The sequence below is a fragment of the Humulus lupulus genome, chromosome 6 (assembly GCF_963169125.1).
Source record: "Humulus lupulus chromosome 6, drHumLupu1.1, whole genome shotgun sequence".
Classification (NCBI taxonomy): domain Eukaryota; kingdom Viridiplantae; phylum Streptophyta; class Magnoliopsida; order Rosales; family Cannabaceae; genus Humulus; species Humulus lupulus.
Genome location: NC_084798.1, coordinates 78864814 through 78936902, shown reverse-complemented (window position 1 = coordinate 78936902; position 72089 = coordinate 78864814). Strand labels below are relative to the sequence as shown.

Sequence of the window (72089 nt, the reverse complement as noted above, 5' to 3'; positions counted from 1 at the left end):
CAAACACCTACACAGAAGAATAAACACCGTTAGTGGACTCTGAGTTAAGAGCTCAAAATGAAAAATATCTTTCCACTTAGTTATAAGAACAAATACATCATATTTACCTTTCTTATTCTTCATAAATTCAGCAATCATTTCACGCTTGGTCGATAGGATTTCATTCTCATAAAACCACTTATCATATATGTGTCCATACTTAGCATGGATTGCCTCCCATATATCATATGCAGATTTAAGGTTTTGTAGAGTATTTTGGGTATCCATATTCACTGATTGGAGTAAATAATACCTAGCCATATGATTATTCTTAATCACTTGGTGTACTCAAAGTAATCAATCACTGAAGCATCTATTAGTGGTTCATCGATTGGTGGTGTTTTAACAGCCTCCATTAAATTCTCTCTTAACAATAATATATCCATATCATGTCTCCAAAATACTATATTTTCATCATCAAGTTCAACCACTACATTGTAGTTGTTTTGAGACATTTTAACTAAAATAAAATAAAATAAAACAATAATATTATCATTTGAAAAAATATCAATGTTTTGGAAAGTAGACTTGATGCATGAATGCAACAATTAAAACACATAAATTAACATTTATTTTTCCACGATAAAACTACCCAACAAATAAAGTGTCGCCTTAGGGCCACTCAAGTTAAATTCAGATAGCTTATAAGACAATCTTATCTTTATAATTTAATACTTAAAATAACTCTTTATTTTCTCTTTTAAATATGAAGTACCGCTAGTTTGGTCAAGATGCAATTATCCATCGCAAAAGCTTAATTACATCTTTGTAAGCGTAACCCATTATTTCAGATTTCATGACTTAACTTAGAGAGTGCCGCTTTAGGGTCGGTCAAGCCTAAAATACATCACTTCCTCCTATCTTCGTAAGAAGCCAACCTTGGTATTGATATGTCTAGAAACCTTTCTTAGGGGGACGAAAACAAAGCCGCCTTGAGGCCTTATTCATATCTCACGATGTTGTACTAATAACGAAGACCATAGGTCACATTGAGATGTTCACCTTCTCCCACTAACTATTTAAAATTAAATGTGTTTTATTAAACTAATCAATTAATTCTAAATTAATTAATATTTTATTAATAACCCTATGAATGTAATTAATTACAAAAATCATAATTATAAAAGAGTTTGTTTCTATAACTAATGTGATCTAAATAATTATCCATTAAATTCATCTAACTTTACTAAAACGTTTTTTTACATAAAGTTAGTTATCGTAAAGGCCTATAAAAACTATTGCCTTTATTATGGTGTGAGTTACTAAGTTTTAACTAATTTAAAACTTAGTAGTTTACATGCAACTGATTTCACCAAAAACAATTCATATAAAAAAATAGGACAATCCTAGATAATCATGTTTCTAACAGATGCACGATTAATGAGAAACTGTGTGGGGTTTCATGAATGGCATGTAATTGACTAATGCATGATCATGTTATCAATCAAACATCAATGAATATTTATTTAAATAAATACAATAAATAAAAAATAAATGATGAACCGAGTACTAATGGGTATTTCTAAGATTTACAACCCTTTGAAAAAATTAGAAATAAAATTGCAATCTAAGCCTATGTAGCTTTCAAAACTCTCAAAGAATGCTCCTTCTCTCCTTTAGGCTTTATTGCTAATCTTTAGGAACTTTGTTTTTGCCCAACTTATTAATTAGAAATAAATTTTCTAATCAATATATTTAATTAAAACTAACTTTTAATTAAATAACCATTTATGTAATCTTTTTAATTTAGTTGAATTTAAATAATTAAAGATTCAAATTCAAATAATTATTTAAACTTAAGATATTAAAATATTTTAACAAACTAAAAGATATTTTATTTTCTAATAAAATAAAATAAGATAATTAAACTTTTAAATTCAAATAATTTAAAAATTAATTAAATAAAAGATATTTTATAACAACTTAGTGTTAGGAGTATGTCCTAAAAGTATGTAAAAGACATTTATTATTTCAATGAATAAATAAATACAATTGTCTATTATTTTTATATTTAGATTATTAAATTATTGTTTGAATAATTATTTTGTAAATATCAGAAAAATTCCATATTCATTATTGAGAATGTGATCTTGTATTAGTACGAGAGAATTAAGATCACATGAATGAATAAAAATAGTCAACAACAAATTCAAGTTATAGAATTCTTTAATTAGGGTTGTAAGTACGGTTTATTGAGTATCATGTTGATACAAATAATCTAGATTCAGATTATTGATGTGGTAAGACATCTCGGTAAAGGTGCTTTATATAATATGATTATATATGACAAGGACTAATATGAATAAAAGTCTTTATCCAAAAACAATTTAATAATAAAGATTTGTAATTCATATCATAACTGATGATCATTTATAGATCAACCTAAATCCTGAGTGTTCATGAACTCCTGTTTATGTTTATTAAATCTTTTGATTCATTCGTTAAGGTCTCTTCATAGATTGAGGCTAATGACTTTTGTTTTGGAGATTTAATATCATGGATGGCTGGGAACATGTATCAACAATACGAAATCTAATTTGTTAAATCAAATAATTAATTAATTCTCAATTAATTAATTACACATAATTGTACAATAATTATGTTTAGTGCATAGAAAAATATTTTACTTATCAAATAAGTCTTTTTGCCCATTTTTGTATTTATCTTTGTCAGTGTTTGTTTGAGTCATTTCGGGGACCATGGACCTATAACATTAAGCTCCAATAAATTAAAACTAAATAATTAAACTCTTTAGTCATAATAGTTAATTTATTAATTATGATATTTCTCCACTATAAATTCATAATTGAACTCTTTATGTTATAGATATACTTTTACAGAAATCTTATTTTAAGTTGTCCATTGATATAACCATCTTACAATAGTTCAACCCTCTAATTAATTAGTTCATAAATTAGAATGGAAGAATTACCATTTTACCTTTCTAATTTACTTCTTATTCCTTAAGAACCATTAATTCGCTAGTGAATAATTAATCTATAATCTAATTATAGATTTGAGCTTAAAACCATTCAGTTCAAGAATTAACCCTTAAGGGAACCAATATACGATCCATTAGGAAAAAAATATAATTAATTTTGAATTAATTTATTTTTGGTGTTTAAATAATGATGCAAAATTGAGAAAATCACATGCCCTCCCTGTCATGGGTTGGGCGTGTAGCATAGTGCACAGACACTATGCTACACGCACAAGAAGATTCTAGGGGAATCTTGGTTCAACAATTTTAGTTATTTAAATATTAAATAAATAATGAGATATTTTAATGTGATTAACATATTATTATTTGAACAAAAATCGGATAACTGATTAGTTATTTTTAAATTGTTTAAAATAACTAATATTATTTATTTTAATATATATTGGAGATATTAAATAAAATAGATAAGTTTTTCAGAGCGATACTTTTCAGAAATAGAAAATATATCGTGAAATCTCTCTGAGAGAAATAGAACAGTGCTACAAGCCACAAATTTAGGTCCAAACTTTATCAAATCTCATGTGTTGAGAACATCTGACAAATAGATCTTGCCTATTGTTTTGTATAACGAGCCCACACTCGTTCTTTGTGTGTTGAGAATATTTTGGAAGATCTTGGTGTGAGATCTCAAGGATTTTGTCGTACAAAAAGATAGCACCAAGGAAGGACTTGAGGTAATTTTTCTATTCATCTCTTTGATTCAATATATATATATATGTATGTGAAGAAGTAGATCTAGAAATCTTGTGGGGTTAAATTAACTATTTTGATTGTTGTTCTGCTGCGTATAATCTATTATTTGATCTATAAATACGAACAAATGGTACCAGAACCATCTTCACATATATATATATATTGAATCTGTGTGTGTTTAGTTTTATGCATTTATTTATTTATGATGAATGAATGGGTGGCTTAATATGATTGAATGCATGAGAATGTTGAATCGTTAATTGTATGGTGTTTTTGGGTTAGGATTTGTTCATGATTAGATCATTGTGTAAGCCATTAAGGGGCATAGGATTTATGCAATTTTATTTGGTTTTTGAAATCATAAAATTGTAAATCTGATCACACAAAGTCAAAACGGAGTCCGAGATTCAGAATTCAGCCACCCTTCCTCCGAGGCCATCCTCCAAGCTGCTGTCGAGGATGCTGTACGGACCGTACGGTCTCGTCCATACGGATCCGTACAGTGGGCCCTGACAACACATTTCAGTGCCACGTGACCCCGTCTTACTGGTCCAGAGTTTTTTTTTATTTTTCTGAAATTAATCTGTTATTTTTTTAAAATTTTAAAGTGTTAATATCCTATTTGTTAGAAATTTGATATTTAAATAATGAGATATTTTTGTTATCCTATCAAACTTTTTTTTGAATATCTTATTTAAAAATTTCTTTTCAAAATAACAGATTTTAATTAAATTTATTTCTGTTTTTTAATTAAAAGTTGTTTTAATTAGTGGAAAATAAAATTATGATTATTTAAAAGTTTTGTTTTAATTAATCAAGATAATTAGAAAATTGTTTTCTTATTATTATTCTGGACCAACGACACATATCCTACCGAAAGTAAAGTGAAGAAGCCCGATGGAGATAAAGGTGGTTTTTATTTTATTTTGATTTTATAAAGAGGTTGTAAAATTAGAAATACCCAAAAGCACCTGGTTCAACATTTATTGTTTATTTATTTAAATAATTGTTTTCATGTGATTGATAATATGTTCATGCATTTTGTGCCATACATAAAAAACCCACACAGTTATTATCATGTATCTCATTGGTAGAAACATGATTATTAGGATTGTCCTATATGTTTATATGATTTTTTTTGCGAAACCAATTGCATATAAGTTACTTAGTTTTATTCTTTGAAAACTTGGTAAAATATCACACCATTTTTTTAAGTCTTTATGACTTAATTTCTTTAAACCGACTTTATTTTAAAATTGTTTTTTAGTAAAGTTTAGATGAATATAATTAGTAATTTAAAATTGGATATGGACCTAGAAACATGCTTTCTTACCAATTTTAATTATGTTCATAAAGTTTAAAGAATCTTTAATTAATTTGGAATTAATTAGGTTAAAAACACTTATTTCAAAATAGTGAGTGGGAGAGGGTTGATAACTCAACATACCCCGTGGTCTCCATTATTAACATAACACCGTGAGATATGAATAGCGTCTCACGACGACTTTGTTTCTGTCCCCATAAGGAAGGTGTCTAGACATGTCAATAGCAAGGTTATATTTTTTACAAAGATAGGAACTAATGATGTATTTTAGGTTTGACCGACCCTAAGGCGGCATGTCCTAAGTTAACTCATGAACTCTGAAATAATGGGTTACACTCACAAAGTTATGATTAAGCTTTTGCAGTGGATAATCATAACTTGACCAAACTAAGCGGTACTTTAATGTTTAAAAGAGAAAATAATGAGTTATTTTAAGTTTTAAACAATAAAAATAAGAATGTCTTATAAATTCTCTAAGATTAATTTGACCAACCCTATTCGTGGAAATTAAAATTTATTTTATGTGTTTTAATTGTGCTCATGCATCACGTTTAATTTCCGATACTTTGATATTTATTTTTCTAAATATAATAATATTTGTATTTTTTTATTTTATTAAAAAAATGTCTATTTCTGGTAGTCCAATCACTGCTTTAATCGCACAAGAAAAATTAATGGGTGATAACTTCACATAATGGAAATCAAATATGAATGTGTTGTTGGTTAGCGTAAACCAAAAGTTTGTCCTAAATGAGGAATGTCCTGAAGAACCTGGCACCATTGCCCCGAAACATATTCGGGACAAATATGATGCATGGATTCAATCCAATAACAAAGCTAAGTGCTATATGCTTGTAAGCATGAGTGATGTCTTATGAACAAAGCATGAATCCATGGAAACTGCTTTTGAGATACTAGAATCTCTTAAGGAAATGTTTGGGCGCCAATCTGATCAAAGTCATCATGAGGATACTAGAACCAACATGAATGCTAAGATGAAGAAAGGTCAATCCATGTGTGAGCATGTCTTGAACATGATGAGTGTAATCCATGAAGCTGAGACGCACGGAGTAGTCATGGATGAAAAGACACAAGTAAGCATTATACTTGAGTCTTTAACTCCTACTTTTTCTACATTCACAAAAAATTATGTCATGAACAAATTAGAATTTAACATGACACAATTGTTGAATGAATCACAAACTTTTGAGTCCTTGAACAAGACAATCTTAAGTCAGGCTGAAGCAAATATTGTTGAAGCCAAATCATTGTCTTCTAAGAAGAAAAGGAAAAGCAATAACAATGACTACAAACCTAAAAAGGACAATCCGAAAAAGACAAAGAAGTCATCCAAGGAACCCGAGAACAAAAAGAACAATGACCCCAAACAAAAGGCACCCAAAGGAAAGTGTTTCCATTGTAATATCGATGGTCATTGGAAGAGAAACTGCCCAAAGTATCTCACCGAGCTGAAAGAGAAAAAGAAAGGTAAATTAGATTTACTTGTACTCGAAGCTTATATGGTGGAACATGATAAATCATCATGGATAGTTTATTCTGGTTCCACTAACCATGTTTGTTCTTGTTTGCAGATGCTTGATTCCGCAAAGCAGTTGGAGCAAAGAGATGACTATGAGAGTGGGAAGTAGAGCACTTGTTTCATCTAAAGCATGTGGAACAGTCCGTTTAAATTTTTAGAACAATTTTCTAGTTTTGAATAATGTTCTCTTTATTCCTGAAATTACTAGAAACATTATTTCTTTATCATTGTTACATGAACAAAATTTTGGCATTTCTTTGTATAATAATGTGATTTTTATTTCAAAGAATGGGAACAATATTTGTCATGCAAAACAAAAAGACGGACTGTACATGCTTAATCCAACTAAAAAATCGCTCAATAATTCTGAATTATTCAAAGTAGCTAATCCACAAAGTAACAAAAGACAAAAGTTTTCTAAAGAAAATGACACGTACCTTTGGCACTTAAGATTAGGTCATATTAGTCTAGATAGGATAAACCGGTTAACTAAAGATGGACCTTTGAGGGAACCAACAATTGGAACCCTACCGGTTGTGAATCCTGTTTAGAAGGAAAATTGACAAAACGACCTTTCACTTCAAAGGGAAATAGAGCTAAAGAACCACTAGAGCTTATGCATAGTGATGTATGTGGTCCAATTAACATTCAAGCTCAAGGTGGTTATGAATATTTTGTCACATTTACTGACGACTATTCTAGATACGGTCATGTCTACCTAATGCTTAAGAAGTCATAAACTTTTGATAGGTTTAAAGATTTCAAAGCCTTAGCTGAGAAGCAATTAGGTAAATTTTTAAAGACACTCCAATCTGACCGTGGTGGTAAATATTTGGATTCTGAATTCAAAGATTTCTTGCTGGAGCATGGTATTCTAACCCAACTCACAGCACTTGGAACACCACAACAAAACGGAGTTTCAGAGAGAAGAAACCAGACCTTGTTGGACATGGTCAAATCTATGTTAAGCTACTCTTCACTTCCCTTATCGTTTTGGGGATATGCAATTCAAACAGCTAATTACATTTTGAATGTAGTTCCGTCCAAAGCTACGACAAAGACACCACTAGAATTATGGAATGGAAATAAACCTAGTTTACGACATTTCCGTATTTGGGGTTGCCCTGCTCATGTGCTAAGAACTAAATCTAGAAAACTAGAATCAAGGTCTGAGATGTGTATATTTGTGGGCTATGCTCCAGAAAGAAGAGGTGGATATTTCTATAGTCCAAGTGATCAAAAAGTATTTGTTTCGACGAATGCAACCTTTTTAGAACACGACTATATGAATGATTTTAAACCTTGGACCAAAGTAGTTTTAGAGGAACTAATGACAGATAAAATTTCATCTCCATCTTCTTCATCAGTTAATGATAAAACAACAAAAGAAACCACAATTCCTGAAAAGGAAAAACCAGTGCAACGTTGTAGTGGGAGGATTGTGAGACAACCTATTCGCTACGAACATGAGGCACACGTTCTTGTATCAGATACTGAAAAGGATGATCCATTGACTTTTAAAGAAGCAATGGAAGACCCTGATGTTGATAAGTGGCAAGTTGCCATGAATCAAGAAATGGAATCAATGTATTCCAATTCTGTCTAGGAACTTGTAGATTTTCTTGACAATGTTAAAGACATTGGATGTAAATGGATCTACAAGAAGAAAAGGGGTGCAGATGGAAAGGTAGAGACTTATAAAGCAAGGTTTGTGGCCAAAGGCTACACACAGAGAGAGGGTGTAGATTATGAAGAAACATTTTCTCCTGTAGCCATGCTTAAGTTCATTCGCATAGTTTTATCCATAGCTGCCACCTATGATTATGAGATCTGGCAAAAGGACGTCAAGACAACCTTTTTAAATGGCCAACTTGATGAAACCATATATATGGAACAACGAGAAGGGTTTATTAAGAAGGATCAAGATAAAAAAGTATGCAAGTTGTTGAAATCCATATATGGATGGAAACAAGCATCAAGATCTTGGAACTTAACTTTTGATGATACTATCAAAACATATGACTTCTGTAACGCCCTGGATAGACAGGACCGCTGTGTACTTATAAAGGTGCAGGACTTGCTAATCAAGTCATTTAGTTAAAACGTGTCACTAAATCATAAATGTGCTAAGGATAAAATGGTTTTGGTCTCAAAAGATACATTTCATATACTTAAACAAATATACATATGGGATCCCAAAAAGGAACAGTGTTTAAAGGTTAGTTTACAAAATTTCCAAAATACAGACAACCATCAGCCACTCTAAGGCAAAATAGACATTTATAGCTTTTCTGTTCCTGTCATCCTCTCAACCGTGGTGGCTGAGCAACTGGTCATGTACATTCCGCTCACAGAGCTCTCCAAGTCAGGGTTGATCAAGTTCGCCCTTGCCTTTACCTGCACCACGTAGCACCCGTGAGCCAAGGCCCAGCAAGAAAACATAATACACATCTCAACAATCATAACAAGAGCATAATTAATCAAGCATGATCAACCACTTAGCATTCCACACTAATCACATAGCATGTAATCAGAATCAAAGATGCAACCAATCATTAATAACAGTCAAATCACATAATAACTAGGGCCGACAACTTAGGTTGCACCCTCTGTTTACCCCACTGACTCCGGCCTGCTTAAACCGAGCTCAGTGCATAATAAGTTGTCCTCGGCTACCAGTGGCTGAGCCGCGCCCTGTACGCAAGTGTAACCTTTGGCATTCTTAGGCCGTTGGTTCACTATTTACATGGCACAATACCATCCTTTTCAATGCATACATATTAGGGAACCCTTAGTCCCATTACAAATACACAACCAGGTGTAGTTTTCTTACCTTTGGCTTCCAAGTGAACTAGTTACGAGCGATGCTCCTTGAGCGCAATCCGATCCCCGAGCCCTAGCTTAGCACCTAGTCACAACCAAGATAAAGGATACAATTAACAATCTTAAATGAGTTCTAGAAAAAGTTCTAGTCTCCGAAACATTGAACTTCACCAAACATGATAAAAGATTCAATCCCGAGCACCCTATGTTAAATTCCCAAGCCTAGAATCTCAAAATCCCAAAATCCCTTAAGGGCTGCGACATTAGCCACCCATGCCGCGGCATGGCCCCAACCAGAGACCTCCCAATGCCCAGAAACAGCTAAGGGTCGTGGCCCTACTCAGACCATGCCGCGGCCCGCCCTCCTTCCTTAGCACACATCAGTTTCGAAGGGCCGCAACTCACCAAGAACTATGCCGCGACCCGACCCCTGTGAACCCAGAAAAACCTCCATTTTTAACTCTCAAACCTCATGCAAACTCACCCAAAACTACCCCAATTCCACAACTCAATTGCCCAAAAACTTCCCACAAGATTCCAACAACACAACCCAGCTGAAAACTAGACTAGAAACCCATTAAAAATCTATTTCAATCACTAAAACCTTCTAACTCAAGAACACAAAACCCAGCCATGGAAACACCATAACTCAGCCATTAAACCTTAAATTAGAGCTTACCTCAGCTGCAGAACCAATCCTCCAAGAGCTTTCTGGCCTAACTTCCAAGGTTTCAGCCTCAATTTAATCTTCAAATCCAAAAACCCAAAACCTCTTAGAACATACTCAAGAACACAAAATTTCAACCATAGAAAATGGGATTAAATGCTTACCTCAACCTTGATTAAGTTCCTTTGTTAACCCTTGTGCTAATCCTCTAAATTCCAGCTTCAATTCTTAGAATTCCAGCCAAGACCACTAAGTTTATGTGTTTTTCTTTGGGAGAGAAAGGAAGAGAGGGTCGATTTGCTATATTCCACAGTTTTCTAAAATCTTCTTAAGTCTATCCTTAAGCAATTAAGTTAATCCCAAGGCTCAGGGTACCGGAAACATCCCCGAGGGCAAAAAGGTCAAATTCCCCAATATTCCCACGTAGACTTCCTAACCTCGAATATATCTCCAAGTATTTATTTTCATAACCCAGTAATCTAAATAACCACCCGATACCTGAATTACCCCTTGACTTGTCCAAAGTCAAGCATTAAGCCCCGTTGTGACTTTCCCGCTATCTAGCTCCCTAGAATCGCCTCAAGTCGCCAGCTGCAGATTTACCCACATAATAATGTGGTTCTCACAAGTATAACATTTAATCACATTTATAATCATAGAATCATACAAGAATGCTTATCATGTAATCATGCATTAAATCAATAAATTCACACACATAAACCAATTATGCCCTCCCGGCACACTAATCAAGGCCCTTAAGCCATATTAATGATTTTGGGTCGTTACAACTATCCCCTCCTACTGAGAATTTCTTCCTCAAAATTTACCTGAATAGCTCGGGATACTGATCTTGTATCACTGTCTCTAACTCCCAGGTTGCTTCCTTGACCTTGCTATTTCTCCACAACACCTTCACTAACGGAATTATCTTATTCCGTAAGACTTTGTCCTTCCGATCCAAAATCTGAATTGGACGCTCTTCATAGGACAAGTCTGTCTGTAACTCTAAGTCTTCACTTCAGCACATGTGTCATATTTGAAACAAACTTCCGCAACATGGAGACATGGAACACATCATGAACTCCTGACAACGATGGTGGCAAGGCCAACCTATAAGCCACATGTCCAATCCTTTCTAGAATCTCGAAAGGTCCAACAAACCGAGGGCTCAGCTTGCCCTTTACCCCAAATCTCCTCACCCCTCTCAGTGGTGAAACTCACAGAAACACATGGTCCCCAACCTGGAACTCCATGTCCCTACGCTTAGGATTAGCGTAACTTTTCTGTCTACTCTGTGAAGCAAGCATTCTAGCTCGAATCTTCTCAATAGCCTCATTGGTCTTCTGAACCATGTTTGGCCCCAAATACCTTCTCTCACCCATCTCATCCCAATGAATGGGTGATCTGCACTTCCTTCCATATAACATCTCGTAAGGATCCACTCTAATCGTGGACTGATAACTGTTGTTATATGAAAATTCTATCAATGGAAGATACTTACTCCAAGATCCCTCGAAGTCAATCACACACGCCCTAAGCATGTCCTCCAATACCTGAATCGTCCTCTCAGACTGTCCATCAGTCTGAGGATGAAAAGCTGTGCTAAACTTCAACTGAGTTCCTATGGCTCTCTGCAGAGCTCCCCAAAACTTGGAGGTAAAGATAGGGTCTCGATCAGATACAATGGACTTTGGAACCCATGGAGACGAACTATCTCCCTCACATATAACTCTACATATTGTTCCACTGAGTACGTCGACTTCACTGGCAGAAAATGAGCTGACTTGGTGTATCTGTCCACTATCACCCACACCAAGTCACAAAGTCCCACTGTCCTAGGTAGTCCTCCCACGAAATCCATCGTGATGTCCTCCCACTTCCACTCTGGGATACCCAAAGGCTGAAGCAATCCCGCTAGTCGCTGATGCTCAGCCTTTACCTGCTGACATGTCAAACATCTAGCCACATACTCTACCACATCCTTCTTCATCCCGGGCCACCAATATAATGTCCGTAGATCCTGATACATCTTTGTGGTACCCGGATGAAGTGAGTATGGCGTAGTGTAAGACTCATCCAGTATCTCTCGTTTGATCCCCTCATCTGCCGAAACACAAATCCATCCCTGAAATCGAAGCAAACCTGTCTCAGAAACAGAATAATCCTTAGTTGTCCCCACTAAGACATGCTGTCTAACCTCCTGCAACTGCGCGTCCACCAACAGACCCACCTTAACCCGCTCTAATAGGGTCGACTGCAAGGTAATATTAGCTAACTGGCCTACTACCAATTCTATCTTTGCCCTGACCATCTCATCAGTTAACTCCCTTGAGATCTGGGTGGAACTATACAACTGTCCTGGGCCCCTCCGGCTCAACGCATCTGCCACCACATTGGCCTTCCCAGGGTGGTAAAGGATATCACAATCATAATCCTTAACTAGCTCCAACCAATGCCTGTGCATCATGTTCAGATCCTTCTGAGTGAAGAAATATTTCAAACTCTTATGGTCATTGTATATCTCGCACTTTTCCCCATATAGATAATGTCGCCACACCTTCAGTGCGAATACCACTGCTGCTAGTTCCAAATCATTTGTAGGATACCGCTGCTCATACTCCTTCAGCTGTCGTGATGCGTCAGCTATAACCTTCTCATTCTGCATCAACACACAGCCTAAACCCATCCTCGATGCATCACAATAGACTACGAACTTTCCTTCCTCCAAAGGAAGACTCAGCACAGGTGTAGAAATAAGTGTTCGCTTCAACTCTTGGAAACTGTTCTCACACTTCTCTGACCAAACAAACTTCTGATTATTTCTCGTCAACTCTGTCATTGGTGAAGAAATCTTTGAAAACCCTTCTACGAACTGTCTGTAATAACCTGCCAACCCAAGGAAACTCCGCACCTCTGAGGAGTTCCTTGGCCTCGCCCAATCTCTTACTGCTTCTACCTTGGACGGATCCACCTTAATCCCTTCTGCTCCAACTATATGCCCAAGAAAAGTCACCTCTGGCAACCAAAACTCACACTTCTTAAACTTGGCGTATAGCTGATGCTCCCTTAACCTCTGTAAAACCTGTCGAAGATGCTACTCATGCTCTGCTTCTGAACTGGAGTAAACCAAGATGTCGTCGATGAAGACAATGACGAACTGATCCAAGAAGTCCCTGAACACCCTGTTCATCAGATCCATAAAAGCTGCCATGGCATTGGTCAAACCAAAAGACATGACCAAGAACTCATAATGCCCATACCATGTTCGAAAGGCCGTCTTCGGTATATCCTCATCTTTGATCCTCAACTGGTGATAACCAGATCGAAGATCAATCTTTGAGAACACCGTCTTTCCCTGCAGCTGATCGAACAAGTCATCAATCCTTTGTAAAGGGTACTTCTTCTTGATAGTCAACTTGTTCAATTCTCTATAGTCTATACACATCCTCAAAGTCCCGACCTTCTTCTTAACAAACAACACTGGAGTGCCCCATGGAGAATAACTAAGTCTGATGAATCCCAAATCCAGAAGTTCTTGCAACTGTATCTTCAATTCCTTCAACTCTACTAGTGCCATCCTATATGGTGCCCGTGATACTGGTTCTGTCCTCGGTGCTAACTCAATCTCAAACTGAATCTCCCTGCGTGGCAGCAACCCTGGTAGATCCTCAGGAAATACGTCTAAGAACTCACACACCAATCTGGTCTCCCCCGGTCCTGCTAGCATAACCCTGGTAGTATCCACCACACTAGCCAGAAAACCTATACATCCACCCTGTAACAAGTCTCTGGCTCTCAATGCTGAAATCATGGGTATGCGGGGTCTAGACACCACACCCACAAAAACAAAAGGGTCCTCGCCCTTACGCTCAAAAGTCACCATCTTCTTCCTGCAGTCAATAGTAGCCCCATACCCGACCAACCAATCCATCCCTAAGATCATATCAAAATCCTCCATATCTAACTCAATCAGATCCACTGAAAGTTCTCTACTATCAACCATCACTGGCAGTACCCTAATCCATCTCCTAGAAACTACTAGTTCCCCTGTAGGCAATAAAGTCTCAAACCCTGCAGTCTGATATTCACTAGATCTACACAATCTATCAATCACTTTACTAGAAACAAAGGAGTGTGTAGCACCAGAATCAATCAATACAGTAAAAGGAGTGCCAGCGCTAGAAAGCTGACTTGTCACTACCGAGGGACTAGCCTCGGCCTCTGCCTGAGTTAAGGTGAATACTCGAGCTGGAGTCAAGCTATCCACCTTTCCTGCTTCACCTTTCTTCACTGCTGGGCAGTCTTTTCTGAGATGCCCCACTATTCCGCACACAAAGCAAGCCTTGGACCGAAACTCGCCCAGATGGTGTCTTCTACACCTTGGGCACTCCGGATAAGTCCGCCATGCCTCGCCGCCACCCTGACGGCCACCCTGTCCACCCCGACCCCTCCAATCAGGACCAGTAGCGGTCGAAGTGTCAGGAGTCTTTCTCTTGAAGTCACTGGGGCCTCCGCCCCTACCTGCCCCTAAATAAGGAGGCACCACTCTACGACCCTCGTGCCTCACCGCACTCTCCTTCCAAATCTTGTTCTCTACTTCCTCAGCGGTAAGAGCCTTCTCAACGGCCTGGGCATAAGTTATTCTTCTAGGTACCGTTGTGATCCTAACATCCCGGGCTATCATAGCATTAAGCCCTCTGATAAATCTATCTTGCCTAGCAGCATCAGTACGCACAAGATCTGGTGCAAATTTCGCAAGTCTGTCAAATTTTAGGGCATATTCAGTAACAGTCATATTTCCCTGCACCAAACCCACGAACTCATTAACTTTTACTGCCCTGACAGCAACATTGTAGTATTTCTGACTAAACAAGTCTCTGAAACCTTCCCAACTCAAAGCAGTAACATCCCTGGTCTGCGATGCCACTTCCCACCAAATGCGGGCATCCTCTCTCAACATGTAAGTGGCACAGGCCACTCTATCATGCCCCTCTACTCTCATAAAATCCAGAATAGTCGTAATCATGGTTAGCCATTGCTCGGCTTTCAATGGATCCGGTCCACCCTCAAAGATTGGGGGTTCCTGCTTCCTGAACCGCTCATACAACGGCTCCCATCTGTTCCCAACCTCCCCCGGCTATACAACTGGTACCACTGTAGGTAGTACAATAGGGGCAGCACTCCATGATGGAGCCTGCTATCGCAGAATACGGATCTGCTCATCTTGGCTCTGCAACCGAGCTTGCATATCGGCCATAAGTTGCTGCCAGTTCTCAGGGACTGGTGGAGGAATCTGGCCCTGGTTATCACCCCCGATCCCAGACCTAGTGCCGGCTAGTCGCATAGATTTTCTTGGACGCATAGCTATCCAAGTCAATCTGCAATCAATGACTCGGCAATCAGACCATGATGACAGGGTAAAAGCTTCTCCAAAATCCACCAATGGAACATAAACACACAAAAACAATCAACATATAGGCATTTATCCTCATGCACTGGATGCTAATAAGCATGCCCCACTCTCATCACACATTAGCTATGAAACAAGCATTCATCCATGCACAATATGCAATTAATTATCAAAATATTCATGTACATGCATGGTTATTCTAATAAACATGCCTCAATATTCTCACACAACAGTCAAGGGCCAGGCCCTATCAGTATCTCATGCTCCCTATTAATCCAACAGATAACAACAATCATAGTTCATTCCAAGCATATAAGCATATAAACACATATACACATTACCAAACCTTGAGTCGAGCTTGTCTCTAGCAAAGAATGTACATGTCCAGCCGATCTTCAGGAACCCTTAAACCTAGGACGCTTTGATACCAAGTTGTAACGCCATAGATAGCCAGGACCGCTACACTATGTACTTAGAAAGGGGCAGGACTTGCTAATCAAGTCATTTAGTTAAAACATGTCACTAAATCATAAATGTGCTAAGGATAAAATGGTTTTGGTCTCAAAAGATACATTTCATATACTTAAACAAATTTACATATGGGATCCCAAAAAGGAACAGTGTTTAAAGGTTAGTTTACAAAATTTCCAAAATACAGACTACCATCAGCCACTCTAAGGCAAAACAGACATTTATAGCTTTTCTGTTCCTGTTATCCTCTTAACTGTGGCGGCTAAGCAGCTGGTCATGTACATTCTGCTCACAGAGCTCTCCAAGTCAGGGTGATCAAATTTTCCCTTGCCTTTACCTGCACCACGTAGCACCCGTGAGCCAAGGCCCAGCAAGAAAACATAATACACATCTCAACAATCATAACAAGTGCATAATTAATCAAGCATGATCAACCACTTAGCATTCCACATTAATCACATAGCATGTAATCAGAATCAAAGATGCAACCAATCATTAATAAAAGTCAAATCACATAATAACTAGGGCCGACAACTTAGGCCGCACCCTCTGTTTACCCCACTGATTCCGGCTCTCTTAAACTGAGCTCAGTGCATAATATGCTGTCCTCGGCTACCAGTGGCTGAGCCGCGCCCTGTACGCAAGTGTAACCTTTGGCACTCTTAGGCCGTTGGTTTACTATTTACATGGCATAATACCATCCTTTTCAATGCATACATATTAGGGAACCCTTAGTCCCATTACACATACACAACCAGGTGTAGTTTTCTTACCTTTGGCTTCCAAGTGAACTAGTTACGAGCAATGCTCCTTGAGCGCGATCCGATCCCCGAGCCCTAGCTTAGCACCTAGTCACAACCAAGATAAAGGATACCATCAACAATCTTAAATGAGCTTCTAGAAAAAGTTCTAGTCTCCGGAACATTGAACTTCACCAAACATGGTAAAAGATTCAATCCCGAGCACCCTATGTTAAATTCCCAAGCCTAGAATCTCAAAATCCCAAAATCCCTTAAGGGTCACGATATTAGCCACCCAAGCCACGACATGGCCCCAACCAGAGACCTCCGAATGCCCAGAAATAGCTAAGGGCCGCGGACCTACTCAGACCATGCCGCGGCCCGCCCTCCTTCCTCAGCACACATCAGTTTCGAAGGGCCGCGGCTCACCAAGAACTATGCCACGACCCAACCCCTTCGAACCCAGAAAAGCCTCCATTTTTAACTCTCAAACCTTATGCAAACTCACCCAAAACTACCCCAATTCCACAACTCAATTGCCCAAAAACTTCCCACAAGATTCCAACAACACAACCCAGCTGAAAACTAGACTAGAAACCCATTAAAAACCTATTTCAATCACTCTAACTTTCTAACTCAAGAACACAAAACCCAGCCATGGAAACACCATAACTCGGCCATTAAACCTTAAATTAGAGCTTACCTCAGCTGCAGAAACAATCCTCCAAGAACTTTCTGGCCTAACTTCCAAGGTTCCAGCCTCAATTGAATCTTTAAATCCAAAAACCCAAAACCTCTTAGAACATACTCAAGAACATAGAATTTCAACCACAGAAAATGGGATTCAATGCTTACCTCAACCTTGATTAAGTTCCTTTGATAACCCTTGTGCTAATCCTCTAAACTCCAGCTTCAATTCTTAGAATTCCAGCCAAGACCACTAAGTTTCTGTGTTTTCCTTTGGGAGAGAAAGGAAGAGAGGGTCGGTTTGCTATATTCCACAGTTTTCTAAAATCTTCTTAAGTCTATCCTTAAGCAATTAAGTTAATCCCAAGGCTCGGGGTACTGGAAACGTCCCCGAGGGCAAAAAGGTAAAATTCCACATTATTCCCACCTGAAAAAGTTCCACACGGATCTGGAAGTTGTTCTAGAAGTGGAGAAACCACTTGTTCTTTACTGTGACAATTATGGAGCAGTATCTAATTCTAAAGAACCAGAAGCCACAAGAGGGGAAAGCATATAGAGCACAAATACCACTTAGTCAGAGAAATCGTACATAGAGGAGATGTGTCCATTCTGAAAATCGCATCAAACACAACCTGGCAGACCTGTTTACGAAGACGCTTCCTGCAAAGCAATTCGAGGGTCACGTACGTAATATGGGATTGAGAGAAATGCCTTACTTGTCTTAAGTACAAGTGGGAGATTGTTAGGAGTATGTCCTAAAAGCATGTAAAAGACATTTATTATTTCAATGAATAAATAAATACAATGGTCTATTATTGTTATATTTAAATTATTAAATTATTGTTTGAATAATTTTTTTTGTAAATATCAGAAAATTTTCATATTCATTATTGAGAATGTGATCTTGTATTAGTACGAGAGAATTAAGATCACATGAATGAATAAAAATAGTCAACAACAAATTGAAGTTGTGGAATTCTTTAATTAGAGTTGTAAGTACGGTTTACTGAGTATCATGTTGATACAAATAATCTATATTCGGATTATTGATGTGGTAAGACATCTCGGTAAATGTACTTTATATAATATAATTATATATGACAAGGACTGATATGAATAAAAGTCTTTATGCAAAAACTATTTAATAATAAAGATTTGTAATTCATATCATAACTGATGATCATTTATAGATCAACCTAAATCCTGAGTGTTCATGAACTCCTATTTATGTTTATTAAATCATTTGATTCATTCATTAAGGTCTCTTCATAGATTGAGGCTAATGACTTTTGTTTTGGAGATTTAATATCATGGATGGTTGGGAACATGTATCAACAATATTGAATCTAATCTTCCCTAACGGATCGTATATTGGTTCCCTTAAGGGTTAATTCTGGAACTGAATGATTTTGAGCTCAAATCTATAATTAGATTATAGATTAATTATTTACTAGCGAATTAATGGTTCTTAAGGAATAAGAAGTAAATTAGAATGGCAAAATGGTAATTCTTCAATTCTAATTTATGAACTAATTAATTAGAGGATTGAACTATTGTAAGATGGTTATATCAATGGACAACTTAAAATAAGATTTCTATAAAAGTATATTTATAACATAAAGAGTTCAATTCTGAATTTATAGTGGAGAAATATCATAATTAATAAATTAACTATTATGATTAAATAGTTTAATTATTTAGTTTTAATTTATTGGAGCTTAATGTTATAGGTCCATGTTCCCCGAAATGGCTCAAACAAACACTGACAAATATAAATACAAAAATGGGCAAAAGGACTTATTTGATAAGTGAAATATTTTTCTATGCACTAAACATAATTATTGTATAATTATGTATAATTAATTAATTGAGAATTAATAAATTATTTGATTTAACAAAAATATAATTAATTTTTAATTTATTTATTTTTGGTATTTAAATAATGATGAAAATTAGGAAAATCACATGCCCTCCCTGGCATGGGTTGGGCGTGTAGCATAGTGCACAAACACTGTGCTACATGCACAAGAAGATTCCAGGGGAATCTTGGTTCAACAATTTTAGTTATTTAAATATTAAATAAATAATGAGATATTTTAATGTGTTTAAAATATTATTATTTAAACAAAAATCTGATAACTGATTAGTTATTTTTAAATTGTTTAAAATAACTAATATTATTTATTTTAATATATATTGGATATATTAAATAAAAGAGATAAGTTTTTCAGAGCAATACTTTTCAGAAATAGAAAATATATCGTGAAATCTCCCTGAGAGAAATAGAACAGTGCTACAAGCATAGGTCACTGTTTGCCGTACAAAAAGATAGCAGCAAGGTAGGACTTGAGGTAATTTTTCTATTCATCTCTTTAATTCAATATATATATATGTATGTGAAGAAGTAGATCTAGAAATGTTGTGGGGTTAAATTAACAACTTTGATTGTTGTTCCGCTGCGTATAATCTCTGATTTGACCTATAAATACCAACACTTAGGAATTAGAGTTTTGGACACCAAGGGCCGGCGGTGTGCAAGGGCTAGGCCAGGAGCTTGACGCACGGGGAGGCAGGTGGGTGCATGCGCGCATGGGCACTGGGTGCACGCTGGGAGCACTGGGGCTGCACAAAGGGAGCCACGGGGCTGCACACTAGGAGCCGCGGGGCTGAGGTGCTTTTAGCGCGCGCGACAGCAGGTGGAGGCTCGGGGCCTGGGGGCACTCGCTGGGAACCTCTTTGGTGCATGTCTCAGGTCCTCTTGTTTTTCTTTGTTATAGATTTTTCAATTTAAATTTCAAGAAATAAAATTACAAAAAATCCTATGCCCTTTATGGCTTACACAAGATCTTGAAAAATAATAAAATTCCTAACCTAATAGCACAATATAATTAACTATCCATTATTCAACCATACATTCAAAGAACATATCCATCCATTCAATATACATAATAGCATACATATAACAAATGCAAGAACCCCACACAACATTTAATATATATATATGTATAGACTGCTATGGTACCAATTGTTGGTATTAAATGATCAAATCAAAGGCACGTGGCGAAATATATGGAACCATTTTAATAAATATTAATATCAGCCAGGATTATATACATATATAAATATTAAATCACATACAAATAGATCAGGGATTACCTCTTGTAGCCTATCAAGTGTCCTTGAATCTTTTTGTATAAATCAACAATCTTCCTATCTAGTTATGAGATCTCACACCCTGATCTTCCAAACCAATCCTCAAACACACAAGGACATGTGTGGGCACGTAGGATTCAAAAGGTTTATTTATGTGACTCCCTCGATGTACTCAACACATGAGATCTAAAGAGTTTTGACAGAGAGAAAGTTTAGAATAGTTTCAGGTTTAGAGAAAATTATCTCTTTAGAGAGAGTCACATTAATCATTATTATTTTTCTCAATATCACGTATATCAGATTTATAAAGATATTTAATCTAATTAAATAATATTTATTTAATTAAAATATAATTCATATTAAATTGATTAGATATTTTCATTTAATTATCTATTTAAATTATATTTAAAAAGAATAATTAAATAACTGATTAAACAAATTTATTTGAAATTCAAAATTCAAATCTGAAAGATAAAAACCTTGATGCTTGGCGCAACACACTATACTGTACAGTGCGTGTCGCTCAGCCCTATTAGGGTTGCCCTAATTTTCTTATTTGTTTATTTAATCAACTTTTAAGACAAGATATTTATTCCAACATAAAATATCAGTTAATTTAAAATTATTTTTTCTCTTAAAATATCTGTTTTAAATTAAATAAATAAATATCATATTATAAATAAGACATTTATTATTTCTCTCTCTTTATATTAATCCAAACAAGATTAATATTAATTTTAACATATAGTTTTTCAAAATAAAAACTGTATAGTTAAATAATTAATTAATTCACAAATAATCAATTACCCATAATTATCAAATAATTATTTCCTTGCCCTAGAAAATTAATACATTTGCAACTTAGTCATTTTTCTTAACAAATCTTTCTTTTGACATCCTTACCCTTGACAGTGTAGGACAGAGGTGATTTGGGGACCATGGACCTATAATACAAAGCTCTAATAAACCAGATTACTAATTAAACTCTTTAATCTAATAATCTTATTTATTAATTCAATGATTACTCCACTAAAAATGTGGAATTGCACTATATGTATTTATAGAAATATATTTACAAAGTTTTCTATAGTAGTCCATTGATATAATCAATATATGTAGTTTTGCCCTCCATTATAGGTTTGTTAATTAGAGTTGGTCAAAATTACCGTTTTACCCTTCTAATTACCTCTTGATCCTTAAGTACCATTAATTCACTAGCGAATAATTAATCTATAATCTAATTATAGAATTGAGATCGATAACTATTTAGTTCCAAAATCAACCCTTAAGGGAACCAATATTCGATCTGTTAGGAAAGCATGGATTCCAATATTGTAATTTATGTTACCAGCCATCCATGATATTGAATCTCCTAAACAAAAGTCATTACCCTCATTATTCTAAGAGACCTTAACGAGTGAATCAAAAGATCCAATAAACATAAACATGAGTTCATGAATAGTCAGGATTTAGACTAATCTGAAAATGATCATTTGTTATGACAAGAATTAAATCTTTACGTCAAACGACAAGTTTATAAAGATAATTAATTCTCATCGATCCTGTCATATATAATCTCTATTATATACAACACCTTTACTAAGATGTCTATCCACATTAGTAATCTGAATCTAGATTACTTGCATCTTGTATGCTTAGCAAACCGTACTAGTAACAATTCATTAAAGATTCCTTACTTTAATATGTTACTGACTATTTTATTCATTATATATGATCTTAACTCTCTCATACTAATACAAGGTCATATTCTCATGAATGAATAGGGAATTTTCTTGATGTTATTATATAATTAATTCAAACAATAATTTTAACATTCAAATTTAATAAAATTGTACTTTTATTTGAAACCAATAAAATGTCTTTACGTGTTTTTAGGGCATTAATCCTAACAACTATAACATTGAATCGCCTTTGCTTTTAACTCTTTCGCCACCCTTAGCCCTGCCAATAGGGCTTCGTACTTAGCTTCATTGTTGGATGCTTCGAATCTAATCCTGAGAGTTGTATGGAATCGATGCCCTTCAGGTGAGATTAGAATTATCCCAGCTCCTGATTCATTTTTGTGAGAGGATCCATCAATGAAGATTTTCCACAACTCTTGCATTGGTTCTCTCATCGACTCATCCTAAAAACTGGTGCGCTCAACCACGAAGTCAGCGAGGGATTTACTCTTGATTGATGTGCGTGGCATGTATAATATCTTCAACTATCTGAGTTCGATGGCCACTTTAGTAGATGTCCTGATGTTTCAGGCTTTTGCAAGACCTGCTTTAAAGGTTGGTCAGTTAAGACGTGGATGGTGTGGGAGTGAAAGTATGATCTGAGCTTCCTTGAAGCAAAAATAAGACAGAGCGCCAGCTTTTCTATTAATGGATATCGGGACTCAGCTCCGAGAAGTCTTTTACTTATGTAGTACACTAGTTTCTGTGCCCGACTCTCCTCTCGAACAAACACAGCGCTGACTGCATTTTCAGTCACAGCCAAATATAGAAGCAAACATTATCCAGATGTCGGTTTTGATAGTACGGGGGGTTCAACCAAGTGAGCTTTCAGGTCGTGAAATTCCTGTTCACATTCTTCAGTCCACTCAAACTTTTTGTTTCCTCTGAGGCTGCCAATTTTCTAGTTAAACTTTGTACCTCCTTATGTGACCTTGGCGAAGGCCTTTCCAATAACGATATGATTTTCTCTGGATTTGCCTCTGTCCCCCTTGTGTTGACTATAAACCCCATAAACTTTCCTGATGAAACTTCAAAAGTGCACTTCTAAGGATTTTACTTCATGTCGTACCTCCTTAGTATACCAAAACACTCTTCCAGGTCAGAGACATGGTTAGTGACAGTCTTTGATTTAACGAGCATGTCATCGACTTACACCTCCATGTATTTCCCAATCTGGTTAACAAACATTTTATTGACTAATCGCTAATATGTTGCACTGGCATTCTTCAGCCCGAATGACATAACTTTGTAGCAGTATACAATATCTTCAATCATGAAGCTAGTATGATCTTGGTCTGCAGGGTTCATCGCGATCTGGTTATATCCAGAATATGCATCCACGAAAGAAATGAGCTTGTGACCGGCTATGGCATCTACCAACTAATCAATTCTAGGTAATGGGAAACAGTCCTTAGGAAAGGCTTTATTGAGATCGGAGAAGTCAATTCAAGTTCTCCACTTCCCGTTTGGCTTCGGGACCAGAACGGGGGTTAGCGACCCAGGTTAGATATTTTGCTTCCCTGATAAATTTGCATTTAAGTAGGCGGGCTACTTCTTCTTCTAAAGCTTCTAACCATTCTTTCCCCAAAAGCCTTCATTTTTGGGACTTTACAGGCACATTCTTGTCCAAGTTCAAAGTATGCATTATTACACTGAGACGAATTCCCACCATATCTTCGTACGACCAGGCAAATACGTCCTGGTTCTTTCTCAAGAATCAGACCAGCTCCTTCTTCCTTTCAGCTCCAAGACATTTCCCAACTTTTACAACTCTTGAAGGTGTTTCTGGTTTGATACTAATTTCCTCAAGCTCGTCCATGACTTGGAGCTTAGACCTATCTTCGCCTAATCATGGATCAATGCCGTCCTGTTGGATGACCTTGTTATCTCTTTCTTAGGGTTCTTCCGTCCCATGGGTAACTTCCATTACCTGGGACTTGTCTCCTCCCTCGACTATGACCATTTCATGTTGCTTGGGTTGTGATTTTCCCTTCAAGGAAATGTTGTAGCATTCTCTGGTAGCGAGCTGGTCTCCTCTTACGATGCATATACCTGAAGTTCAAGGGAACTTCATTGTCAGGGGCCAGATCGAGGTGATGGCTTCAAAAACCATCAGCGTGGGTCGTCTCGAAATTGCGTTATACGCAGCCAGAAAATCGATTATAATGAACTCAAGTATTTTAGTAATAGTTTGTGTATCATCCCCTAGTGTAACCACTAGTCCAATTGTCCCTATGGCTGTTGTTCCTTCTCTTGAGAATTCATACATTGTCATTGAGGTCGCCTTAAGATCGGTTATAGATAATCCAATCTTTTCACGGGTGGACCTGAAAAGCACATTTACTGAGCTCCCGTTATCAACCAATATCCTTCGTACGTTTCGATTAGCGAGCTGAACAGTTACCACCAGCGAGTCATTATATGGGAACTGAACGTGGCTAGCGTCCTCTTTCGAGAAAATGATTGGTTGTTTTTCCAACCGTTGTTGTTTTGATAGCTGTTGCTCTAGGATAAATTCAATGTCGTTGTGAGTTTTCAACTCCTGTATATACCTCTTTCAGGCTTTACTACTCCTGCCTGCCAAATTAGGTCCTCCAGCAATAGTAGTTATATCTCTTCCTACTATTGGAGGAAGGTCAACTTGGTTCCCCTGATCCATATGAGTCCTAGGCTGACCTATCGAAGTTTCCGTAGCTAGATGAGAATTCTTCCTGGCTGATTAATTGGGAGCAACTCGATTTCGGGCATACTGGGCTAACGGTCCAGCCTGAATGAGAGTTTTGATTTAATCCTTCAATTATGGGCAATCATCAGTGTTATGATCGATGTCATTGTGATATCGACAAAACTTATAGGGATCTCTCTTCATCCTCTGGTGCCTTAATGGCTCTGGTTTCTTCCGTGGAAGGCGACTAGAGTTTTCCAGGAAAATATGTTCCCGTGTATCCGTCAGGTCAGTGTAGGTGGCATAGGTGGGCTTGAATTTATCCATGGGCTTGTTCTTCTTTGTGCCACTCTGATCGCCCTCACCGTTCCCTTTCCTCTTATTGTTTCCCGCTTCATTATTCTGGGTTATAGGTTGAGTCGTAACTGCAACATCTATCACCGCTCTAGTGAGATGAATAGAGACCTGGCTAGTTCTTGCGACAACAGATCGCGCCTCCTCCAAGTTTATCCATTCTTGAGCCCGGGCCAAGAACTCATCTACACTTTTAACTCCTTTTCGTTGGAGCTCCTACCATAAATAGCCTCCTACCAGGATTCCCATTCTTATTTCCATGAGCTTGGAGTTATCATCAGCATCTCTAGCTCGTGCTGTAAAGTTGGTGAACCTGCTCAGATATGCTTTCAAGGACTCACCAGGTTGTTGTTTTCTGTTGGCCAATGAGTTGGTCTCTACAAGAGTTTCCTTTGAAGCTCAGAACGTTCTCTGAAACTCGGAAGACAACTTCTTCCCCGAGCTGATTGAACGTTTCTTATATTTTTTGAACCACTGTCTGGCAAGTCCAGTCAGAGTCGTGGGGAAAAAAATACATCTTAGGTCAAACAAAACATTGTGGGCCATCATCAGAGTATTGAACTTCCCAAGGTGGTCGGATGGATCTGTGTTTCCATCAAACCCAGGCATGGTCGGTGTAATGTCCTCCTAATTCAAGACCATTACACTGTGTACTTTAAATAGTGCTAGACTTGCTAATCAAGTCATTTGGTTATAAACATATAACTAAAGTTAAATTCAAGGGTTAGGTTAAAAAATTTGGTCAAAAGAACGTTGACTTTTAACTTAAAAGTTAATACATACATGGGATCCCAAAATGTTACAAACATATGTTTAAAAGGGTATATACAAATCAAAAGTTACAACCCTAGTTGGCCTAAGTGACAAAATAAGGGATACAACCCTAGTTCCTCTGAGATATCCTCGGCCGTGGTGGTCGAGCAGCCGCACATGTACACGCCGCCACCAAATCTCTCCAACTCATGGCTAGTCAAGCTTTCCTTTCCACTTACATGCACCACATAGCACCCGTGAGCCAAGGCGCGGGAAGAAAACTTAAACATGTGCATGAACAGTAAATACATATTCCAGATACATATCTAGCATGCCTAGCAGTAATAACCTACTCATTCATGCATACAATTACAAATAAATGATCATTGGATCATTCTAGGGCCCGCTGCCCTAAATAGATGACCATAGGGTCATCCCGGGGCCCTATGTCCTAGCTATGTAACCATAAAGTCACTTGGGGCCCTTGCCTTAGCTCTGGGTAACTAGGCATAGAACTAGCCAAGCACTTTGTTTTCCAACAACCATAGGGTCGACCAACATAATAGTACGTCTCTGAATTGGCCTAAGGCTCTCCACCAACGCATTATTGCTGCCCTTAACCAAATATTCAGATAACCAGACAAACAGATATTCAGATAACCAATTCAAGGCCTTAACCAAATATTCAGATAACCAGACAAACAGATACAGATACAGATAAGCATACTTCAAACAATACAAGTATCCATACATATTAATCATGTCTCTTGAGCCCTAACTACGCAGGTGAGCCCTAACTACGCAGGCAATGCATACGATCAATAAACAATTAGTCAGATACGGAGCATTCAAGCATGTTTAATCAACGAGCACACACATTACTTAATCACGTTCATTCTCAGGGGTTGAGCCCTATTCATTGTTATAATCAACAAATGGGCCAAGCCTTAATCACGTATAACACGTATTGGGTCCAGTGCATCGTATATTAAGAACGACCATCGAACACGATCCTCGAATATCCCCAAAATTCCATCCTAATCTCTCTAACTCTGATTATATCCTCGAATATTTATTCCCATTACCCGATAACCCGGTAATGCACCATATACCCAAAATACCCCTTGACTCGTCCCGAGTCGGGTTTTCGGTCCCGTTTACTTGCTCCATAGGATCGCCTCGCGACGAGTAACCCAAATATATAATAATATGGTCTCACACATATATCACATATATGGACATATATTCCAAATATACCTGTAACAAGCCAAATTACAAAAATTTCCCTTCTACTAAGAACGGGCACACATGCATATTTAATACACCTAAACATGCATATCTAGTCATATTATAATACAACTCACAAAATCTTATAATAACACACATATATATCACATAAACACATAATTTGCCTTCCTTGCCCCCTAATCAAGGCCCTAAGCCTTATTAGGTAATTTGGGACGTTACAACTATCCCCTCCTTACAAAAATTTCATCCTCGAAAGTTTACCTGAACAGCTCGGGATACTGATTCTGCATATCTGCCTCCAGCTCCCATGTTGCTTCCTCGACCTTGTTGTTCCTCCATAATACCTCAACTAAAGGTATAGTCTTGTTCCTCGGGACCTTGTCCTTCCTGTCTAAAATCTGAACTGCCTGCTCCTTATAGGACAAGTCTGCCTCCAGTTCCAGATCATCGTAACTCAATACATGAGTTCCATCTGATACATACTTCCTCAGCATGGAAATATGGAATACGTTGTGCACACTAGAAAGTTCAGGGGGTAAGGCCAACCTATAGGCCACCTGACCGATCCTCTCTAGGATCTCAAATGGTCCAACAAACCTAGGGCTTAGCTTGCCCTTCTTCCCAAATCTCTTCACCCTTCTCAGTGGTGAAACCCTAAGGCACATCTATCTTTCTAAGACATAAGGAGTTAGACTGAAGACATAGTCTCCCACTTGTAAATCCACGTTCATCTGCTTTGGGTATTAATAACTCTTCTATCTCCTCTTAGACGCGAGCATCCGAGATCTAATTTTTTCAATAGCCTCAGTGGTCCTCTGAACTGTCTTAGGACCCAAATATTTCCTCTCGCCCATCTCATCCCAGTGAATGGGTGATCTACACTTCCTACCATACAACATCTCATATGGTGCCACTCCAATCGTCGACTGGTAGCTGTTGTTATATGAAAACTCTATCAGAGGCGTATATTTACTCCAGGACCCTTCAAAGTCCAATACACATGCTCTCAGGATGTCCTTTAGTATTTGAATAGTCCTCTCAGACTCACCATTAGTGTAAGGATGATAAGTTGTACTAGACTTCAATTGTGTACCCATCGCCCTCTGTAAACTTCCCCAAAACTTTGAAGTAAAGATAGGATCCCAATATGGCATGATAGACCTTGGAGTCCCATGAAGGCGTACTATCTCTCTCACATAGAGATTTGCATACTGGTCAACTGTGTAATTCATCATCACTGGTAGAAAAAGAGCTGATTTCGTATACTGATCCAATATGACCCAAACTGGATCATGCTGGCCCATTGTCCTAGGCAATCCTACGACGAAATCCATCATGATGTCCTCCCATTTCCACTATGGGATATCCTAAGGATGCAACAGCCCAACGGGTCTATGATGCTCTGCCTTGACCTTCTGACAGATCAGGCACTTTGCCACGTACTCAGTCACATCCCTCTTCATCCCAAGCAACCAATATAAAACTTTCAGATCCTAGTATATCTCTGTGGTGCCTGGATGAGAGAATAATGGGTAGTATGATATTCATCAAGAATCTCCCGTCTGATCTTAATGTCCATCGGAACGCAAATCTGATCTTTGTATCTCAATTAGTTCATGTCTGACACTGTGTCGTCCTTAGCTACTCCAGCTAGGACGTCCCCTCTGATCTTTCCCAACAGTGGATCACTCAACTACTTTTCCTTGATCCTCTCCAAAAGAGTAGACTACAAGGTGATGTTGGCTAACTGGACCATTACTATCTCAATACTTGTTCTAGTCATATCCTCTACCAACTCCCTGGATATCTTCCTAGCACTATTCAATTGTCCCAGACCCTTCCGGCCTAAGGTATCTGCTACCACGTTGGCTTTCCCTGGGTTGTAGAGGATCTCACAATCATAATCCTTCACTAGCTCTAACTAACATCTCTGCCTCATGTTCAAATCCTTCTGGGTGAATAAGTATTTAAGACTCTTGTGATCTATGTATATCTCACACTTCTCACCATACAAGTAGTGTCGCCACACCTTCAATGCAAAAACCACTACTTCAAGTTCTAGATCATGTGTGGGGTACCTCTGCTCATACTCCTTCAGCTGATGTGATGCATAGGCAATCACTTTCCATGTCTGCATAAGGACACAACCTAGGTCCTGCCTCGAGGCATCACAATAAACCACAAACTTGTCCTGATCTGTAGGAAGACTCAGAACTAAAGCAGTGTTCAAATTCTTCTTCAGTCTCTAGAAACTGTCCTCACACCTGTCGGACCAATCCAGGTAATCCTTGAAAACCTTGTTCATCAAATCCATAAATGTTGTTGGGGCATTAGTTAGTCCAAATGACATCACCAAAAACTCACAATGCCCATATCTGGTGCGAAAAGTTGTCTTCGGTATATCATCCTCCCTGATCCTCAGCTGGTGAAAACCAGATCGAAGATCTATCTTAGAGAATACCATCCTACCCTATAATTGATCAAATATATCATCAATCCTTTGAGAGGATACTTGTTCTTGATAGTCAACTTCTTCAGTTCTCTATAATCCATACACATCCTCAAGCACGATCCTGGTTCCGATCCCCTAGCGATAACCTATTCACAACCAATAATGAATCTCATCAAAATGAGCTAATAAAGGCTTCTGGACCAAGTCCTAGCCTCCGAAATGTCAAATTCTACTAAACCAGGTAGTAGGATCGATCCCGAGCCCTTAGATTTGAGTTTTCACAGTCAAAACCCTCCCGGGTCTCAAAAACCCTTCAAGTGTCCCGCCTCAAAACAAAAGAGCCGCGACCTACCCCAAGTCAGAGAGCCCAAGGTTCTCCTCTATTTCGACACATGTCGCTGCGCGCCGCAACTCAAATGGAGGTTCGGCACCTTCTTCTCCTTCTCGTTCATAAGAGTCGCGGTGCCCCAAGAATAGGGTCATGGCTCACCATGAAAACTCAAAAATTTCCCTGTTTTCTTCAAGCAAAAACCCACCGAAAACCTATCCAAATATAGATAAATCCCCAAGGTAAGGTTCCCAATCAACTTATCACCTCAAAACACACAAAACCCCAACCTAAACTTGGCCAAAACAACATCAAATCCCAAAATTCGGAACTGCGTTTCTAAACTCCAAAACTTAGCTAAAAACCAAAGAAATAGAGATATTCAAGGCTGAAAATCGTTACCTCATTTGCCCCAAATGATGCTAAGCTTCTCCCCAAGCAATCCCGAGCCTAAGCTAGCCTCGATTCCTCCTAATTCGCAAGAATTCCCAAGAAAATTTAAGAGTGTGTGTGAATGTGAGAGAGAGAGAGAGAGCGAGAGTTGAGAGAGTAAACTTTTTTTTTTTTTTTTTTGTGTTTTACTTAGGGTTCAAGTAACCTTAAGCAAACCCCGAGGCTTGGGATACCAAAAACATCCCCGAGGCTTCTGTTTGTGTGTTTTACTTAGGGTTAAAAATCCCTGAAATTCCCTCCTAATCTCACTAACTCCCATTATATCCTCTAACATTTAGTCTCATTACCCGATAACCCAGGAATGCACCAGATACCCGAAATACCCATTGACTCACCCCAATTCGGGTACTCTGTCTCGTTGTGACTTTCCCGCTAACTTGCTCCCTAGGATCGCCTCTTGCTGAGTAACCCAAATATATCCACATAATAATGTGGTCTCACACATATATCACATATATTCCAAATATACTCGTAACGGGCCAAATTACGAAAATTTCCCTTCTAATAAGAAACAAACCCACATGCATATTTAATACACCTAAACATGCAGATTTAGTCATATTATAATATAATTCACATAATCATATAATGACACACATATATATCACATAAACACATATTCATATAATGACCCACATAATTTTCCATCCTGACCCCCTAATCAAGGCCCTAAGCCTTATTAGGTAATTTGGGACGTTACAGCCGACATCTTGAAGCCAATAGGATACGAAGCTGCTACAATGTTTGGGGAGAAAGGTTTGAGCTCCTCATCGAAATCACAATCATCAATTCATTTTCCATATAAGATCTTCTTCATCTGCTCCTCCATCAAGGCCAGTCGCTTAAGGGTTGGATCTTTGGTCTCTAGGTTAGCTGGGTGTTGTTCACCATCACCCAGCCTATTGTACACATTTGATGGGTTGTTTTCCCTCCAAGTTCGAGCTTGGTTAGGTGGGACATTCCCATTGTCGCGTACGATAGACGGACCTCCCCCATGCTGAGTATAACTCATATCATCATTGCGTGCTGGATACCTCCTTTGTGAATTCAGATGGTCACGCAGGTCAGGATGTGGATCGGAATGAGGACTTTGTGCAGAACTCAGATGATTCCTCAGGTCACTTTCAAACCTGCCTCCACGCTGGCTTCCCATATAGTAACTTCCATTAGCGAAACTTATGACCCGCTGCTAAGATCGAGGACCTGGATTATCAGCGCGTGATCGTGGGACATAAGTGTCCACTGACGGGGGTGGATTTCTCCTACTATTTCCACGAATTGGAGCATTTCTCTGTGGGTGCAATGGTGTAGGATGTCTAACCAATGATAGTGGGTGTCTTATCAATGAGGTTATCCTCGTCCCATCAGGTCGGACTAAATTATCCCCTCTCGATTCTACCCCGATCTCTCGAGTTCTCTGTGCATAAGGTTCTGATCGCAGCGCATGTGGATTCACCGGGGCATTTTGTCTCCCTGAATTTTTCCCAGATCACCCTATTGGGTTGTTGTGAACATTTCTTGGAGTCTGTGCGGAAGGCATGGAGCTAGGGGTCGCAGTTCTAACCGATCGACTGACATGTTGATGATGGTTCATGTGATGATTAGCAAACTGAGCAGTCCGCTGATTTCACTCTGAAGGTACAGAGCTCGAAGTTGCGATTTTGACAGAATGACTGGGATTGGGTCGGTTATTCCTGTGGGACCTATGGGACCCACTTTGCCTCTTTCCGTAATTAGCATCGGTTGCAAGAAGGGGTAACCAAGCCAGGACCTCCTCAATCTGTTTGTTGGCCCAAGCGAGATGGCTCCTTATTTTGGCATTCTCCATCTGTATGAGTATTAGATATGTTGGATTAGGATTTGGTGGGAGTGACGTTGAACTCCCAACATCGTCTTGGCCCACCTTTTGCTTTCAAGGACATTTATGAACGTCTGGGCCCTTATCAATGGGAACGCCTGTATGATGCACCTCTTGCCCACCAGGCTACTCCATTTTGTTGTCATGCATTGATCGAGTACCCACCATGATGAATGTAGAATGAAACTTGTAAAGGATTAAGCATTAATGAACTCTCAACGAAGGCACCAAACTATTGACGCGATTTTTTTCCAACAGTAGATTAAGAAATCCAATAAGAGAGATATTAGTGCTCTTTTCTAAACTGTAATGAACTATTGATAACTCTTGAATAAAGAGTTATTTCATGTGCTTTTGAACTTATAAATGTGGAAAAATCGATGGTGATGTTAGTTTATTATTAGCTTTTGTAACTAACTTTTGTGTTTTTATGATCTTAGTTAAGTTTAGTTTTTTTTGTAGTTTTTAATATCTAATGGGTTGAAGACAATAGTTTCATAGATAGATATTTGTACAAAGAATGAAACTAAAGTTGTGAAACTATCTAAGTTAAATTTTGATTGCTGAAATAGTAGGTTTGCGGTAGCAAAGCAGATTTTGCTAAAGCATTTTGATCAGGCTGCTTTTGGACATCTATGCATGCTTGGAAATTTAGAGGGTGAGCTGGAATAGTGGCTGAGGTGGCAAGTACAGAAAGCATGAGTCAATATTAGAAGCAAATGTCAAAGGAAAGAAGGAAAGAGACCCACGCATATACCAAAATGAGGGGCAATTTTGCACTTAGATGGCCAAATTGGGAAACCTATAGGTACTTAGAGAAGGGTCAGCCGCACAAAGTGGAGGCTCTGCCATTTTTTGGGAAAGAAAAGCAATAGATAGAGGAAGAAAACCAGAAGTCAAGGAAGAAGAAGAGGAGAATGCATAAAGAGGATCAATCATCCATTAGATTTGTTCTTTCTCTTGTTTCTAAACTTCATTTTATATTTTCTATTTTGATTCTACTCTGAATACTTATGGGCAGTATTGAATTTGGATTAATGCTATTTAAATAAGCCATTAACTAATTTTTGTGTGGCTTTAATTGTTGATGAACCCTATGGTAGTGTAGTGATTTCTTGCACCTTGTTTTAGTGAAATCTCTCTTGTTCATTCAAGTGTGCTTATTGTTAATTTCTTGTTGTTGTTTGGCCAGCAATGGCAAGATTGTTTAATTATGTTTGATGTTGGAAGGATTAAATATAATGGAAAGAACGTGGATAACACAAGTCATAATCTATATTAGGTTATGTTAGTAAGTAACATAGGGATGTGTTATTTGCCTTGTGTAACTTTTGAGAATTGAACCTTGAATTTGTATTCTTAAATTTGATTTGGCATAGGAATATGTTTAATTAGGTAAGAGAATTGATATCATAAAATTTGGGAAAGTTTTATGAGATTTTATTGAATTCTTGTTAACCTGGGAGTTTTACTAAAATATTGATGCCGTAATCTGTTCAGTATAATTGACATAGGGGGAATTAATAATTCAAGTCCATTTTACAATCCACGTGTTTCTTTCGAATTACTTTGTTTAGTTCAGTTTTATTTTCAATATTTTTATCTTTTTAATATTTCTTTTAGCTCACAAACAACTCATTAATTGTCAATATCTTTAATTTGTTTAGTAATTATTTTGCCTATTTTTCTATTTTGCAATCCCTGTGGAGACGATTTACTTATCACTGTATTACTTGTGTAATTGTGTACACTTGTGTATTTAAATTAAATATTATTTTCACGACAAGTTTTTTGGCGCTGTTGCCGAGGATTGGAATTAGAAATTTGTGTAATATCAATTACTTGCAATTTATTTTTCTTTGTTGTTCTGACCTTGTTTGCTTGCTCTTGTGTTTTCTCAGGTGATCTATTGTATGAACGAGCAAGAATACATTGAACTAGCTCCTATTGATCCTGAGATTGAACGAACATTTACAAGAAGACTAAGGGAACAATGGGCTCAAAATTGCCTTAATAAGGTTAAAGAGGTTGAAGGAGTTGAGGGTGCTAATAATATCACTAACATGGTTGCTCTGGCTGATGATAGAGAGAGAGCCATTAGGGAGTATGCTGCCCCCATGTTCAATGAGCTCAATCCGGGCATTGTTAGGCTTGAAATTCAAGCACCCCAATTCGAGTTAAAGCCCTTGATGTTCCAAATGTTGCAGAAAGTGGGTCAATTTAGTGGGCTGCCTACTGAGGATCCTCATCTTCATCTTTGCTAATTTTTGGAGGTGAGCGATTCTTTCAAGCTACAAGGAGTGAGAGATGAGGCCCTAAGATTAAAAATGTTCCCTTTCTCTTTGAGGGATTGAGCTAGAGCTTGGCTCAACACCCTTCCTCCCAACTCAGTGACTACATGGAATGAGTTGGCTGAAAAATTCTTGATGAAGTACTTTCCTCCTACCAAAAATGCCAAGTTTCGCAATGAAATCATGTCTTTTTAGCAGCTAGAAGATGAATCCTTTTGTGAAACTCGGGAGAGAGTTAAAGAGTTATTGAGAAAGTGCCCACACCATGGGATTCCGCATTGTATACAAATGGAAACATTCTATAATGGGCTTAATTTTTCCACTCGCATGGTGTTGGATGCTTCAGCTAATAGGGCTATTCTCTCTAAGTCCTACAATGAAACCTATGATATTTTGGGGAGGATAGCTAGCAAAAATTATCAATGGTCCAATGCTAGAGCCTCAACAAGTCAAAAAGTGGCTGGTATACTTGAAGTGGATGCATTGACAGCTTTGACCGATCAAGTTTCTTCAATGACTAACCTTCTCAAGAACATGAGTTTGGGGGGAATGGTACAACCAGCTGCTATGGGACAAGTTGTTGATGTATCTTGTGTTTATTATGGAGATGGGCACACATTTGAGAGTTGTCCTCCGAATCCCACTTTGGTTTGTTATGTAGGGATTCAAAATGCCAACCGTAATAACCCATATTCGAACTCTTATAATCCGGGGTAGAGGCAGCATCAAAATTTCTCATTGTGGGGGGGGGGGGGGTGTTCAAGGAGCAAGTTCAAGCGAAGCACCAATGCAAAACAAACCTACATACCCACCAGGTTTTCCCAACAACCACCAAGAGCTCAACCACCTCCTCCTCAAGTGTGCCAATCAATCTCATTAGAGAGTTTAATGAAAGAATATATGGCCAAGAATGATGTTGTGATTCAAAGCCAAGCAGCATCCTTGAGGAACCTAGAGATTCAAATGGGGCATCTAGCAAATGAGCTAAGGAATAGACCACAAGGCACCTTTCCTAGAGATACCGAAAATCAAAGGAGAGATGGTAACAAGCATTGCAAGGTGGTTACCTTGAGGAGTGGTAAAAATATGGAGTTGAATGAAGATAATCCTTAGAGCAAAAGCGAGCCCACTTCAATCCCAAGTAGTGTGGAAAAGGAAGAAAGAGTTGTGAGTTCGAAAATGTCAAATGTTGATCCTGAAGCAATTGCTGCGTCAATTCCTTAGCAAAATGCAACAGAGAAGCCTATGAGCAATCCACCTCCACCATTTCCTCAACGATTTCAAAAGCAGCAACAAGATGGTTAATTATGAAGATTTTTAGATTTTTTGAAACAGCTTGTGTAACGCCCTCCTAATCCAGGACTGTTACACTGTGTACTTAAAATTGTGTTGGACCTGCTAATCAGGTTATTTGGCTTAAAACGTGTAACTAAGGTTAGTGGCAAGGGTTAGGGTTAAAAATTTTGATCAAAGAACCATTGACTTTTATTCCAAAAGTTTTATATAACATGGGATCCAAAAATATTACAACTCAACTGTTAAAAAGGATAGATACATATCAAAAGTTACATCAGCCGACCTAAGAGGCAAAACAGGGCTACAACCCTAGTTCCTCTGAAATAAACCTCGACCGTATATGTACACGCCGCCTCCGAAGCTCTCCAACTCATGGCTGGTCAAGCTTTCCCTTTCCCTTACCTGCACCACAAAGCACCCGTAAGCCGAGGCTCAGCAAGAAAACAGAACATGAGACAACAGAAAACATAACTTTAAAATCACTATTCAATAAAAATCAGTAACATTAATTCATAGCCAATATCACTTAAGTTCAATCACATGATCATTGGATCAACATGGGGCTGCTGCCCTATTCAGTTGGCTTTTAAGCCACTTTCCCGGCCTATGCCCTAGCTACGTGACCATAGAGTCACCTGGGGCCTCGCCCCTAGCTCTTTTTACTAGCCATAGAGCTAGCCCAACCCTCGTGGTTCACCTTCTACCTTAGAGTCGATCAACGTAATAATATGTTGCTGGTTTACGCCAATGTCTTTCAACCAGCGAACAACGCGCTATTGTCGTCCATGACTCATAAGTCAAGCCCTGATCCAGGCTTTCATACCTTACTTATAAGGAACAGGTGTGGATAGGCACATCCCAACAAATTAAGAACATATTCATGCTAAACATATAATCCCATTGAATAACCATTTCCACAATACTAAACATATTCACATAGCAGGGCCACATGCCCTAACCATAGAATTCATGTAACGAATATAAGCACTTAAGCATTTATCAACAAGCATTTAGAACAATAACCTAATATAACCAATCCTGGGGCCTAACCCTTAATTATATTAATATATAACAAACGGGCCAAGCCCTAATCACATACAACATGTTCTAGGTGCATTTTTCTTACCTTAGGTCCAAGCAAGCGTAAATGAGAACGACCCTCGAGAATGATCCTGATTCCGAGCCCCTAGCGATACCCTAAGTCACAACCATCAAATAGGACTCTATTAATATCGAGCGATCAGAGGCTTCCGAACCAAGTCCTAGCCTCCAGGGCTCGAGTTCCACCAAACGAGGCAGTGGAAACAATCCCGAGCCCTAAGGAAAAAGTTCCATTATAAAAAAAAAACTCCCTAAGGAAAAACTGCCCAGGCGGGCAACGACTTGCCCCCCTGTGGGCCGCGCCACGCCCCCTGTCCAGCCTCATCCTCCTCTCTGTCCAAAGGCGCGGGCTGCAAGTTGGCCTATCAATTCGCGGTGCGCCTCCCATGCAGAGGCCTCCCAAGGCGCCTAGTTCAAGCTAAGTCACGACTTGTCAACAACAAGGTTGCGACTTAGCCCCTCAGACCCAGAAGTAATCTCTATTTCAGCAGCCAAATTCAATCCTAACCATACCAAATTTCACCCCAAAACATAATTCAACTATCCCAGTCACTCTAACATGTTCCCGGCAATAAAACCCAACAGAAAGCTAACTTAAAACCTCATCAAAACTCCAATTCAATCTTTAACTTCAAAGGCTTCAGAACACTAAAACCCAGCCAAGAAATACAGAATTTAAATGCTAGAAAATGAAATTCAAAACTTACCTCAATAACAGTTTGAACCCAATGTTGTAACTGAATAATTCCCCAAGATTAGAGCCCCAATTCTTGTAAACCTAGCCCAAAAATCCCTTAGTTTCAAAGGTTAGCTTGGAAGTCCTTGAGAGAAAAAGAAGAGTCTAATTGGAGAGGGAGAGTCGGTTTAGGCAGCTCTACATGTTTCTCACTTTTGTCTTTTGTCCCTTAAGTGACTTAAGTTAACCTCAAGGTTCGGGGTACCAAAAACGTCCCCAAGGGAAAAATGGTAAATTTCCCCAATATTCCCTCCTAAACACTCTAACTCCAAATATATCTCCAAATATTTATTTTCATAACCCAAATAAATATCTAATACCCAAAATAACCCTTGACTCGCCCCGAGTCGGGTATCGAGTCTCGTTGTGACTTTCCCGCTAACTTGCTCCTTAGGATCGCCTCATGTCGAATAATTCAAATAAACCCACACAATAATGTGGTCTCTCACATATATCATATATATGCACACAAATACACATTTATGCCCGCAACGGGCCAAATTACCAAATCGCCCTTCTATTAAGAAGCAGGCCCACATGCATATTTAATATCCCTAAGTATGCGCATTTATTCATATTATCACATAATTCACATATATTAACAATTAATATAGAAATTAAACACATAATTCCATATATTGCCATCTCGGCCCCCTAATCAATGCCCTAAGCCTTTTAGGTTATTTTGGGATGTTACAACTATCCCCTCCTCACAGAAATTTCATCCTCAAAATTTTACCTGAACAACTCGGGAAACTTAGCTCGCATATCTGCCTTCAGCTCCCAAGTCGCTTCCTCGACCTTGCTGTTCAACCATAATACCTTAACCAAAGGTATAGTCTTGTTCCTCAGGACCTTGTCTTCCTGTCAAGAATCTGAACTGGTTGTTCTTCATAAGACAAGTCTGCCTCCAATTCTAAATCTTCATAACTCAGTGCATGAGTCCCATCTGACACATACTTCCTCAACATGGAAATATGGAATACATTATGCACACTAAATAGTGCAGGGGGTAAGGCCAACCTATAGGCCACCTGCCCGATTCGCTCCAGGATCTCAAACGGTCCCACAAACTTAGGGCTCAGCTTGCCCTTTCTTCCCAAACCTCTTCACCCCTCTCAGAGGTGAAACCCTAAGGAAGACATAGTCTCCCACCTTGAACTCTACATTCCTCCGCCTCAGGTCAGAATAGCTCTTCTGCCTACTCTGAGAAGCGAGCATCCGAGCTCTAATCTTCTCGATAGCGTCAGTGGTCTGCTAGACAGCATCCGGACCTAGATATTTCCTCTCACCCATCTCATCCCAGTGAATGGGCGACCTTCACTTCCTACCATACAACATCTCATAAGGTGTCACTCCGGTGGTAGACTGATAATTGTTGTTATAAGAAAATTATATCAGAAGAAAATATTTACTCCATGACCCTTCAAAGTCCAACACATACTCTCTCAACATGTCCTCTAATATCTGGATAGTCCTCTCAGACTAACCATCGGTCTGAGGATAATAAGTTGTGATGAACTTCAGCTGTGTACCCATCGCCCTCTGCAAACTCCCCAAAAACTTGGAAGTAAAGATAAGGTCCCTATCAGACATGATAGACCTCGGCGTCCCATGAAGGCGAACTATCTCTCTCACATAGAGATCTGCATACTGGTCAACTATGTAATTCATCCTCACTGGTAGAAAATGAGCTAACTTAGTGTATAGATCCACAATGACCCAAATAGAATCGTGCTGGCCCACTGTCCTAGGCAAGCCTACCACAAAATCCATTGTCATATCTTACCACTTCTACTCTGGGATATCTAGAAGCTGTAACAGTCCTGCCGGCCTCTGATGCTCATCCTTGACCTGTTGACAGGTCAGGCACCTCGCTACATACTCTGTCACATCCCTCTTCATCCCAGGCCACCAATATAATACTCTCAGGTCCTAGTACATGTTCGCGGTGCCTGGATGAAGAGAATACGGGGTGGTGTGAGACTCATCCAAAATCTCTCGTCTAATCTCGATGTCCATCGGAACACAAATCCGGCCCTTATACATCAGTAAACCCATACTTGACACCGAATAGTCCTTAGCTACTCCAGCTAGGACATCTTCTCTAACCCGCCCCAACTGTGGATCATCTAACTGCCTCTACTTGATTCTCTCTAAGAGAGTATACTATAAAGTGATATTGGCAAACCGGCCCACTTCCTCGATATCTGTCTGGCACTATATAACTATCCCGGCCCCTTCCGGCTCAAGGCATCTGGTACCACGTTGGCCTTCCCAGGGTGATAGAGGATCTCACAATCATAATCCTTTACCAGTTCCAACCAATGTCTCTGCCTCATGTTCAGATCCTTCTGAGTGAAAAAGTACTTCAGGCTCTTATGATCAGTGTATATCTCACACTTCTCACCATACAAGTAATGCTGCCACACCTTCAGTGCAAAAACAACCGCTGCCAGCTCTAAATCATGTGTGGGGTATCTCTGCTCATAGTCCTTCAACTGACGTGATGCATAGGCAATAACCTTTCCTGTCTACATAAGTACATAACCCAGACCCTGCCTTGAAGCGTCACAGTAAACCACAATCTTACCTTGATCTTTAGGAAGGCTCAAAACTAGTACGGTGATCAAACTCTCCTTGAGCTTCTGGAAACTGTCCTCACACTTTTCCGACCAAACAAATTTCTGATTCTTGCGTGTCAACTCTGTCAATGATGACGCAACCTTGGAGAACCCTTCCACAAAGAGCTTGTAATAACCTGCCAAACCAAAGAAACTCCTTATCTTTGAAGTGTTCTTCGATCTTGGCCAATCTCTGAATGCTTCAACCTTCGCTAGATCCACCTTAATACCATCTTTACTGACTATGTGACCCAAGAAAGTCACATGTGGCAACCAAATCTCACACTTCTTGAACTTCGCATATAGCCTGTGCTCTCTCAACCTCTGTAATACCAACCTGAGATGATGCTCATGCTCTGTCTCCGTCCGAGAGTATATCAATATATCGTCGATGAAGACGATCACAAACTGATCCAGGTAGTCCTTGAACACTCTGTTCATCAGATCCATAAATGATGTCGGGGCATTAGTCAATCCGAATGACATAACCAAAAACTCATAATGCCGGTACCTGGTACGAAAAGCTGTCTTCAGTATATCTTCCTCCTTGATCCTCAACTGGTGATAACCAGATCAAAGATCTATCTTAGAAAAGACCGTTCTACCCTGCAACTAGTCAAACAAATCATCAATCCTTGGCAGAGGATATCTGTTCTTGATATTCAACTTATTCAGTTCCCTATAATCGATGCACATCCTCAGAGAACCGTCCTTCTTCTTCACAAAGAGAACCGGTGCGCCCCATGGCGAGACACTGGGCCTGATAAAACCCAAATCCAGTAACTCATGTAGTCAAACCTTTAGTTCCTTCAGCTTTGTTGGAGCCATCCTGTAAGGTGCCCTAGACACTGGCTTTATCCCTAGCGCCAACTCAATCACAAACTCAATCTCTCTGTGTGGAGGTAACCCTGGCAAATCCTCTAGAAACACATCCAAAAACTCACAGACTAACTGAGTCTGTTCTGGTCCCACTGGCACGACCTGAGTGGTATCCACCACACTAGCTAAGAACCCAATGTATCCTCCCTGGAATAGGTCTCTAGCTCTAAGTATTAATATCATAGGTATACGGGGTTCATGCATAGTGCCAACAAAAACAAAGGGATCCTCACCTTCTGGCTCAAAAGTTACCTTCTTCTTCTTATAGTCTATCGATGCCCCATACTTCTCTAGCCAATCCATACCAAGAATTATGTCAAAATAGGTCATCTCTAACTCCACCAAGTGAATTGTCAACTCCCTGCCATCCACTGTAATTGGTAGTGACCTAATTCATCTCCTGGATACCACTAACTCCAGTACGCAATGCCATACCAAACCCCACAGAAAAGAACTCACAAGGTCTACAATACCAATCTATAATTATACTAGCAACAAAGGAGTGTGTAGCACCTAAATCAATAAGAACAGTGTAAAAGGTTCCAGCACTAGAAAGCTGACGTGTAACCACCGAGGGACTAGCCTCGACCTCTGTCTCGGCCAAAGTGAACACCCGAACTGGCGTCAGGCTGTCCACCTTCTTCGGCTTCTCCTTTCTGGCTCTTGGGCAATACCACAAACAAAACAGGCCTTTGCCCGACATTCCCCAACATGACGCCTCCTGCACCTAGGACACTCTGGGAATTTCCTCCATGTTTCACTGCCACCCTGGTGACCCATCTGTATTCCTCTTGGCCTCCTATCTGGCCCTGGAACTAAAACTTTGCTTAGGGTCTTCCTCTTCTGATCACTGGGGCCTCCGCCCCTACCAAAAGTTGGAAATGGAGGTCCTGGCCTCCTAGAATCCCTTCTGGGTGCATTATCACGCCAGATCTTGTTCTCAGCACTCTCAACTGTAAGCACCCTCTCTACAGCCTGTGCATAGGTAGTCACTCCCGGCACAGTAGTAATACGAACATCCCAGGCTATCATAGGTTGTAGCCCCTGCAGAAATCTCTCTCTTCTGGTCCCATCAATAGGCACTAGATCCCTTGCAAACTTTGCCAGTCTGTCAAACTTCAGGGCATAATCGGTCACTGAAATGTTACCCAAAAGTAACTTGCTGAACTCCTCAGCCTTCACAGCTTTAACTGCGTCATTATAGTACTTCTCGTTAAACAAAGTTTTGAATTCTTCCCACTCCATGGTGGCAACTACTCTGGTCTGGGATGCCACCTCCCACCATATATGGGCATCCTCTTGGAACATATAAGTGGCACAAGCCACTCTCTCATTACCACCTGCCCTCATAAAGTCCAGGATAGTGGTTATCATGGTCATTCACTGCTCAACCTTCAATGGATCAGAACTGCCCTAAAAAACTGGAGGTTGTTGCTTCTTGAATCTCTCATATAAGGGTTCCCACCTATCTCCCCCTGTATGGAGCTGTACAACTACCGATACCTCATGTTGTACCACTACTGGTACCGCGGCCTGTAGGTTCCCTGCTAGAACTTGTTGTTGTCTCAAGAGGCGTATCTCTTCTTCCTGCCTCTCTAACCTGGCTTGCATGTCAGCAAGCACTTGCTGCCAGTTTTCTGGAGCTGGCGGTGGGTCTTGGCCCTAGTTATTCCCTTTACTGGCCTGCAACTCTTGGCCAGCCAGTCTCTCTGACCTTCGAGAGTTCACTCTGACACTCTATCCACCCTACAGAGATCAAATCGGCCATTAGGTAAGTCATAACTATACCACTTGCCACCTGATGGTCTAAGATCATTAGATAACATACATATGCAATGCTAATAAGCATAACATCACATAATATATTCATTCATAGTGCTAATAAGCACCTCCTGATATCCATCAGCAAAAAACAATACACATAGGCATACCCAAGTATTTCCCACAATTCCAACATAACTAATAAGCATGTTCTTTTAATTCCTACCAGTATTAACAATGTTAATAAAAAAATTTCCCCTATCCTATATAGAATGATAGCGCTAATAAGTGGTTCCCTTGCATCCACAAGTAGTAACGATGCTAATAAGCACGTTCTTTAACATTCACGCAACAGTCAAGGGCCAGGCCCTATCAGATAATCTCGTGCTTCCTAAACAAGCATACATATAAGGCATTCACATCATGTTTAAGCATTTAAACATATAACAGTTACCAAACCTTGAGTCGAGCTTATCTTTAGTGGCAAGTGTACATGCCCGGCCAATCTTCAAGAACCCATAAACCTTGGCAGCTCTGATACTAATTTGTAACGCTCTCTTAATCAGGGACCGTTACACTATGTACATAAAATTGTGTCGGACTTGCTAATCAGGTTATTTGGCTTAAAACGTGTAACTAAGGTTAGTGACAAGGTTTAGGGTTAAAAATTTTGATCAAAGAACCATTTACTTTTATTCCAAAAGTTTTATATAACATGGGACCCCAAAATATTACAACTCAACTATTAAAAAGGATAGATACATATCACAAGTTACATTAGCCGACCTAAGCAGCAAAACAGGGCTACAACCTAGTTCCTCTGAGATAAACCCCAGCTATGATGGTCGGGCAGCTGCATATGTACACGCCACCACTGAAGCTCTCCAACTCATGGCTAGTCAAGCTTTCCCTTTCCCTTACCTGCACCACAAAGTACCCGTGAGCCGAGGCTCAGCAAGAAAACAGAACATGCGACAATAGAAAACATAACTTTAAAATAACCATTCAATAAAAATCAGTAACATTAATTCATAGCCAATATCACTTAAGTTCAATCACATGATCATTGGATCAACCTGGGGCCATTGCCCTATTCAGTAGGCTTTTAAGCTACTTCTCGAGCCTATGCCCTAGCTACGTGACCATAGAGTCATCTGGGGCCTCGCCCCTAGCTCTTTTTACTAGCCATAGAGCTAGCCCAACCCTCGTGGTTCACCTTCTACCTTAGATTCGATCAACGTAATAATATGTTGCTGGTTTACGCCAATGCCTTTCGACCAGCGCACAATGCACTATTGTCGTCCTTGACTCATAAGTCAAGCCCTGATCCAGGATTTCATACCTTACTTATAAGGAATAGGTGTGGATAGGCACATCCCAACAAATTAAGAACATATTCATGCTAAGCATATAATCCCATTGAATAACCATTTCCACAATACTAAACATATTCACATAACGGGGCCACATGCCCTAACCATAGAATTCATGTAACGAATATAAGCACTTAAGCATTTATCAACAAGCATTTAGAACAATAACCTAATATAACCAATCCTGGGGCCCAAGCCCTAATTATATTAATATATAACAAACGGGCCAAGCCCTAATCACATACAACACGTTCTAGGTTCATTTTTCTTACCTTAGGTCCAAGCAAGTGTAAATGAGAGCGACCCTTGAGCATGATCCTAATTCCGAGCCCCTAGTGATACCCTAAGTCACAACCATCAAATAGGATTCTATTAATATCGAGCGATCAAAGGCTTCCGGACCAAGTCCTAGCCTCCAGGACCTCGGGTTCCACCAAACCGAGCAGTGGAAACAATCTCAAGCCCTAAGGAAAAAGTTCTATTCTAAAACAAACTCCCCAAGGAAAAACTGCCCAAGCAGGCCGTGACTTGCCCCCCTGTGGGTCGCAGCGCGCCCCTATCCAGCCTCATCCTCCTCTCTGTCCAAAGGCATGGGCCGCGACTTGGCCTATCAAGTCGCGGCACGCCCCCCAAGCAGAGGCCTCCCAAGGCACCTGGTTCAAGCTAAGTCGTGACTTGGCCCCTCGAACCTAGAAATAATCTCCATTTCAGCAGCCAAATTCAATCCTAACCATACCAAATTTCACCCCAAAACATAATTAAACTATCACGGTCACTCTAACATGTTCCCGACAATAAAACCCAACAGAAAGTTAGCTTAAACCCTCATCAAAACTCCAATTCAATCTTTGAACTTCAAAGGCTCAAGAACACTAAAACCCAGCTAAGAAATATAGAATTTAAATGCTAAAAAATTAAATTCAAAACTTACCTCAATAACAGTTTAAACCCAAAGCTGCAACTGAATAATTCCCCAAGATTAGAGCCCCTATTCTTGTAAACCTAGCCCAAAAATCCCTTAGCTTCAATGGTTAGCTTGGAAGTCCTTGAGAGAAAAAGTAAAGAGTAATTGGAGAGGGAGAGTCGGTTTAGGCAGTTCTAGATGTTTCTCAATTTTGTCTTTTGTCCCTTAAGCGACTTAAGTTAATCTCAAGGCTGGGGGTACCAAAAACGTCCCCGATGGCAAAATGGTAAATTTCCCCAATATTCCCTCCTAAACACTCTAACTCCAAATATATCTCTAAATATTTATTTTCATAACCCAATAACCCAAATAAATATCTAATACCCAAAATACCCCTTGACTCACCCCAAGTCGGGTATCGAGTCTCGTTGTGACTTTCCCACTAACTTGCTCCCTAGAATCGCCTCGCGCTGAATAATACAAATAAACCCACATAATAATGTGGTATTTCACATGTATCATATATATGCACACAAATACGTAGTTATGCCCGCAACGGGCCAAATTACCAAATCGCCCTTCTAATAAGAAGCGGGCCTACATGCATATTTAATATCCCTAAGTATGCGCATTTAATCATATTATCACATAATTCACATATTAACAATTAATATAGAAATTAAACACATAATTCCATATATTGTCATCCTGGCCCCCTAATCAAGGCCCTAAGCCTTATTAGGTAGTTTTGGGACGTTACAACTTGACAACAATATACCGTTGGCGGAAGCTTTGGAAAAAATGCCCAACTATGTGAATTTTTTGAAGGAGATTTTAACCAAGAAGAGGAGACTTGGAGAATTTGAAATGGTGGCTTTGGCTGAAGGTTGTAGTGCTATATTGAAGAATAAAATTCCTCCCAAATTGAAAGATTCGAGCAGCTTTACAATTCCTTGTTCTATTGGTGGTAGAGCACTTTGTGACTTGGGGGCTAGTATCAATTTGATGCCCATGTATATTTTCAAGAAGTTGGGAATTTGGAGAAGCAAGGCCAACCACAGTCACTTTACAATTAGCGGATCGATCTATGGCACATCTGGAAGGCAAGATTGAAGATGTACTTGTGCAAGTTGATAAATTCATTTTTTCCGATGGATTTCATTATAATTTATTATGAAGTGGATAGAGATCTTCCAATAATTTTGGGAAGACCATTTCTTGCCACCAAAAGAACTTTGATTGACATTCAAAAAGGAGAGCTTACTATGAGAGTGAACGACCAACAAGTGACCTTTAATGTGTTCAATTCTATGAAGTTTCCTTATGAGATTGAGGAATGCTCTTCTTTGAGTGTGATTGATACTATAGTGGCTGAAAATTTACTAAAAGAAACTTGTAAAGATGGATTGGGAGTGATTTCACTTGATGAGCTTGAAGAAATGAGTGAAGAGGAAGTGACCTAAGTTACATGGGTGGAATCCAAGCAGCCTTTTACTAAAGTGGGAAGGAATTTTGAGTCCTTAGAGTTATCAGAAAGAAATTTCAAGCCTTCCAAACCATCTATTCAAGAACCACCAAAGTTGGAATTGAAGCCTTTGCCTAGTCATTTGAAGTATGCTTATTTCGGGTGTGAAGAGACTTTACTGGTGATTATTTTTGCATTATTGGGGGTTGAAAAGGAGAATATGCTGCTGGATGTGTTGAAGAAATACAAGAAGGCTATTGGTTGGACTATGGCTGATATAAAGGGTATAAGTCCCTCACTTTGTATGCATAAGATTTTCCTAGAAAATTCCTGGAGCAATTATGTTGAACAACAACGAAGGCTTAATCCCATTATGAAGGATATGGTAAAAAAGGAAGTAATTAAGTGGCTTGATGCTGGTATTATATACCCATTCTCAGATAGTTCGTGGGTCAGCCCGATTCAATGTGTTCCCAAGAAAGGGGGAGTCACGGTGGTAGATAATGATAACAATGAGTTGATTCCCACAAGGACGATAATGGGTTGGCGTGTTTGTATGGATTATTAGAAGCTAAATAAAGCAACAAGAAAAGATCATTTCTCACTGCCTTTTATTGATCAAATGCTTGATAGACTAGCGGGAAAGGAGTAGTATTGCTTTTGGATGCGTATTCAGGCTACAATCAAATTTCTTTTGCCCCTAAAGATCAAGGAAAAACTACGTTCACCTGCCTATATGGGACATTTGTGTTCAGGGGGATGCCCTTTAGTTTATGCAATGCGCCCGCTACATTTCAACGTTGCATGACGGCTATTTTTTCAAATATGGTGGAGAAAACTGTTGAGGTGTTCATGGATGATTTTTCGGTGTTTGGTGAATCTTTTGCTGCTTGTTTGGATAATCTTGAGAAAGTGTTAGAGAGATGTGAAGAAACAAACTTGGTGCTTAATTGGGAAAAGGTGCCATTTTATGGTGCAAGAAGGCATTGTATTAGGCCATCAGATTTCTAACAAAGGCATTGAGGTTGATAGAACCAAAATTGAATTCATTGAGAAGTTGCCACCACCTACTTCAATCAAGGGAATTAGAAGCTTTTTGGGGCATGCGGGTTTCTATAGAAGGTTTATAAAACATTTTTCAAAAGATATTCATGCCCCTTTGTTCCTTACTTGAGCAAAATCGTGCATTTGAGACTTTTAAGAAAGCTCTTATCACGACGCCCATCATTATAGCTCTAGATTGGTCTCTTCCTTTTGAATTGATGTGCGATGCTAGTGACTTTGCCGCTGGTGCTGTGCTTGGGCAACGAAAAGAGAAGGTGTTTCATTCCATTATTTATGCAAGCAAGACATTAGCCATGCTCAATTGAACTATACCACCACCGAGAAAGAACTTTTGGCGGTGGTGTTTTCTTTTGACAAGTTTAGAGCTTATCTTGTGGGGACTAAAGTGGTTGTTTACACAGATCATTTTCAATCAAGTATCTAATAGCCAAGAAGGATACTAAGCTAAGACTTATTCGATGGGTGCTTCCTCTTCAAGAATTTGACTTGGAAATTTGGGATAGAAAAGGAACGGAGAACCAAGTGGCTGACCATTTATCTAGACTTGAGGCTGGTAATGAAAAGCAAGGTGAAGGGCCTATTAAAGATACATTCCTCGATGAGCAATTGTTGGTTATGAACCAAGTCACTACACCATGGTACGCTGATTTTGTCAACTATTTGGTGAGTGGTTTACAACCACCTGATTTAAATAGTCAACAACTTAAGAAATTCTTTCATGATGTGAGATTTTATTATTGGGATGAGCCTTATTTGTACTAGCAATGTCCAGATCGAATCATGAGGCATTGTGTGCCTGAGGATGAAGTTTCGAGTATACTAGAGCATTGTCATTCAACTCCTTATGGCGGACAATTTGGTGGGCAAAGGACAGCAACTAAGGTTTTTCAATCGGGGTGCTATTGGCCTTCTATCTTCAAAGATGCTCATGAATTTGCTAAAAGATGTGATTGATGCCAACCTATTGGAAATATTTCAGCAAGGAATGAAATGCCTTTGAATTGCATCCTTGAAGTGGAATTGTTCGATGTTTGGGGAATCGACTTCATGGGGCCATTTCCACGATCATTCTGAAATTTGTATATCTTGGTGGCGGTTGATTATGTCTCTAAGTGGGTTGAAGCAGTGGCAAGTCCTACCAATGATTCCAAGGTGGTCATGAAGTTCTTACATAAGCATGTTTTCACCCACTTTGGCACTCCAAGGGTGCTTATAAGTGATGTAGGCACCTACTTTGTGAACAAGATCTTGGCAGCTTTGCTAGCTAAATATAGTGTGAAACACAAGATTGCTACAGCCTACCACCCTTAAACAAATGGTCAAGCTAAAATATCCAATAAAGAGATCAAAGGAATTCTAGAGAAAATGGTGAATCCTTGTAGAAAAGATTGATCTCAAAGATTGGATGATGCTCTTTGGGCCTATAGAACGGCTTTCAAAACCCCTTTGGGAATGTCACCGTATTGTTTAGTTTTTGGGAAAGCTTTCCATTTTCCCGTTGAATTGGAGCATAAGGCATATTGGTCACTAAGAAGTTGAATATAGATCTCCAAGCTATTGGAGAAGCTCGTAAATTACAATTAAATAAGCTGGAAGAGATGAGGTTTTTCTCCTATGAAAATGTTAAGTTGTATAAGGAGAAAACTAAGAGGTGGCATGGCCAGAAAATTCAAGCTTGAGTCTTTGAGAAGGGGTAGCAGGTGTTACTCTTTAACTCATGCTTGAAGCTGTTTCCTGGCAAATTCAAGTCATGTTGTTAAGGCCCATTCACCGTGGTGAAAGTTTATCCCTTTGGAGCAGTTGAAGTTCAAGAAGATCAATCCGGAAGGGTGTTTAAAGTGAATGGGCAGTGCTTAAAGCATTATTGGGGAGGTGAGGTCAACCACGAGAAGACCTTTATCACTTTGGAGGATCCTTAAAGTAGTTGTTGGGTTGTCAAGTGATTCAAGCACTATCTTTAAGACAGCCCAAAGACCGAAATGTAAAATACTATGTATATAAAAAAAAAAGATAAAAATAAAACATATAGATATTTTTTTCTAAGTTATTTTAGTTCTTTAGTTTTGTTAATTTAATTTCATGTGATTGTGGGGTTTTTGGAAGTGGTGTTACATTTGTTCTTGTGTTTCAGGGGTTCAACGATGAGAAATTGGTGTTCTGGCAATCATTTTTAGGTCTGATGGTTTTGCGAACTTTTTGCTTCAGCAAGCAGGGAGCAAAAATTTCCAAAAAAAAAGGGTTTTGTAAAAAATTTTGCTGAAGCAAAATTTTGGCAATTTGGAGCATGCACAAGCCTGGGGCATGGTTTGGTTCAGAGAAGAAAAGAAAAAAAATTACAATATAAATACCAAATTTAAGGAACCCCAACACCCGAATGCCTTATTTCACCTAACCCGAATTCCCCATTTTCTCCCATCACCATCATCACTCTTTATTCCCTTCTGCCAATGGCAACCCAAGAAAGAGCCTCTCATCATCGAACCCCGCCTCAACCCAGACCCCATCTACGAGAAACATAGCCGAGTGAACCAAAGACCCCATCTGCATTCCCTATGCGATTCTATAGCATCCAACCCCAGGCGCCAGATTTGGACAGACGCGACCCCAAGCCTCGGACCCAAGCACGATTGACATTCGGGCGCCAATCCAAGGCATGATTCTGTCTGAGCCATCCAGCCCATCAACCCCTGTGCTCCGAGGGCCCAGGCGCCAAGCTTGGCCACACGCAACCCATCACCTCAGCACCCAGGTGGGACTCCATGCATGCGTCACTTAGAAGGGTGATTTAGCCCGCGCATGTGCTTGTTGCCATTTTACACCGAGCCCAAGAGCACCTCCACTAGCTCCGAGCGTCAGCCACCACCAGCTCTCTCGGTCTAGTCATTCCTATTTGGGTACTAATTTCCTTATCATGTTCTATTATTGTGAATATTGTTGGGTGTTGGGCTCGTTGCTAGTGAAATGTTGATTTTGGGGGTAGTTGTTGGACATTTTTCAGCTTGTTGATAGTGTATTTCTTGTTGCTGTTGTTTTGCTCTGTTGCTCGGGTGCCACTTTCTAATTAATAAGCAGTCGTATTTGGTGTGTGGGTACCTGTTTTGGTTGTTGTTCTGCTTATTTGTGATCTATCTAGTTCCTTTTTTACCAATATGGCCACCAAAACAAGAGCTCAGAAAAGGAAATCCAAACCGCCTTCTACTCCACCACCAACCAAAAAGATTACCATTGTTCCAAACACTACCCCACTACCATTACCCTCACTAGCCACTGCCAATAACCCTATCACTACCGAACCATCAACCAAGGCAACAACCATCCCAAAATCCAAAAAGCAAGCCGCACCTGCATCAGTCGCACCTCCACTGAAGCCACAAAAGACCACCATTACCACAAAAGCCTTGCACCACAAAAGCCTTGCCCAAGCCAAAACTTACTGTTGTACCGACCCCAAAGACCAAGAAAAATCCAGTTCCTTCAGTACTCTCTCAAAAATTTTCTTCTTCTCAAGCCAATGAGAAATATGAATCCATTAAGAAAAAGAAGTTGCTCCCTGAAAAAGGTTTTTTTCCTACTACTACTAGGGTGCCAACCTTCCTCAGTGACATCATTGAGAAGCACAATTGGGAATCCTTCTATCAAAAACCAGAGCTTGCTATCATTCCGTTAGGGCAGGAGTTTTACGCCAACATGGTGTCCTATGAGAATTTTGACACCATTATTGCACCAGAAAATTTTGACAAGGCACTGCAATTTGTTGCATCTCCAAGTGCTCAATGGTGTGTTTCTTCCAACGCTACGCATACATTATTGCACACCTCTATGTTACCTGAAGCTAGTGTGTGGTTGCATTTCCTTAAATGTCGTTTGTTGCCTACCACACATGACATTACAGTGTCCAAAGAATGGGTGTTTCTGTTGTATTGCATGTTGGTCAGGCTTAGTATAAATGTGGGCAAGCTGATCACTAGACAGATTGTTAGTTGTGCCAAAAAAAAGAAGGGCGAATTATTCTTTCCATCGCTCATCACTCAATTGTGCCTTAGAGCTGGGGTTCCTTATGATACCAGTGAGGATGTACTCTTTGAGCATCGTGACATTGATTTCCTCACTCCTGTTCAGAGCTGAGAGCCTGTATCTGAAGGTGGCCCGTCCACCGCACCTCCGTCAGCACCCCAACTTGCTCCCCCACTCGCCAACATTCTTGGTTAGCGGCGGGAATTTCTTGGGCGGGTGGTGTCTCTTGAAACTCAGCAACAAGCATACTGGAAATATGCCAAGCAGCAGGATGCGACATAATCAAGTCCCTTCAGCGAAACTTCTCCAAGCCTACTGCTGCCTTCCCTGCATTCCCCAGTTCCATTTTGGAGAGGTGGATCACTCTGGTTGTTCAAGACGACCCTATTCCTTCGGATGCCAATTCCGAGGAATATGCGCGGGGATTATCCTTAACCCAACTTTTGTTCTTTGCTTATTTTATGCTTTGGATTGTCTTGTTGTTTTCTGTGAATAGATTATTGTTTATATTTTTTTCTGTCTTGTCATGTTGTGTATAATGTCTTTGTCCTGTTATTTGGTTGCTCTTTTGAGGATATTCTTTGTTTTTGTTAGTGTTTAACTAGGGAGCTCGATGATGATCTTGAAAACCTACAAAAATATAATAAATCTAAGTTGAAACTGAATATCTTTCTTACTTAAGTTTTAAACTAAATTCTTTGGGTGTGAATGTTGCTAGCAAATGATTGATGAGAGTGTTCTCTTTTTAGTGTGTGCGTAGCTTGATTGAACATTTTTGAGACCCTAGAAAGAGCTAGTTTCTTGTGAGAGCTTAAGTTTCTAGAATACCTTAGTGATTTTCCTTGAGGCGAAATCATAGGTATCACCACACCCATGACATAATTTAGGCCATCCTTGGACTGTTTGAGCCTTTGAAGCCTACCTTTTATGCATTTTTATCCCTAGTCACCCCGTTGAGCTTGAGTGTCACTTTCTTGTTTTATCGCTTATTAGCCTAGCTTTATATTTAAATAATAACCTCTTTTCACCACACCCTTTAACACCTTGATCTTTATAGGACTTATTTGTTATTGTCTTTTGGGGGGTTGAGAGGCATAGAGAGTGTGAGAGGCATTGGGTGAGAGTTTTCATTTTCTTCTTTTGCTTGTTTTCACCATTGGGGACATTTTGATTTTAAGTTTGGAGGGAGAGTGTATTATCATTTTCTTTTTCTTTTGCCATCTAATTGTTTATCTTCATTCTAAAAAATAAAAAATAAAAGATTATAGTGTGCACTCCCTTGCATCAAAGGAAAGTTTGAAAAAAAAAAAATCAAAAGAAAAGAAAAAAAAAAGTAATCAAGTATGTTTGTAAATAAGTTTGGGGGTGTAACTCTTCAATTAAAAGGGACGTTTATTTTAGTTTTCGTTTTTGTCTGTTAGTAATAAAAGCTAGTGGCAAGAGTTATATTTTGTTGTAGGGTGTTCTTTGAGAAAATTAATGTGTGCATTGATTTAGGTCCTAGAAAGATTGAGGTGCTTGGGGTAATTTGAGCCAAAATTAATCTCTCTTATCCTACCTTCACCCTAGCCTACCATTTCAAGCTTGATAAAGTCCTATTGATATTTGGTGTGGTATTTATCTACATAAGTGGAGAGGGAATCACTAAGTAACTTATGGAGGCATTATTTAAGCTTTAGGACCAAGGTCTAGTTTGGTTTTTGGTGATTGAAAATGTTTAGGAAAAGCTATGCATGCACTAAAGGGTGAAACACTTGACTCATACTTTGACAGCAACATTAATGCTTGAAGAATTTGGTTTAAAGCTTGTGTAAGTTTAAAATTCATCTTCTCTTATTCAAAATAAAATTCTCGAGAGCCCCTTTTTAACATTGGCAAAGAAAAGTTTATCCTCTCTTTTTGTGTCTTGTCCTTGTTTTTTTCCTTTTCCTTTTGTTGTTTATTTTGTGTCTTTTGTTATATTTTTAGATTTATCACTCGAGGAAGAGCAATGTCGTAAGTTTGGGGGTGTGATAACTCTTGAATAAAGAGATATTTCATGTGCTTTTGAACTTATAAATGTGGAAAAATTAATGGTTATGTTAGTTTACTATTAGCTTTTATAACTAACTTTTGTGTTTTTATGATCTTAGTTAAGTTTAGTTGTTGTTGTAGTTTTTAATAGCTAATGGGTTGAAGACAATAGTTTCATGGATTGATATTTGCACAAAGAATGAAACTAAAGTTGTGAAACTATCTAAATTAAATTTTGATTGTTGAAATAGCAGGTTTGCAGTAGCAAAGCAGATTTCGCTAAAGCATTTTGATCAGGCTGCTTTTGGACATCTATGTGTCCTTGGAAATTCAGAGGGTGAGCTAGAATAGTGGCTGAGGTGGTAAGTACAGAAAGCATGAGTCAATATTAGAAGCAAATGTCAAAGGAAAGAAGAAAGAGACCCACGTATATACCAAAAGGAAGGGCAATTTTGTACTTAGATGGCCAAATTGGGAAGCCTAGAGGTACTTAGAGAAGGGTCAGCCACACACAGTGAAGGCCCTGCCATTTTTTGGGAAAGAAAAGCAATAGACAGAGGAAGAAAACCATAAATCAAGGAAGAAGAAGAAGAAGAAGAGAACGCATAAAAATGATCAATCATCAATTGGATTTGTTCTTTCTCGTGTTTCTAAACTTCATTTTATATTTCTATTTTGATTCTACTCTGAATACTTATGGGAAGTATTGAATTTGGATTAATGCTATTTAAATCAGCCATTAACTAATTTTTGGTGGCTTGAATTGTTGATGAACCCGATGTCATAGTGTAGTGATTTCTTGCACCTTATTTTAGTGAAATCTCTCTTGTTCATTCAAGTGTGCTTATTGTTAATTTCTTGTTGTTGTTTGGCCAACAATGGCAAGATTGTTTAATTATGTTTGATGTTGGAAGGATTAAATATAATGGAAAGAACTTAGATGACACAAGTCATAATCTATAGTAGGTTATGTTAGTAAGTAACATATGGATGTGTTATTTGCCTTGTGTAACTTTTGAGAATTGAACCTTGGATTTGTATTCTTAAATCTGATTTGGCATAGGAATATGTTTAATTAGGTAAAAGAATTAATATCATCAAAATTTGGAAAGATTTTATGAGTTTTTATTGAGTTCTTGTTAACCTGGGAGTTTTACTAAAATATGGATGCCGTAATCTGTTCAGTATAATTGACATAGGGGGAATTAATAATTCAAGTCCATTTTACAATCCACGTGTTTCTTTCAAATTACTTTGTTTAGTTTTATTTTCAATATTTTTATGTTTTTAATATTTCGTTTAGCTCACAAACAACCCATTAATTGTTAATATCTTTAAGTTCTTTAGTAATTATTTTGCCAATTTTTCTATTTTGCAATCCCTGTGGAGACGATTTACTTATCACTGTATTACTTGTGTGATTGCATACACTTGTGTATTCAAATTAAATATTATTTTCACAACAACTATATAAACAACTTCTCACACTCGCAACTTTAAGTGGTTTAGTTGTTAAAATTCACCTAGTCCACGAGACAATATTATTACTTTCTCACAATTTCTGCAGAGTTTCTGTATTACAAAAAGTGGTCTTTTTTCCTGTCCATTACCCCTGGTATTTATAGTGAAATTTCTTGGACAGGTTTGGGTAACTGTGTGCATAAATTTGGTAAGCATTTAATCAAGATAATTCCCATTTACATAGGGATACGATTGCTTATGGAGATTACTCCTGTTATCTCGGGCAATAAATGTCCCATACTTTCTAGGCTATAATGAGTGTATAAAGAGTCTCCAAGTCTTTCGGGATCATTCACTGTGTGTCATGACCAGGTTTCTACGAGTTGAACATCTTTATCGAGTTGGAGATTGGAGAGTGTACAAACTTTGTTTCGGATTAAGCTCAGAGCACCCTAAACGTGATCCGACCATTACATGTCTCGAACTGGATCATTGTCTTGTGAGGCAATCTAAGAATTATCTGCATGTCGTACTGCCAAGTCCTAACTCGAGCTACTCATATCATTATTAACTAGATGTTCTACTCGCTTGCTATTTCCACGTGTTTATCTGCCAACTATACCCCTAGCTGAGTGATTGAATCCATGCTTATTTTTAGGGTACAACACTAACAATCAAGTTTCCTTCCCTCTTTTTTGTGCTGAGCTTTCAAATACTCACATTTTGTGGGGTACAACCCCACATTTTGTGGGGTGTGTTATGGGAAGAGAAACAAGTTATGTTTTTTATTTTTCAAAAAATGGATATAGACAAAGTGCAACTTTTTGAAATATAGGCATACGTTGTTTTTGATATATGGGTATGTGATTTCTATAATTATTTTTAGGTTAAGTATTATTATTAATAAAGTAAACGACTGCTAAAATACTCAATATTTTCAAAATATTGCATTTTTATACCCAAACTTTTTTAATAGTAAAAATTTCGAAAGTTACTAAAATTTAGTATTTAAATATCCAAAAAAATTTTGTGATTATATCATGACAAGATTATTATATCATGATCATTATAATTAGAATTTTAGCTACATTGACTGGCTATAATATATATATACAATTATATGTGTATATTAAATAATATAATATTTTTGTTGATGATCACTTTATTAGTGCATTATCAAAAAAAAAAATTAATTTAACATTTTTAAATAAATACAATATTAATATTGAAAACTATTTAGTATGTGTGAGTTTATTTTAATAAAATAATATAAATATAACATCTATTTTAGTCTTTTGATATTTAACAACATTTTAATCATATAGTTTACCAAACACTCTACTACAGCTTTTCCAACTCACATCACTTTAAAATCTATAATTTACCAAACACTCAGCACTTTTTCCCCAAAGTTGCAGCTGATTTTCCCCACAGCACAGCTACAGCTGATTTTCTCCACAGTATAATTATATCAAGCTGGCTCTAAATAGTATCATTTTTTTAATAAGTTATTCATGTAACTTGGAATTATAGGAGTAACTTTTTATACTATATGATAACTAATTAGTTTCTAAAATAGGCCTGAATGTAACGTAAAAGTATCTTAAACAATAAGACAGGTAAACTACATAAGTGACTAAAAAAGTCGATTAAAAGTTTTCATTAACAAGTTACTGTGTACTATACTAAATTAATTTTTATTAATAAGCTATATGGTAACTTGTTATAATATATTATAACTTATTAGTTTCTGAAATAAGCTTGAAGGTTACCAAAATGTATCTTAAACAATTAGATACCATAATATAACACAACAATAATCAACTGGTATATTAAGATGTCTAAACATATGTTTTGGAGGTAACCAAAAGGTATCTGAAATAATATGATCTAAAAATAAATTTTTTATAAAAATAAAAGTTGTCAATCGATATCTTCTCGGTATTGTAAGTACCCAAAATGTAATTTTTTACAAACTAGAAAAACAAAAAAAAAATCGAGAAGCAGGATTTCCCAATTTTTTTCAAATTTTGGTATACCCTGTTGACGTGGCACGATTTATGTGTAAATAAGTTGTTTTAAGATATTTTTGAATTAGTTTACATTTTTAAGGTATTTGTGTAAACTAATAGTATTTGGGAAATTTACACAAATACCTTAAAAATGTAAATTAATTCCAAAAATATCTAAAAAAACTTATTTACACATATATCGTGACATGTCAGTATACTATACCAGATTTTGAAAAAAAAAATTGGGAAATCTAACTTCCCGAAATTTTTTGTTTTTTTTTTAGTTGTAAAGAGTTACATTTTGGTTGCTTACGATATTGATAAGATACCAATTTTAGATCATATTATTTCAAATACCTTATGGTTACCTCCAACACTTAATTATAGATACTTTAATATACTAATTTGTATTGTTAGGTTATATTATAGTATCTTATTATTTAATGTTATTTCAATGTTATTTTGAGAAACTAATGAGTTGTCATATAGTACAATAAGTTACTTATAGCTTATTAATAAAAATTAATCTAGTATACTACATAGTAACTTTTAAATGAAAATATTTAATAAATTTTTTTAGTCACTCTTTTAATTTACATGTGTTACTATTTAAGATATTTTTACGTTACCTTTAAGCCTATTTAAACTAATTAGTTATCATATAGTATAAAAAGTTACTTCTATAATTCCAAGTTACCATAGCTTATTAGAAAATGATATTATTTAGTATACTACACAATTACTTTTGTAAAAGCTACATTTTTCATTGCTTTTAAAATCATTTAAGATATCAATTGGTTATATTTTAATATATGACTATTTTTGGGTATAACTGCAAATTTAAAGCAACCAACTCACTTAGTGAGTTACCAAAAATAATCATTTTATGTTCTATTTAAAATTTACCAAATAGTATCATAAATCTATTTTAAAAAAGTTACTTGAAATGTTTCTAAAATAGCTTTAAAGTAGTTCAGACTACAATATGGTATCTTTTTAGTTGATACCGATAAGGTACCTATTGGTTACTTTTTTTTTGAATTTTTTTTTATTTTTAGATCATAATATCTTGAATATCTTTTGGTTACCTCCAAAACTTATTTGTAGATATCTTAATATACCAATTAGTTATTTTTAGGTTAAATTATGGTATCTTATTACTTAATATATTTTTGTAACTGTTGACGCGGTTCTTCGCCAACAGGTAATTAAGAAAATAAGAGGAAGGGATTAGTGCTTATGTTGAACCGAAATAGATGAATGATCTTTTGAAAATGGGCTGGTGACACAATCACGTTTTTTAGGTGGTTCAAAGGTTAAAATCCTTCTGCTCTACCAGTCAATATTATTGCTATATGCTTGGTATTCTTTTACAGGGTATTTTTTACACAATCGAATCCAACCCTTTGCAACTCCCATGGTCTCCATATTTATAGGAGAGGGTACCTGGGAGTTGGTAAGAAGGTCATCCCATGACCTTCTTACCTATCATGTCAACTTTGTGACATTCATGATTAATTCCTAAAACCTGACACATGAAGTGTGGTCTAATCAATAGGTAAGGGGGATAATGGGCCGCACGGCCCAACCCAGTCGTGGGTGTCTGAATGGGCACGTTCATGCTGCGTGTCCGAGAAGTCAAGGATATATCAGATACGTGATGTCTGATATATGCACGTTTACCTTGCGTGGTTGACTTTATAAAAGGTCACAGCCTCCAACTCTAGCTCGTACCACGAGCTGGATGCTTCCCTTGACCTGTGGCCTTCAGAGTCCAAACTCAGTCTAATCTTGGCAAACCCTTAGGTTACCTCGAGCTAAGGAGGTAGGATCTTTCGATGGCAGCTCCGGTCTTGGGGATGTCCACGTGGTAGACATGATTAGGCGTATCTCAGCTCGCTAACAGCCCGTGGGAAAATCAGGGCATACATTTTCCCCCCAAGCCCCTGCTCGTGGTATACGACGTCGCATAGGGCCACAATAGGGGCTTTTAGGCTTCCCCATGAACTCTTCATATTCCACATTTTACACAGGCGCCGAATACGTGGAACATCGTGGTTGGTGACGGTACGTCTTCCGAGAACCGCATTTAATGGCCTAGCCTATACTCAGCCGTCATTTCGTCTTTTGAGTGGAGAGCCTTGGATCCCACATCAGGGCAATTCAATGGCCCTCCTCACGCGGCCCTTCACGTATATAAAAGGGGTGGCCACCTTACGCATGGGCCACCCGTTCATTTGAAATTTTCCAAAAATTTTCTTCTTCTTCTCTCTTCTTCATCTTCAAAAGAAAAACCTTCTTCTTTCCGGTCGTCATTCCTAGCACTCAAGAAGTTCAGGTGCAAGGGCTCCCTCGAAGATTTGGAATCAACTACTCCGACGAAGCCCCAACCCAGGCAATCCCTTCATCCTCTTCTCAACCAGAACACTCTGTAAGTCTCCTGACTATGCATGTTTTGAAATTATTTTTCACTATAGCCTAGGTAAATATTTATTGTAGCCGCATGCAACGTTCCGTTGGTTTTTTGTGGGCATGAAGGGTGAAAGCCTTTTAGGTTAGGGTATCGTTTGCAGTAGAAAGCCATTTAGGAGCATGTTTTATAGGGTGCGTTTTCTGGGGAAATTTTCTGGGTAGGATTTTAGGTGTGCTGGTTTAAAGTACCCAGTATTTTGGGTGCAAAACCGAGTAGCTTAGGGGACACGCTTCACAGGCGGTTTTGCCTTTCTTGCCTACTGAAACTTTCCTTCCAAGGAAAATTCTATCCTGACCCTCCTGACACACGAATTCCGAGTAATCGGGGATCTGTTGGGAGCACAGGCGCGTGTTCATAGAACCGCGTGGTCTCACTCTCCACGTGTTGGGCTTACCTCAGCTCGTGCCAAAGAAACACACACAGATTCTTCTCCATTTTTAGGTATCCTTTTTCTAAAATTTCTTCTTTTTGTTCACTAGGCGACCAGATGGGACCCAAGAAGAACCCTCCCAAGAAGTCTGTAGGCAGCTCGTCCTCCCAACAAAATAAGGGAAAGGAGGTGATGGCTGAATCCCCGATTCCCAACTTCAGGCCAGCAGTGGAACGAGAGCTCGAGGTGGCCCCCGACGCGTTCTTCGAGGCGGAGAAGATCGTCTCAAAGATCACTGACCAGGCGAGGGTAAACAAAATATTCCTCTCCCACAACATCGAGCTGGGGAGAGGAACCGTGATTGCCCGACCTCCCTTAGAAGGCGAGCGGAGCTGCACACCGCTTGATGAGGTGTTCTTGGCCTGGAGCGACGAACATTTCAAGGCGGGGGCCTTCCTCCCGCTGGACCAGTACTTCGCCGATTTCCTCAACTACGTGAGGTTGGCCCCATTCCAGCTCCCCCCCAACTCTTACCGTTTGTTGGCGGGGTTAAGATACCTGCTCTTGAAACAGGAGTGGGAGGTCCCCACTCCTGCAGACATTCTGTATTTCTTCTGCCTCAAGGCCAGCCTGGAACAGCGGGGGCGAGGTGACGGGTTCTATTACTTGACCCGGTTCCCCAACACGACTACGGTCATCGAGCTGCCCAGCCACCCCAACGTCTTCAAAGATCAATTATTTATGTCGACGGGGTTCCGAAACTACGACATGCACTACTTCAATCATCCTCGTAAGTGCCCTTCATCGTTAGCTCGTAAGTTAAGTATTGGTTAGCTCTTCTTGTATCCATTTATGATTTAGATTAATTCTGCAGCTATCTTCACGAGGACAGAGAAGTCTGTGATCCTCGGGAGCCAGTACGAGACACTGGCGGGCTTGCCCCCCAGTTAAAAGGACTATCGCCAGCTCGTGACAGACGAGACGATGCTGGCCTATAAGCTAATCTCCCCAGGCCAGACTCTGAACCTGAGGAGGCCCCGCGTGCTTCCCCCAGCTCGCGATATGAGGCCTATCCTCGTGGAGGAGGTCGCGGGGGATGAAAATGACGAGGACGAGGTGCCCCTCTTGAGGATGAGGAAGCGGGCGTTGGAGGTCACCCAAAGAACGGACGAGGAGAGGATCCGGTCTGGAGCTGCTGCAGGTCCCTCCGGCCAAGGTAACCCATACATGTTTAGGAACTTAGATAGGGCCACCGCAGACCCCCGGCTAGCTAGGTTTAATCCCAAACAGATCGTCCAACACCATCGAAGTGACCCAGACTTTGATGAAACCCTGATCCACTGCGTCGACCAGCTCGTGTTGGATTATGAAAGTAGCCGCCCTAGGGGTACCATAGTTGTAGACAACACCCTAGCTTTTAGGTCGGTCCTATTCGAGGAGTATGGGACTAACCTTCGGTCATGGCCATCACTCCGGGAGGGTGTCGTAGCTCCGGGTCTTAGGAAATACGTAGAAGAGTCTAGTCCTGAGGCAGCCTCGGATCCAGAACCTGCGCCAGCCCGAGAAGTAATTGTCTTAGATTCCCCCGCGGAAGCTCCGGGGCCGATGGTCGTGACCATAGATTCCTCTTCTAGCTCGGGGGGTAGGATTCCCTTTAGTATATATATATACTTGAGTTTTGCTTTTTTTCCCCTTTGTTTTTGGTTTTGCATGACTGCTTACTGATATATTGAAGTTTTTTTTGTTTTGCCAGAGGAGATGTCTCAGCCCGGGGGAAAAAATCTGCGAGCCATGTTCACCGGAGGGAACTCCTCAGCTAGGGCCTCTGGGCCCAAAATGAAGAAGCTCCGGGTGGTGAAGAAAGGCGCTGGGACCCCAACCAAGTCTCCTGCAAAGGAGAAAGAGCAGCCCCCAGCCGCCCAGGCCGAGGAAACTGCACCTCCTGCTGCAGGGAGGAGCATGCCCCCACCCCCTCCACGAGCTCCGGCCTTCACCCGGGACACCGGGGCGGAGCCCGGGGCTTCAGCAATTGTGCCTCCCGAGGTGCGCATCCCGGTTGACCCCCAGGACCTGGAGAAGATTCCAGATGTCTTTCAGGGGACGGTGTATGAGACGGCGAACTACGCCATCAGCCACTTCTACCGCTTCAACGAGAGGGAGCTGCGGGCCATCGAAACCAGGAGCCCGGTGGGCGTAATCAAATCATCATTGGGCATGGCCCTAACGGTAAGCTTACTTTACCCTTATTTTTTACTATCATGCCTTGCCCTGTTTTTCCTCTCTCTTTTTTTTTCTAAGGCAGTTGCCTCTTTGTTTTCGCAGAGCGTCTTGGCCCTTCACCGGAGCATAGCCAGGGCCAAGGCCCAGCTCGAGGATATGAGGGGCGAGCACCAGGCGGTTGTGGCCACCCATCAAACTTCCTTGCAAACGGCCCAACAAAAAGTAAAAGAAGCCAAGGATGCCCTGGCGGGCGTGCAGGCCGAGCTGGAGGAAGCCCGTCCCAAGCTTCAAGAGGTCGAGGCTACCAAAGCCGCCCTTGCCGCTGCGCGGGCAAAGCTAGACACTGCGAAGGCTGGGGCCGAGGAGGCCAAGACCGCCCTGGAAGCCGAGAAGGTGCCTCCAGCACCACCATGGAGGACATGCTCTACCACTGCTGGGTCTACAACTCTGACGGTGATTTCTCCTTCTTTGGGCGGACGTCTGGGAGCCCTTGCTGGAGGGGTTTAAAGCTCGCTTCCAGAAAGATGCACCTTCTGAGACCGGGGAAGCCTCCATCGTAGCCGAGCAGGAGGGCAAAACGGCAACCTCCATGGGGCCGACCGGTGAAGCCTAGGGCCTTTCCATTTTGCATCCACTCTTTTATTATTCTCATCATTTTTTTTTTTGTAACTTTGCATGAGGTTTTTCACCTCGAGACATCTAACTATTCATTTTATTTTTAATCAATTTACTTCCTTTTGCCTTTACGCATTTTATTTACTATTTTGAAAAACTTAGTTCGCGTTAATTTTTATCAATATCTCGTGCCCTTTAAGAAAAACAACGATCAAACAATTTAAATTAACTTCTAAGTTTTGTGACCTGGTTATGTCCAGGAACTTAGTTTGAAAACTTAGTTCGCGTTAACTTTTATCAATATCTCGTGCTCTTTAAGAAAAACAACGATCAATCGATTTAAATTAACTTCTAAGTTTTGTGACCTGGTTATGTCTAGGAACTTAGTTTGAAAACTTAGTTCGCGTTAACTTTTATCAATATCTCGTGCTCTTTAAGAAAAACAACGATCAATCGATTTAAATTAACTTCTAAGTTTTGTGACCTGGTTATGTCCAGGAACTTATTTTGAAAACTTAGTTCGCGTTAACTTTTATCAATATCTCGTGCTCTTTAAGAAAAACAATGATCAATCGATTTAAATTAACTTCTAAGTTTTGTGAACTGGTTATGTCCAGGAACTTAGTTTGAAAACTTAGTTCGCGTTAAACTTTTATTAATATCTCGTGCTCGTTAAGAAAAACAACGATCAATCGATTTAAATTAACTTCTAAGTTTTGTGACCTGGTTATGTCTAGGAACTTAGTTTGAAAACTTAGTTCGCGTTAACTTTTATCAATATCTCGTGCTCTTTAAGAAAAACAACGATCAATCGATTTAAATTAACTTCTAAGTTTTGTGACCTGGTTATGTCCAGGAACTTATTTTGAAAACTTAGTTCGAGTTAACTTTTATCAATATCTCGTGTTCTTTAAGAAAAACAACGATCAATCGATTTAAATTAACTTCTAAGTTTTAAAGAGACCTGGTTAAATTCAGGATAGGACTTAGTTCGCGTTAATCCTTTATCAATATCTCGTGTTTTTTAAGAAAAACAACGATCAATCGATTTGAATTAACTTCTAAGTCTTTAAGGCGACCTGGTTATATCCAGGTACCATATGCCCCCCAAGTAATTGGGAAAGGGTCTTTCGTGGTTACTTTAGATTACACTTGTAAATATGTACAATCATAAACGAAAAAGTTAATTCTCATTGCTTAATACATAAAAAATGGCCCTTAGGCCTTACAAGGGGGTCATTGATAATATCTCTTCAAATGGATGGCGTTCCAAGTTCGTGGGACTGCCCCTCCATCGAGCTGAGCTAATTTGTAAGTTCCTTCTTTAATGACCTCGATGATTTGATATGGCCCTTCCCAGTTTGGTCCCAATACTCCATCTTTGGGATCCTTACCGGCTAAGAAAACCCTCCTGAGGACCAGGTCGTAAATGCTAAATGCGCGCTTTTTGACTTTTGAGTTGAAATAATGAGTGATTTTTTGCTAGCAATGTGCGAGCTGGAGTTGAAAATCTTCTCGTCTTTCATCAACCAAGTCAAGGGAAGCGCAGAGTAGCTCGTGGTTGCGGTCCTGGTCATATGCCTGGACCCTATGCGAAAGTACCTTAATCTCCACAGGGAGGACTGTCTCACTCCCAAAGGTCAGGGAGAAAGGAGTATGGCCCGTAGGAATCTGATGCGAGGTCCGGTATGCCCACAGAACCTGGGGGAGCTGTTCTGGCCAGACTCCCTTGGCTTCGTCTAGTCTCTTTTTGAGGCTCGCCTTCAACGTCTTGTTGACGGCCTCGACCTGGCCATTCGCCTGAGGACAGGCCACGGAGGAGAAGCTTTTCACAATCCCGTACCTTTCGCAAAATTCGGTGAATAGGTCACTGTTGAACTGAGTCCCATTGTCGGAAATGATCTTCTTGGGCAGCCCGAATCGGCAGATAATGATCTTGACCACAAAGTTGAGGACTTTTTTGGAAGTTATCGTCGCCAAAGGTTCTGCCTCAGCCCACTTCATAAAGTAGTCAATGGCCACCACGACGTAGCGGACCCCGCCTTTTCCAGTGGGGAGGGTGCCAACCAAGTCGATTTCCCAGACCGTGAATGGCCATGGGGACGAGATCATCTTCAGCTCGACTAGGGGAGCTCGGGCAACTGCGGCGAATCGCTGGCACTTGTCACACTTCTTGACATACGAGATCGATTCCTTGGACAAAGTGGGCCAGTAATATCCTTGCCTCAGGACCTTTAGGGCCAAGCTTTGCCCCCCAGTGTGATCTCCGCAAGAACCCTCATGCACTTCCTGCAGGATGGCCTTTGCTTCGCCTGGAAGAACACATCTGTTGACGGTGAAATCTCGTCAACGAAATTAGGTCAGAAAACTCAAAGGTAAATGCAACGATGTTTAGATAAGAACATAGAATTAACTTATGAAAGGATAAACACAGATGAACAATGGAGTGAAAAATGTATATTGCTTAATAGCCTCTGCATACAATGAATTTTCCAACCCCCCTTCAGGTGGTGTTCCAGTCCATTTTATAGTAGGCTCTAATGGCCTTAGATACATGGTGGTCCAGGGGACCAAATGGTACATAAGTACTATGTTAGGGGAGTGGCTTCAGAGGTGGTGGTCGTACATCAGTACAGGAGCAGGTGTCAGGAGGATGTCTCCACTACTTGTCTGTACCCATGTCTGATGAGTGGCGGCAGGCGTAGTGGCGCAGGTGGTAGTGGTGTCGACTCTGACCCTTGGCCGTAGACGTACGGGCCATAACTCTTACCCCAGCAGTTCCACTGGTACTGGTGTCCGTACTCAGTACTAGGTCGTACCAGTACGTCCCATTCGACTCGTATTAAAGCCTCTAAGCATAGGGGTCTCAAGGTGTAAGGAATGGGACCCTTGGGTCTTTTATAAGCATGGAATATTGAGCATCCACGGGTGTATGTCCCGGGCGTCTTTGGCAGCGTTTACGCGTATGAGTGCATCTTGACCCGTGAGCATGTCAGCCTTGCGCGGGCACGTCGGACCTCACTATGTGAGGGCCTTGTGCACCTATCCTCTTGCCGTATTCAATGTGGCCCCTTAGCTTAGCAAGGCCAAACCTTGTGGCTCATAATGTGTTGTTTCTCAGGAGATGATCTCTTGTATTCAACAAGGCCTACAGGCTCGAGCCCAATAGCATGAATAAGTGACCTTTGTCCCTATGTTCCAACCTGGGACTAAAGAGTTTTTATTTGGTGGATTTTTGGCATCCACAACATCGTAGGAGAGGTAGGGAGTGCCCATGTCGGTACAGTATCCCATCCACCATCGTATACCTGGGAGCCTGATACAGTACTTGCTGCGCATCATTACGCCCTTCAGGTAGCTTCCCCTCGGTGAGATACTCAAGGAAGGGGGTCATCCAGGTCGGCCTAGCATCGATCATCTCGACCTCCGTCCGGACTTCTTCTATACTTGGTTTCTCCAAGAATTCTATGGGAACTAACCCCAAAGCCTCCGTCTCCCCGGAGGTGGCGAGCTTGGCAAGAGCGTCTGCGTTAGTGTTCTGCTCCCGAGGTATCTGCTCGATTGAGCCTCGCCCAAACGCGGACAGCTCAACTTTTACCTTCGCTAGGTAGGCAGCCATCTTGGGTCCTCGTGCTTGATATTCGCCCAGAACTTGGTTCACCACGAGCTGGGAGTCACTGAAGCACTGGACGAAGCTCGCCTTCAGCTCCTGGGCTATTCTTAGCCCGGCCAGCAAAGCTTCATATTCGGCCTCGTTGTTGGAGGCCTTGAATCCGAATCTCAGCGCCGAGTGGAATCTATGTCCCTCGGGGGATATCAAAATGATTCCCGCCCCGGAGCCATTCTCATTGGATGAACCATCCACGAAGATCCTCCACGACGCCTGGGCCGAGGTGAGCTGGGGTGAGTCTTCTGCAGGATCCTCCTGGAATCCTGTGCACTCTGCCACAAAATCGGCCAATGCCTGACTTTTTATAGCAGTTCGTGGGGTGTAAAAAATCTCGAACTGACTGAGTTCGATAGCCCACTTTAACATGCGTCCCGATGCTTTAGGTTTTTGCAAAACCTGCCTTAAAGGCTGATCGGTCATGACGCGTATTGAGTGGGACTGGAAGTACGGCCTGAGCTTTCGGGAGGCCGTGATGAGGCAGAACGCCAATTTTTCCATCAATGGGTATCGGGATTCAGCCCCGAGAAGTCTCTTGCTAATGTAATAGACAGGTTTCTGAATCCGGTCTTCTTCTCGGACTAATACGACACTAGCTGCATCCTCTGTGACAGCTAGGTAGAGAAAAAGGGGCTCTCCTGCCTTTGGTTTGGATAATACGGGCGGCTCGACCAGGTGTGCCTTTAGCTCGAGGAAAGCACTTTCACACTCTTCTGTCCACTCGAACTTCTTATTTCCTCGGAGCAGGTTGTAGAATGGCAAGCACTTATCGGTGGATTTTGAAATAAACCAATTTAGGGCTGCCACCCTTCCTGTCAGGCCTTGGACGTCTTTGCGCGACCTGGGCGAGGGAAGCTCGAGTAATGATCTGATCTTGTTGGGGTTTGTCTCGATTCCTCAGGTATTGATGATGAAACCCAGGAATTTTCCAAATGCGACTCCAAAAGTGCACTTCTGTGGATTAAGCCTCATGCCATACTCCCGTAGTATCTTGAAGCATTCTTCCAGGTCAAAAACATGGTTATCGGCAGTCTTTGACTTGACTAGCATGTCATCGACATACACTTCCATGTTCTTCCCGATCTGGTTTGCGAAGATTCTATTTACTAACCTTTGGTACGTAGCACCGGCGTTCTTCAGCCCGAAAGGCATGACCTTGTAACAATAAATGTTAGTCGGGGTCATGAAGCTGGTGTGCTCCTGGTCCGTCGGATTCATGGCGATCTGATTGTAGCCTGAGTACGCATCCATAAAGGACATGAGCTCGTGTCCCACCGTGGCATCCACCAATTGGTCAATCCTTGGCAAGGGAAAACAATCTTTGGGGCAGGCTTTATTCAGGTCGGAGAAGTCGATGCAAGTCCGCCACTTCCCGTTGGGCTTCGGGACCAGCACGGGGTTGGTGACCCAAATCGGAAACTTGGCTTCAATGATAAAGCTGCATTTCTTGAGCCGGGCTACTTCTTCCTTTAAGGCCTCAGCCCGGGTTGTTCCCAGGCGCCTTTGCTTCTGGGACTTTGTAGGAACGCTTTTATCTAGATGAAAGGTGTGCATGATGACACTCAGGCTGATTCCCACCATGTCCTCATGTGACCACGCAAACACATCCAGGTTATCCCGCAGAAATCTTATCAGCTCCGCTTTCCTCTTGTTACAGAGGTTTTTCCCGAGCTTGACCATCCGTGAAGGGTTCTGTGGATCGATGTTTACTTCCTCGAGCTCCTAAATAGCCTGGAGCTCAGACCTGTCCTCGCCTATTCGGGGGTCAATATCCTCACTTAAGACGATGTTTTCCCCTTCGACGCTCTGAGGTTTTTCAATCTTAGGATCAGCTAAAGGTTCCTGAGATTCCTCTTCTCCACTTTGGATGGCCATTGCTAGCTGCCCGGGTTTCGATTTTCCCTTTATGGAAATGCTGTAGCATTCCCTGGCAGCGAGCTGATCGCCACGGACTGTGCATATTCCCATGGAAGTATCGAATTTCATCGTGAGGCGGTGAAGGGAAGTGACGGCCTCAAAAGCTATGAGTGTGGGTCGTCCCAAAATAGCATTGTATGCAGTGGAGCAGTCGATGACCACGAACTCGAGGAGTTTGGAGACTGTCCGAGGTCCTTCTCCTAAGGTGATCACCAGCTCGATAGTCCCTATGGTCGTTGATCCTTCTCCCGAAAAATCATACAGCATCATGGAGGTCGCCTTCAGCTCGGTGACAGTCAGACCCATCTTCTCCAGTGTGGACCGGAATAGAAGGTTTACCGAGCTCCCATTATCGATCAGCACCCTCCTAACCTTCCGATTAGCGAGCTGCACTGCTACGACCGGAGGGTCGTTATTAGGGAACTGGACATGGCCCGCATCTTCTTCTGTAAAAATGATCGGTTGCCTCTCCAATCGCTGCTGCTTTGGCAAACGCTGCTCTGGGGCGAACTCTACTCCACTATGCGCCTTGAGTTTGTTTACGTACCACTTCTGGGCACCCCTGCTCGTGCCAGCCATATGTGGACCTGCAGATATTGTGGATATCTCTCCTTCTATCACGGGAGGAGGGACGTCCTGATCTATCCGAGACCCGGGCTGACTGACCGGGACTTCTGGAGCTGGTCGACTTGCTGGAACTCTGTTCCGCGCGTACTGAGCCAAGGGGCCGGCTCTGATGAGAGTTTCGATCTCATCTTTCAAATGCCTACAATCATCAGTATTGTGGCCAACATCGTTGTGAAAACGGCAAAACTTGGAGGAGTCTATCTTCCCCTTCTGGTGTTTTAATGGCTCCGGTCTCTTCCAGGGGAGGCGAGTAGAGTTCACCAGGAAGATGTTCTCCCTAGAGTGGGTGAGCTCCGTATAAGTCGCGTAGACGGGCTTAAATTTTTCTACGGACTTATTCTTCTTTGGGCCGTGATGGTTGCCCTCGCCATTCCCCTTTCTTTTGCCTCTGCCGAACTGGTTATTCTGTGTGACGTTTTGGGTCGCTGTCACGACCTCTGTCCCCACTCCAGCGGGCTGCTCAGGGACCTGGCTGGTCCCTGCAGCTGAGGCTTCGGCCTCCTCCAAGTTGATCCATTCCTAGGCCCTATTTAGGAACTTGTTCACCGAGCTAACTCCCTTCATTTGTATATCTTTCCAGAGTCCTCCTCCGACGAGGATTCCAGTCCTCAAGGCCATGATCTTGGAGCTGTCATCCGCGTCTCTGGCCCAAGCAGCGACGTTTGCGAACCTGCTCAGGTAAGCCTTCAGAGGTTCGTCGAGTTGCTGCCTCACGTTAGCCAGAGAATCGGCCTTGACGCGGGCAGCCTGGGAGGCTCGGAATGCCCTTTTGAATTCAGCCGAGAAAGTCTTCCAGGAGCTGATTGATTGTCTTTTGCTTTGCTTGAACCATTGCATGGCTGGTCCAGTCAGTGTGGAGAGAAATATCAGACACCTCAGCTCGGGGCCAATGTTGTGGGCCATCATCAGGGTGTTGAACATCCCCAGATGATCCGACGGATCTCCGTCTCCATTGAATTTGGACAGGTGCGGCATACGGAAACCGGGTGGGTAAGCCGTTGCTGCTATGCTGGGGGCGAAGAGCTCCATCTCGTCCCCCGAATCATATTCATCTTTCTCTTTCTCCGACAGGAACTTCCTCATCAGCTCCTCCATCTGAGCCAGGCGCTCGAGGGTTTTGTCCTGATTTCCTTGGTTATTCCAGGGCTGCTCAACAGCTCCGGATCCATTGTACATATTTGGTGGGTTATAGCCCCTCCTATCTTGAGATAGGTTATTTGGGGCATTCCCGCCATTACGTACTTCGAACAGGTCTCCCCCTGAGCGAGCATGGCTGCCACCTCCTACTGGTTCCCCTCTATGAGAGTTAAGGCAATCTCGTAGGTCGCCCCCCTTGGTGGTTTGAGGACTTTGTGCTGAGCTTAAACGCTGACGCTGACGCAGGTCTCCGCCAGAAAGGTCGCTCTGGCGACTGCCGGTCCAGTATCTCCCGTTAGAAAAGCTCGGAGTCCGCCTTTGGGGTGAGGATCCAGGCTCCCTCTCGGCGCCCCGCTACGTCGGGAAGGTCCCGCGGACGGCGGGTTTCTCCTACTGTTTCCATAAGCTGGGATATCTCGGATGGGTCGAGGAGGAGACGGATATCTTATTGGTGAGGGAGGATGCCTGACCGGAGATGCGATCCTAGTTCCATCAGGACGGATCAAGTTAGGTGGGGGCCTCACGGCCCTACCAACCTGCGGGTACCGCGCCTGGCGATCTGGACGAGGCGCAGGATGGCTAGTGGGGACGGGCTGATGCTGGGAGCCCTCCCCGGATCTCCTTTTGGAATTTCCTCAAGCTCTCCTGGGCGTGCTCGAGGCTGGTTGGGAGCTGGCAGTTGAAGTTCGGACCGAACGGTTGTACTGTTGTTCGGCTCTAGGCATTTCTTTGAAGTTTGCCTCTCGACGGTGCGATGAAGAAATAGAGTTGGCTGTCGGAGATCTGTCCGAGCGGCTAGGCCTGGACTGATTACCCCGGCGGGACTTATGAGTCTTGCCTTGCCTCTTTCCGACGTTAGCGTCGGTTGTAAGAGGGGGTAGTCAGGCCAACACATCCTTGATCTGCTGATTAGCTTTCGCTAGTTGGCTCCTCAGCTGAGTGTTTTCCATCTCTACCGCAGTGTAAAAATCTGGGTTTGGATTAGGTGGCCGGGGTGCCGTACTTCCAGTGTCATCCTGGCCCACCGACTGCTTGCCCGGCCGCTGTTGGACCTCAGGAATTTGTTCACCAGGGATGGCGATATGATGAGCCTCCTGCCCATCATGTTGTTCCGTCTCGTTACCGTGTCTGGATCGAGTGGTCACCATAGTGGATGTTTGCGACAGCACCAATCTAACTTGCTCTCAATGAAAGCACCAAACTGTTGACGCGGTTCTTCGCCAACAGGTAATTAAGAAAATAAGAGGAAGGGATTAGTGCTTATGTTGAACCGAAATAGATGAATGATCTTTTGAAAATGGGCTGGTGACACAATCACGTTTTTTAGGTGGTTCAAAGGTTAAAATCCTTCTACTCCACCAGTCAATATTATTGCTATATGCTTGGTATTCTTTTACAGGGTATTTTTTACACAATCGAATCCAACCCTTTGCAACTCCCAGGGTCTCCATATTTATAGGAGAGGGTACCTGGGAGTTGGTAAGAAGGTCATCCCGTGACCTTCTTACCTATCATGTCAACTCTGTGACATTCATGACTAATTCCTAAAACCTGACACATGAAGTGTGGTCTAATCAATAGGTAAGTGGGATAATGGGCCGCACGGCCCAACCCAGTCGTGGGTGTTTGAATGAGCACGCTCATGCTGCGTGTCCGAGAAGTCAGGG

General features: G+C 40.4%; 1 non-coding gene across 1 annotated transcript; it reads right to left on the bottom strand.

Annotated features, from left to right (window-relative positions):
• Nucleotides 1-34857: 34857 nt before the first annotated feature.
• On the bottom strand, nucleotides 34858-34964 carry LOC133787707 (small nucleolar RNA R71). The gene has a single exon (XR_009872710.1). It is a non-coding gene; the product is annotated as a small nucleolar RNA R71 (small nucleolar RNA).
• Between the last annotated feature and the right edge of the window lie 37125 nt (nucleotides 34965-72089).